At 37.1% G+C, this 72089-nt stretch overlaps 1 protein-coding gene across 3 annotated transcripts; it reads left to right on the top strand.

Moving 5' to 3' along the window:
* The first annotated feature begins 232 nt into the window (after positions 1 to 232).
* Positions 233 to 46214, top strand: VTA1 (vesicle trafficking 1). Of its 3 annotated transcripts, XM_059700515.1 has the most exons (9): positions 263 to 399; positions 5852 to 5972; positions 16379 to 16473; positions 18449 to 18576; positions 19234 to 19309; positions 29247 to 29355; positions 32088 to 32261; positions 38763 to 38843; positions 44531 to 46214. In XM_059700515.1, exons 2-9 carry the CDS (start codon positions 5927 to 5929, stop codon positions 44674 to 44676), a joined length of 855 nt encoding a protein of 284 aa, XP_059556498.1. In that variant the 5' UTR covers positions 263 to 399; positions 5852 to 5926; the 3' UTR covers positions 44677 to 46214. The 3 variants fall into 3 exon arrangements, with proteins under 3 accessions (XP_059556497.1, XP_059556498.1, XP_059556499.1); XM_059700514.1 differs by lacking the exon at positions 5852 to 5972 and having other exon boundaries at positions 233 to 399; XM_059700516.1 differs by lacking the exons at positions 263 to 399; positions 5852 to 5972 and adding an exon at positions 632 to 784.
* Positions 46215 to 72089: the final 25875 nt, after the last annotated feature.

Below are 72089 nucleotides of genomic sequence, written 5' to 3' on the forward strand. Positions count from 1 at the left end.
TCTGCCATAAAAGGGGTGATGGGGCCTGTGACCACCACCAACAGAAGTTAAAACAAGACAAACATTCTCCTCCTTCCCACCAGGAGAGAGCGCTGGTGTCTCTCACACTTTCTCCTGAGCCAAGCGCACTGAGATGGTTTCCTGCTGGAAACCCGTTGTTGACTTGTTGTTGCTTAGCAACGGGAGAGTGGGCGGGACTTGCCGTGCGCGCCCGTGCGCGTGACCTCCCCGCGGAAGCGGAAGTCCCGGCGGCGCGCGAGTAGGAAGTGGAAAGTCTTGGCGTGGAGATGGCTGCGTTGGCCCCGCTGCCCCCGCTGCCCCCACAGTTCAAGAGCATACAGCATCATCTGAGGACGGCTCAGGAGCATGACAAGCGGGACCCCGTTGTAGCCTATTACTGTGAGTTTTCCCGAGTCGCCGCGGCCTCCCGTCCCTCCCGGGGCCCACACGCCTCTCTCGGGTCCTAGGGGCAGGCCCCGCCTCCTGGCTTCGGACTGGATTTCTAACCTGTGCCCCCTCCTCCCGCGGGGTCCCGACCTTTGCTCTGCCCCCGTGCAGGCCCTGCAAAGGCAAAACTGCAGAAGCACCGTGGTGTCCACCGTCCCTCCTGTTTTAGGCCTATTCCTAAACTGACTCCATGGCCTCGTGAACACTGAAACAGACTGCCCGAAGGTGTTTTTGTTCGTGTTTTGTCTGTGTGCACACACACAAGCCTCTGATCTCCGCCAGGGAAACCTGACAATAACCGGGGTAGCTGAGCGATTGAACTGGAGTAGCGAAGGTGGTGAGCGTCCTAATGACAGTAGCGATGTGGACAAAAGGAATACAAGACTAATTTTGTAAACATAGCCGTAAGTGCAGGTTAATTATGACAAATGCAAACCAGGTCAAAGACTCAGACATGGTTAAGTGGAGAGTATCTGCCCCAACACAAGCGTTTTGAGTTTACCATTCCCGCTTCTGCATCCAAACTGCTCTCTCCCACCAGTGAGAATTTCTCGTCTTAATACTGCGATTTAGACGTTTGGTAGCAACATTCTCGCTTTGGTTGATTGTCATACTTGTAATGTACAGTGGATGCAAAGGAAGCACGGCTTAAAATTGTTCAAACATTTTTCCTTTGCAGTGAAGAGAGTAGTTCTAGTAGTGTTATGTCAATTTTATTTTAGATTCCGTACTCCCACTTTATTGCACATAAGTAACCTGGCAACTGTAAATCTCTTGAAAAGGACTTTTAGAGTTAAGCTCCACATAAGGTGTCCTCTGTTATGACTGTTACTAAAGCTGGCTGAAATCTGATCCTCTGTCACCCTGCTGTAGTCCAGGGGTACCCATTTTCATTTCTCACATGTGCAAGGCCCTTTCGAATCTCCATGTTCTTCACCTGGGAGCATCTACCTTTTATTCTCCACTTGGCAAATTCCAAAAGGTTAAAAATCTAACCCAGATGTCACCTATTCTGTAGTCAGTAAGTTGAATACTCTCTAGGCTTTGCCTCATTTTGTTCAAATCTTACAGTATGATTTCAGTTGAATACTTACCCGGTTCCTCAAGCAGGGACCATTGATCACTCATTCAGCGTGTATTTATATTGAGCTTGTACCTATGTCAAGCGTTACCAGGCACTGTGACTACAGTTCCCCGCATTCCTGGAGTTTGCATGCAGTGGGATGGAGAGATTAAACAATATGATGAGTATATTATGTAGAAGGTTATGGAGAAAGATAAAGCAGGGGAAGAGAATAGGAGTACCAGGAGCAGGGTGGTAGGGAGCGCGGAAGAAATTTCACTTTCAAAGTGGTCCGTTAACTGCTTCAGTGAGTTCATATCTGAGCAAAGACTTGAATGAAAACAGGCTTTGCTCCATCTGGCAAACAGTGTTCTCTTTTCTCCATAGCAGGAATAACATGTACAAAAGCCCTGAGGGGGGGCTGTTGAAGGAGGATCAGGCAGCCATTGTAACTGGAGTGGTTAGACTAGAGTAAGGAGAAAAATGACGTGATGTGGACAAAGAGGTAATCGCTTACAACAATGAAATAGAAGCTATAGTCCATGTCTGAAACTAATCCCTATTCATGGGCTCTGTGTTGTATGCCTTTGTGACTACCCAGGGACCCTTTATTTCCTGTGTCATTATCCTCTCCCTCTCACCATTTCTTTCTAAACTTACCCCAGTTTCCTTCATTTAAAAAATAAGAGAAATTCTCACTGTGACATTCTCCTAAAGTAGCTTTCCTGTGTGCCCAACCTCAAAGATTAGCTTGAAATAACTGCCTGTAGTTGTTTTTACAACCTTATCCCATAGAATCTTATCAGCCCATTGAAATCTGGTTTTCATGCCCATTATTTCACTGAAACTGCGCTCAGCAGGGTCAAGAACAAACATTTTTATTGCTAAATCCAACTTAAAAATATTTTTTAGTGAAACATGCTTATTAAAGAACATATATAGTGGGTGTATGCAATTTAAGGAATAATAAAATGAACATACCCACCATGTTTGATGTTATTAGACTTAAATTTTTGCCAGTCTGGTGGACATGAAATGGTGTGTCATTGGAGCAAAATTTGCAATTCATTGAGTCTTAATGAGATTGAGCATCTTTTCATATGTTAATTAATCATTTGTGATTTCCTATTGAAATATTATTTATTGCTTTTGACCATTCTATTTCACCATATGTGTTAATAATCTAGATATTATTCCTTTGTTGTATGCATTGCAAATGTCTCCTCCTAGTTCATTCCATAAAGTCCTTTGATGTTCAAAAGTTCTTAATTTTAAAATATAGCCAGTTAACCACCCTCTTCCCTCTGATTTGTATTCTGATTTTCTAGTCCTTGGTTTCCTTTTGTGTAAGTAGTACCTTGTTTGAGACTTTGGCATATTATTCTTTATCTATTTTCTCCTGAAATTTTGATTACACATGTGTTGCACTTTCCTTCTTTATTTCTTTGTCTCTTAATGCTTTCAGAGTTTGCATCCCTTTGTCTCTCTGAGCTACATTTGGTGTAATTTCTTTAGGTCTGTGCTCATCTTCATATAGGTATTCTGTAGTATAACCCAGGTATTGTGTTTCTACTTTATTTTTTTATTTCTAGATCTTGTTATCGTTTCTTTTCAAATTGACCTACCCATTTCTGTTAATCTTTTGTTACTATATTTCTTAAACATTCTTACTTCTTTAAATGTTTTAAATATATTTATATTCATATATGCTGTCTGATAATTCCTGTAGCTGCTGTATTCATGGGTATATAACTTGTGCTCTAGGCATGCTGAACCAGTACTTTTCAGACTTCTGTGTGTAAGTAATTCTACAGGAATCCTTTTCCCAATTCTCAACTCCCTGTTTCTTTCTTACAAAACTCCTTTGGCTACAGTAGCAATGCAATGTGCTGCTTTCTCTTTTTCCACATCCGGTTCACAATTGCCATTCTCCTAGTTTAAAGAAGAAAGACATGCTCTTATTAATCATGAGTATGTTTAGGGCAAGTTACCCTGGAGATGAAGGTAGAAAACCTCCAGGTTCCATAAAAAAGAAAAATTTAAATTACTAGTATTAGTGACGCCTCCATTAATTAAGGTATTAGGTAGAGCTTCCTGTCTTTCCCTGTGTCATGTGGAAGAAAATAAGTCAGAGTAAAGAATAAGCTTTTATTCAAAATGCTGGCATGAGAAAAGATGTCAAAGGAACATTCTAATTTGGGAAAGAGGGTGCTATGTTTTATAAATGAAATGGGGAAGTCACCTGAAGTTTGTCAAGATTAATCTCAGAAGATGAGGGAATTGTTCTTAGAGATTAGCAGCTTTTGTTTGATCATTTTGGATTTTATCCAGAGGAGTGGGGAGGGACAGTTTGGGACCAAGGTCCTATGCAACAGGGGTGCGGAGGATTAGCTGTGGGGACAAAGACATGGAAGGACCACACTGGAAAGTTCTCTTATACACATATCTGTTCAGGCTAAAAAAATCAAAATAAAAATACACCCAAACAAACAAAAATATTAGCCAGTATTGCCATGTGTTGAATTCCCCAAATGGTAAAGAGTTTTTGTGAAATGACCTTACCTTTTCATTCTCTCTTCATTATTAAAGAATTTCATTCTTGAGGTAAGGGAGAAAAGTGGCAAAAGAGAAATGCTTACGGGGCCATTGCTTTTTTCATCCAAGTGGCAAGCTCATGTAGGGCTTTGTGACTTATCAAAATTTTAGAGTTGGAATTCAGATGACATGAAGCACATGGAGATATAGGTTAACGTATTTATTCGAATTGGAAAATTAAGTCGTATTTATCTGAAAAAGTAAACCTCATTGACTGATTGGTTTGGCATTAGCATCAGGTTTTGTCTTATGTAATAAGGTAGGCATTCTCCTTTAACTAAATAGCTATATCTTTAACTCTGGGATGTTCTGCTTTTTTTCAGAAATACATTTAAAACAAGTGATAAGCTAACTTATTTATTTGCCAGAGGATGCTGAAATAAATGTTATTTCAGTTTTCACAATCCTGTGTCTGCCTCTGACTGGAAAAAAAAAAGATGAATCTTTGTAAGATCTTTTTTTTTATAAGCTTCCTGGGAATTGGGAAAATGAATGACTTTTCTGATGGGGTGACAGATTCTTTTCTAGTTTTAAAACAAATTTTGAAGGAGACTTAATTGAAATGTCAGCCAAGAGATTATTAAAAACTAGAGTCCCGGTGCATGAAATTCGTGCACTGGGGGTGGGGTGTGGGGTTCCCTCAGCCCAGCCTGCCACTCTCACAGTCCGGGAGCCCTCAGTGGATGTCCTACTGACGGCCACAGTCTAGCAGCAGAGGCTTGGAGCAGGCATCCTGTGTGTGTGTGTGTGTGTGTGAGTGTGTCCGCTGGAGGCCTGCCCCCAGCCGCATTGGAGGCTCAGCAGGCGCTGTGTGTGTGTGTGTGTGTGTGTGTGTGAGTGTGAGTGTGAGTGTCTGTGTCTGCTGGGGGCCTGCCCCCAGCCACACCATGGAGGCTTGGAGCAGGCGCCCCTCTGTGTTGATCTCTCAGCCTCCTGGCCTCCACTGCGTGTTTTTCTCTCCCTTAAGCTGTGGCCAGAGTGGGGTGCTGCCTGCAGGCTGTGCTTTCCTGCTCATGGATCACCGGATCACTGCAGAGACCCGGGGCAGGCCCTGCTGGGTGCTGCCTGTGGGGAACTTTCCTGCTCTGGGATCGCCATGGGATCGGCCCACCTCGGGGTCACCCGCCCTCCTCACTTTCCTGCTCTGGGATGGCCATGGCGAGCTCAGGAGCAGGCCCATCCTGGGGGCGGGCCGCCCTCCGCACTTGCCTGCTCTGGGATCGCTATGGGGTCCCAGCTGGCAGCGGGGCTTAGGCGGCGCATGGGGGTCCCAGCTGGGGCGGGGCTTAGGCCGCACAGGGGGCCCCGGATGGCGTCTAGCACTGGCCAGCCCTGCCTGCAGTATGCAAATTTACATATGGCGCTGATTAGCCAATGGGAAGCATAGCGAAGGTACGGTCAATTACCCTTTTTGTCTTTTATTAGATAGGATAGTACTTGATGATAGGTGATTACAAGGTTTTTAGTCCATACTCAGAAGGAATTTAAAGGATTCAGTGGTTTGCTATGACAGAACTTTCATACTCATCTGCTGCTTTATGTGAATGAATTTTCTCCCATGTTACATTAATAAAAATGAAAGTAGAAACAGAACCAATACTCTAATATGGTTCATTATGACAAATCGTATTGGTTCATAGATAATGCAGTTTAACTCATTATTAAGACTCATTGTAAGATGCATTTCTTTTATTTGTTTGTTTTTTGTTAATTCTCACCCAAGGATACTTTTCTATTGATTTTTAGGAAGAGTAGAAGAGAGAGGGATGTAGAGAGAGAAACATCAATGTGAGAGAAACACATCAATTGGTTGCCTCTTGCATGAGCCCTGACCAGGGCCTGGGCCAGGGAGGAGCCTGCAACCAAGGTACGTGTCCTTGACTAGAATCGAACCCAGGACCCTTTGGTTGTCCACAGGCCGATGTTCTATCCACTGAACCACATCGACTAGGGCATAAGATGCATTTCTAATAAAATTTAGCTTTTATACACTGTGTGGCCAGATTATTATGACCGGCCAGATTATTATGACCACCCCATCAGTACAATGAAGTGAATTAGTTATGCAAATAAGAATAATAAAACCTTGAGAGTATTTGCTTAGGAAGTTTTCAATATTCAGTATTTTTGGAAGTGTTAATGAAGTGTATATAATGATTATTAAGATATATAAAATTAATGTTTGATCAATTATGCATTACAATAAGTATAAAAACTAAATTTCAAAAGGAAAATTTTAACACCTAGCACCTTACCTCACAGGAAATTTTGATTAATTTAAATTTTAGCTTTTGTACACTTTGCAGAGAAGTATGATAAGCAAGTTAGGAATTTTGAGCATACAAATATATGCATTTTTTTAATTGTGTTTATTTTATTTATTTATTTATTTTTGAAGGGAGAGAAAGAGAGAAACAGAAGCATCAATATGAAGGCTGAATATGGATCTGTTACCTCCTGCAGGCCTGTTACTGGGGATTGAACCCGAAACCAGGGCATGTGCCCTGACTGAGAATTGAACCAGCAACCTTTGGTTCATGAGAAGACATTCAATTGGCCAGAGCCATAAATATTTTTTTATGATAAAATTTTATAGGATAAGTAAATGGAAAGATGAGTTAAAATGAAATACAACAGTCTATTTGTGACTTTAAAAAGAGCTTTTTGTGTTTTAAAATAGATTGTGATAGATACCAATTTGCTATATTTTCAGATGAGTATAGTTTTTAGATTTCAATATTTAATGTAGTATATTAGTTACATTTTTTGTACCTATTTAAACATCTGATAGGAAGTAGTAGATGTTAACTTTAAAATGTGTGAAGAGATACTTTTCTATAGTCTTATAGCAAACAAAAATAATGAAGGATAGGTTTGAGCTCTATACTATATTCCTCTCTTTTTCTTTTTTCTCTTTAATGAAGCCAGAAAAATTTTGAGTCCCCATTAAACACGGACACTATATTATAAATATATGTAGTCTATCAGATTTGCTGTTGTAGATAAAGCTAAACCCAGAAAGATTTCTTCCTTTTAAATTTGCTTAATTAACTAAACATGAAGTTTCAAGTTTGGTTTGTAAAAGTTTCCTCTAGGGGGTGACATTGTACAAGGCTTTCCATGACCTTGTATAAATGTTATTTAAGAGCCATTTATTTATATGATCATAGAAAAAGTAAATCCAGTTTTCAGGAAGTTGAAAATATGTATGGTTATTTCAATTCTGGACAACAAGTGAAAGATTATAGTTTTGTTTAAATAAAGGCTAACTATGATGTTAACACATATGGATGTTAGGATTAATAATTAGTTGCCTATTTTTCATTGTTGTTGTTAATCACATAGAAACTGGGTTTTCTAAAGCCAGTCAGACAAGCTTAACTAAGCCAGTAAAAATAAGCTATTTTCTTTTTTGTTAATTTCTAAATCTGTAAGATTAATCAAAACCCAGAGTCCTGTTATCTAAGTACTTACTTTTTTATTAGCCATCTAAGGATTCTTTACTATAGCAATAACAGGTTAATAATTTACAAAAAACACACAGAAAGTTGGACCATTGATTTATCCACTAGCATTTCATTCTTTTAGCTTATATTTGTTTTTGCAAACATATACAAACATGAATTTTATTTTGTAAAAATAGTCATTTTAATAGTTACTCCTTTTTGAGTAAAGTAAATCATTTCATCATTAGGTTCTTTTAACCTGTCCCTAAGATTGAATGGACAGGGTCAGTGGAATTAACTAACTTGTTCTTACCTATCATTTTCTTTTCTTTTGGTACTCATGCATTTTTGGTAAGATTCATTTTTTATGTCAGTTGTGTTTGATTGTTCAGAGTGAAAGCTTACATACTCTTGAGCAGCACAGGTTTATATATAAAAGGCTCAATGTTTGATATTTTTCTGCATTCATTCAATGTATCGTTTTTCTGTGGCTTGGCAAGGTGTGTTGTTTTTTTTAAGTGGTTTTTGTTTTTTACCTCAGTTAGTTGTTATTTCTCTTTGAAAGCACTTGGATTCCATTGTACTTCCACTATGGGATTGTTAGATATTCTTTATTTTCTTTTTAGTAGTTGCTCTAATGTTTACAATAACTTATCACAGCCTACTGTCATGTAATATACCATCTCACATATAAAGTTAAGAACTTTGTTTTCACCTCTCCTGTTCGTTGGTTTTGGTTTCATAATTTTTATTTATACATATGCCACAAAACCTTATTTTTTAAACTTGTTTTAAAGAAATGTATAAAATGAAATAATTTTTAAAAATGTTTTCTCCATAATTACCATTTTCAGCTCTCTTCATTGTTTTGCATAGACCCAAGTTTTAAATCTGGTTGTCACTTTCTTTTGTTTGGAAGAGCTTTATTATACACACACACACACACACACACACACACACACACACACACACACATACATACTAGAAGCCCGGTGCATGACATTCGTACACTGGTGGCAGGGGGTGGGGGATGGGGGGCGGGGTCCCTCAGCCTGGCCTGTGCCCTCTGGCAGGCGGACATCCCCCAAGAGATCCTTAGCGCTGCTGCGGAGGCAGGAGAGGCTCCTGCCACCACTGCTGTGCTTGCCAGCCGTGAGCCCGACTTCTGGCTGAGCAGTGCTCCCCCTGTGGGAGCACACTGACCACCCGGGGGCAGCTCCTGCGTTGAGCATCTGTCCCCTGGTGGTCAGTGCATGTCATAGCAACCAGTCATTCCACCTTTAGGTCGATTTGCATATTAGGGTTTTATTATATAGAATATATATATATATATATATATATATATATATATATATATATATATATATATATATATATTATTGATTTCAGAGAGGAAGGGAGGGAGGGACAGAAACATCAGTGATGAGAGAGAACCACTGATCGACTGCCTCCTGCATGCCTCACACCGGGGACCGAGCCCACAACTCGGACATGTGCCCTGACCAGGAATTGAACCATAACCTCCTGGTTCATAGGTCAGTGGTCAACCACTGAGCGACACCAGCTGGGCAAGAACTTTATAATTTTTTATGAGGCTTGCTGACAATGAATTCTGTTATATTGTGTGAAATTAACATTTATTTTATTTTTATTTTTGAAAGATATTTTTGGTGCATAAAGATTTTACTTTGTATTTTTTTCTTTCAGTTTTTTTTTTGCCACATTTTCCCACCCTTATGGGCGGGGGGGGATCCAGTTACATATGTATTAGAACACTTGATATTTCCCACACCTCAATGAGACTCTAGTTTTGTTCTTCTTTTGTTTTCAATCTGTTTCTCCTTGCTTTTTTTTTTTTTTTTTTTTTTTGAGTAGTTTCTATTGCTGTATTCTGAAGTTCACAAATCTTTTCTTCTGTGGTGTTTAAACTTATCCAGTAAATTTTTTATTTCATATGTTATATTTTTCATCTCTAGAAGTTTCATTTATATTCCTTTGTATGTGTTCTATTTATCTCCTCACTTTATACATGGTTTCCTTTAAAATGTTTTATAATTGTTTCCTAATATTTTAATGTCATCTACTATTTCTGTTATTTTTTTCATTATTTGATCTCATTGGGCTATTGACTTATTTTTCTTTATGGGTTCAAAAGTTTCTACACAAAATGTAATACTAACCATATAGCAAATATTTACAATGTACATATAAATAGTGTAATATATTCAGTTCTATTTATTGGAATACAATTTGCTTTAGACATCAATCTATACCATAATGATTCCTATTTGAGTGCCACATTGATGAACCTATTCAAGTATCACTCTTCACAATTGCTTTTAATGTATGATTTTTGTGTATTTTTATCATGCATTTCATATTTTTATATTCCTCACATATAAACAAGGATGTGTTAGAATGTTAATGTTTAGATTTTATGGAACTTTGAATTACACATACCTTCAGGATTAGTAAATGTCACCAAATGCCTCACATGAAATTAAAATTGAGTTGGAAAGTATTTAATCCTTTTGCAAATATGCCTCATTACTCATCTTCAAATAATATTTATTCATTAAAATAAACACATTTCCTTGATGAAATGAATCAAATATATTTCTTTATACGTGATTTTAGCTACACATTTATGCTGCTTTAGTAGGTAATTTCCATATTAGACATTAATTTTTCATCATGCTGCTGCTACAATGAGTTACTTGTCTTGAATAGAGTTAGTTCTATATGAATGTGATTCTTTTTTCCATCCCTATGGCAAAAAGATCTTTATTAATTTTCATAAGTAGATTTTAAGTTCTTTTCGCTTTTATTCCATTTACAGAATGCGTCTTATGATACATTTTCTGTACTTAAGACTTGTAAACCACATAAGATATTTAAGAATGTAAAGGCAGCCCAATTTTTGTCCTAAATCTTTCCGATTCTGAGATGATCCATTTCTTCATTTAAAAGTGTTACTGTATAATAATGTTCTTGTAATTGCAAAGACTAAATATGCATGTAAACCAAGAAAAAAATGCATTTGGAAAAACCAGTAACTATGTTGTCATTACAGTGTATTTCAGGAATCAGCCATCTGTACTGAGGTTAACCTTTAAAGGACAAGAAGCTGGTATTTGTTGATCATGGTTTTGATGATAGCAAAATGGGAATTATTTGATTTTTGCCTCAAAGGAGATAGACAGATAGACTGACTCCGCCATTTTTATTGTAAGCAACAGTAGAAATGAAGAGTAATAAATCTGAAACTGAAAATTGTGCTTTTTATATAGGAATACATTTCTTGTACAAGGTAGCAAGAAAATGCTGGATAAATTTTCTGCATGTCTGCTTAATGGTTAAGTTCTGAGATGACTGCCACTAAACCCAAGGTGAACCTAGGAATCAACCTCATTTCATATGATCTGGGCCATTACCTGTTCTTGATAGCCATTTATCCCCAAAGTTGGTCTACCAAGTGGCTAACTGCACTCTGGATGGTAGGATTCACATAGTGTTCACTACTGTGGTTAGAAAATAAGGAGAAAGACCTGGGAAATGAAACTGTCAGTACTGTATTTCATGTGAGTACAGAACTAATGTTATCATGTTCTACCATGTTGGTCAGTATTGTATATAGATAACAAATAATCTCTCAAATTTTGTGTCTTTTTGGGTCACTTTGTTTTTAATGATATTCAAGTTCTTTGAGATAGTCATTTGGGAGGTTGGGAAGGTGGGTATTAAACTTATTTGATAATTATGATCTTTATAATGATGCTAATATGCCAGTGGTCTCTGCGGTTTGCATGTAGATATAGAGGGAAAAAATAGATGGCTTTATATATGAGCGTGCTTTTACCAGAGGGATGTAAAAAATGATTCAGGGATAGGAGGAGATAGGATAGTAATGTTCTAGAAAAATATACTGTAAATTCAAAGCTGGTTGTAGAAGGACATTGAAGATGAGAAGACTATCATGAAGAAGTAGGGAGATACCAGTGAACTGGAAGCCTGTTGTAAGAGGCATAGTTGAATGTTGGAAAAAGGGATATTGTGTTTATGAGTGTTTGATCTACTGATTTTGGAAGTTTGTGATGGTAAATTAATAATGGAATGGCTGGCATGTAAGGGAGAGTAGATAGAATTACTGGAGATCAGGGTCAGTAAGAATTGAGAACATGGTACTGGGTAAGCATTAGAATTAGATTTGCTTTCTAATAACAGGAAACCCCCCCCCCACCTCCACCCCCCAAAAAAATGACTAAGTAAAATACAATTTACTTCCTCATTTAAAAGAAAGTTTGGTATTGGCAGTACCCAGTGCCAGTATGCAAATTCCATGAAGTCATTAGGGAATCACATTCAATTTCAAATCTAAAACCAGCATGTGGTTACCATTTCCAAGGTTGCTTGTGTCCAAGACGTCCCTGGAGTTTCAGTCATCCCATTTTTATTCCAGGCAGTAGAGAAGAGAATAGGGAGAGAGTCAGTCAGATCTTTCTCCTGCTATCATTTTCTGTTTAAAGGTGACTTTACAGAAGTCTCTCCCAACAATTTCTGGTTGAATGATATTAGTCTTAGTTACATGGCCATAGTTTGCTTTGAGGAATCCTGGGAAATGTACTATTTTGGCTGAGTACATTACAACTCCCTAATAATGTAGGGGTCTTGTTAGTAAGGAAGATGGGAAGAATAGATGTGAAAAGGCAGTTTGCAGTCTCTACCACAAACAAGTATTATCTGTGTGAATAGGGGTTATGATGGAAAAATAAGGAGGTTCATAGGTGATTACAAGCATAATAAGATCAAGTGGAGGAGGGTAGCATGAGCCCTAGACCAGCATGTTTAGAAGACATTGAGAAAATACTGGAACGTAAATAGCAGGGGGGTACAAGGAGAAAACCGGTTATACCTGCCAATCCTGACATAGGAGGAATGTAAGAGAATTAAAAATTCTGGAGAGGACTGCAAATGATTCAAGTGACATTCAGGTTTTAGTTAAAACAAAAAGAGAGAGAAGGAATCCGAGGAGATGATTATGAAGCAGTTCCAAGGGATACAGTAGAAGAAATGGGGTCTTGGGGAAGGGTATGGATTAGGTTGGGGCAAGAAAATACCATTTATACTTGAGAGAAGTGAGAATGCAGTGAAATGTGTTTCTTAACGTTTTGGTCACCTATCCAGATGAGTTAATTTTTTTAATATGCCTCAATTTATATTTTAACAATTTCTATTCTTAACTTAAAAAAGCCTTCCACTTAAAAATAAAGAGTAATAACACTTAAAAATTTCTTAGAAAATTTTGGTAATACAGTAAGACACAGTAAGATTAAATTTGGGGAAGAACAATTTATATCAATTATAGATATCATATAGGCTAGGGGACTGTCTAGGGCGGGGGGATAAAATGGATACATATGTAATACCGTTTGTAATACTTTAAGCAATTAAAAAAAAAAAAAGAAACATCAGCAAAAAAAAAAAAAAAAAAGGAGACTAGAGGCCTGATGCATGAAAATTCATGCACGGGGGGGGGGGGGTCCTTCAGCCTAGCCTGTGCCCTCTCACAGTCCAGGACCCCTCGGGGGATGTCCAACTGATGGCTTAAGCTGGCAGTCAGACATCCCTCTGGCAGCCCAGGAGCCCTCGGGGGATATCCGACTAATGGCTTAGGCCTTCTCCCAAGCTGCTAGTTGGACATCCTTAGCTCTGTCACGGTGCACATTATAGCCACCAGATGTTCCCGGTAGTTCCACTGTTAGGGTCAATTTGCATATTACCCTTTTATTACATAGGATGACATTTGATCTGAGATCCCAGCAAAATCAAATAGGCAGGAAACATAAAAAGTTAAATTACCTATATTAAAGAAGGAACACAGATCTTAAGTGCCAATAACTTGGGAAATGCAAGTTAAAAAGTTATATTTGAAATATTAAACCATAAAAATAACTAGAAATATTGTACAACTGGATATCAAGTCCTTGCAAATAACTTTCCAAGCTTACAACTGATAGGGGAAAACAATAATAGCTTTGAATACATAAGTATTTGAAGCCTCTGTGTTTTAAAACAACATGCAAAAATTGAAAGACCACATAGTATTTGCAGCCTATATGTTTATCTAAAGAGCTCATGATGCATTAAAAAAATAAAATAAATGCAACAAAAATGCTGGAAGAAAATACCTAACAGCTTAAAAAGAAGTCTTGGGGAGTTCAGTTCATTTTAAGGAAAAAAGCTCACTAAAACAGGCATAGAACTTAAAAGAAATATGGTTTAAAAAGGGGAGGGCATTCAACCAAGCTTTAAAAAGCCTGGTGGAATGGGGGAATTGATTTTTAAAACCTAATAGGTATAAGGGGAAAAGGACCAAGACAACTTGCTAAAGAAACATGACTAGTTAAAAGAAGGAGAAAAGAAAGAAAACTTGGTCACATTTGTGATTAAAGCAATGGATACTTAAACGAAAACATGCTTTTCTGCATTTTAAAGTAGCATATGTCTGTTTTTGTGTCCACGTGACATCCAGTGCTGGATCCTGTGCAGTGAAAATGAAACACCATGTTTTTTCACTGTGTGGCAGTATATATCTGTACAGTACTTATGGAACTCAATTTTTTTCCCCCTCTTGTTAATCCCTAGATGGATAAAACCCTTAAATTTGATTTGTAGAAGTAAATATAATAATAAATTAAACCTTAAACTCTAAACCTAAGCATGAAAATGTAGTTCCTTCCGATAAAGTTTTTAAATTAAAAACACACAGAATATATACAGTAGTGTGTGTATATTAATACATATTTTAAAGATGGTATGCTCAGGTAGACATAATTGAACTGAAAATCCTGAGAGTACCAAGCCATGTTATAAACTAGTAAATAAAGCAGTGATAGACCCACTAGGCTAGGGAAGCAAGATGGACAGTATACAGAATTGGAAACTTAATATATGATAATGAATGATAAAAATGGCATTTAAATCAGTGGGGCAAAATGAGCTATTCTCTTATCTATTCAGAAAATGTTTATTGAAGGCCAAGTACTAGCCTGGATGCCAGGGATACACCAGCAAACCAAATAGATTAAAATTGCGGTCATCATGTTTAAATTCTAGTTGGAGTAGTAGAGACAGGATAAATAAATAGAAGATGATTACACGCCGAAGAGTAAAGTAAAACAGGGAATGAGGATAGTGTTCACAAGATTCCATTTGGGGGAAAAAAGACATTATGTTCCTATTTCATACTCTATAAAGAACAGCCAGAAGCCAATTTGTTAAAAAGCAAATAACCCAATAGAAAATTTAGTGGAAGTTTTTTCTTTTATTTTGATACACTGGAGGCCCTGTGCACGAAACTAGGATTCCTAGGCCTGGCCGCCGATCAGGGCCGATCAGGGCCTTCCGGCTGCTGTCTGGGACCTTCCTTTGTTCCGTGCACCCCCCCTGGTGGTCAGCGCTCGTCATAGCGAGTGATCGAACTCCTGGTCGAACTCCCAAGGGGACACTGCATATTTTATTTCTAAGTTTAGCCTTTAGATAGATAGATAGATAGATAGATAGATAGATAGATAGATAGATAGATAGTCCTAATTCATAAAGGAGAATATAGGGCTATCCAGTAAATATCTAACCCCTATTTAGTAGTCAGGAAAATGTAAAACCAGTGAGATACCACTTTCAATTCAGATTGACAGGAAGTTTAGTAATAACAGTTCTTTATGAGTTTGAGGGAAATGAATGCTTTTATATATTGCAGGTATAACTGCATGTTAGTGTAGTAACCTGTTTTGGAGGACAGTTCAAGAGTAGCTTTCAAAGTGAAAAAGGTACACATGCTATGACCCAGGAATCCCACTTCTTGATATTTACCTCAGGGAACTTGAATGTATACACAAAAAAGGTATGATAGGGCAACATGATTTATAATAATTAAAATCTGCAAACAACCTAAATGTGCTTTAGTTAAAATGATGTGTCCATACTGTGGAGCACTATAGCATGAACATAGACCTCCAAAACATATTGTTGAATGTAAGAGTAAATTACAGATGATATATGTACACACCAGTGATAACAATTGCCACTAACCTATTCACAGCTCTTACCATTGGAAAAGCTATTAGAGAGGTTGTTAGCTTTAGCTTTATCTCTAATGTTTTCATTAATTCTTTTAGAGTGAGTATATTTTTATATGTGTACATAAAAATAGTTAAAACAGTTCTTTTTATTAGCCTCAACTTAAATCACATTTCCCATCATTCCAGCCCATATTGTATATTTTATCAACATCACTTATCTGATACTTGGCACATGGTTCTCTACATATGGGTTATTTTTCTGAGTAACCCAACTAACCAATTAAATTATAGGTCCCTTTGACAGTTTAGAACAGCCGTGGGCAAACTATGTTTGAAATGAATAAAACTATTGAAAAAAAAGACCGTACCCTTTTATGTAATGATGTTTACTTTGAATTTATATTAGTTCACACAAACACTCCATCCATGCTTTTGTTCCAGCCCTCCGGTCCAGTTTAAAAACCCATTGTGGCCCTTAAGTCAAAAAGTTTGCCCACCCCTGTTTTAGAACCTAGTCTTTTTTTTTTTTTTTTTTAAATGCCAAAAGAGAATGCCTTACTTGCTAACAATTTGTTAGAATAATATTTTGTGTTCTTTATATTTGTAATTAAGATTCCTAGTAAATCGGAGTTTTATTTCTAAGTTTACTTAAATGTTAAATGATTTATTCGATGAAACATTTTAAAAATTCAGTCAACAAAAGATGTTAAAAATTAAATTATTTAAATTATTTTCCTTTATTTTAGGTCGTTTATATGCGATGCAAACTGGAATGAAGATTGATAGTAAAACTCCTGAATGTCGTAAATTTTTATCAAAGCTAATGGATCAGTTAGAAACTGTGAGTTAAACAGAATTTATTTTCTGGTTAATGTTTAAAATGCTATTTTATTTCATTTGTGTAGTTTTTTCCCTTGGCAGTAATCAGCAGTGTCATTATAGCTGATGAAAACATAGGCAGCAGTGGCATTCTATTGCCTCTATTGGCCTTGCACGTCTAACACTGCTTCTATAAGTGCAGGAAAAATTACAGTATTTTTTGGAGGATGAGGTTATATGGCAGGAAGGAGAATGTGTCTTACACATAGTGATATATTTGTGAAATTCATCTTTAACAGACATTTTATGTAGAATATACCCCTATTAATTTCTCAGTATAACAATAACCTTATATAATAAAAGCCCAGCGATCATAATGCCAGAACGACCGCTCGACCAGTACTATGAGGTGCACTGACCACCTCTCCCCAGCCAGCAGGCTCCTATCACTGGATGGCAAACGGGAAACCGGGGTGGGTGGCGGGGGATGCGGGCGGCACCAGGCCAAGGCCCCCGCCCCACTGGTTGCCCCACACACAGGCCGACCTGCGGCGGGGGTTGGGCCAGCGAGCAAGCAGGACTGGCCAACCTATTGGTCTCTCCCCACTGGCCATCAGGCTCCCATTGACCAGTGGCATACTGGGAACCCGGGTGGGTGGCGGCGGAGGGCGGGGCCAGCTGCCAGCAGCTGGGGAAGATGACCCTGATCGCAGGCTAGGCCTAGGGACCATACCCGCGCATGATTTCATGCGCCGGGCCTCTAGTAGGTAAAATAATAGCTTTTGGATAACACAAAACTCAGTTCTTTATGATAAGCAAAGTGTAAAATCACATTTATAAAGTGACTCATCAGGATTTATTAGTATCTAAATTAAATAATAAGTAGAGTGAGTTTATTCCATGGTGAGAGCACATCTACCTAATAAAATGTTTATATCACATTTTGAAAACTTTTAGTATATTTTTGCTGCTGGATATTTTAAACTTTTTTCTAGAATTAAATCTGCCTCTAGAATTAATATAGAATTAAATGATGTCACAGTTTGGATATAGTAATTAGTATTACATTCAGGCTTTTTCTATTTTTGTTTAGGATAATCATAGCTAAAAATGTCCTTAAATTTCAACATTAAATCCCTCTGGACATTAAATTATTTTGTTGAGAGTATTTACTTCATTGATTTTATGGAAAATCCTGAAGCCTTTTTTAAATATAATTTTTTATTTTATAATGTCTTTGATAAAAGCAGTTTTAAAACAGTAGTATGGTGCTAAGATATAATATTCCAGAAGGTCATTTATTTCAGTGTGACCGTCTGAGTATAATGTAGGAATTAAGTTTGATTTTTAAATACTTTAAATTATTATATGCTTAGGAAAGGGATATACTGACTGGAAATTTACGCAGTTTTAAATTGTATTGATTTGAGGTTTCTGCTTTTCTAAATTTAAAAAACTTATAATCCAATTCCAAGTTTTTCATCTATACCTTACTTAGGATAAGACCTCCCTTTTTATACATGGGCTCTGAAAGATACCATTTTAGGATATAGTGATCCTTTTTAGTATTTTTTTATTTGATAAGAAATTGAAATGGGAATAAATTGAAATTTTAACTTATATGATTAGGAAATAAATTTTAATTTCATTTCAGGATACCTGATTGTACATTGGATAATATATTATTTTGAAATATTTGATGCTTTAAAGTAGCTAATTGGATGTGTTATCTTTCTATTCTTGGTTATTTTGATTTTTAGAGATAAATGATACTTTCAGGTTATCGTATGTATAATCAGAATTTTGTGAACATTGGATTGTGTTTTAAATACCTTAGGCTAAGACAGTGTGATTTTTCTTTGCAGGGTTTCATTGATACATATTTTACTGAAATGCATATAAATCATTCATTTAAAATGATTGTTAGGATAATTTGTACTTAAGTATACATTTCTGTAAGTCCAAAATCATAAGCTTTGCATTTGATTTTCTTTTAGCTTAAGAAACAGTTGGGTGATAATGAAGCTGTTACTCAAGAAATAGTTGGTTGTGCCCATTTGGAGAATTATGCTTTGAAAATGTTTTTGTATGCAGATAATGAAGATCGGGCTGCACGATTTCACAAGTAAGTAAAGAAAGAGGAAAATAAAAATGGTAAGTTTAGTTACTCTAAACCAGAATTATCCAATTTTGCATTAAACACTTTCTGATTTCCTGATTAATGATTTAAATATTTAAAAATTACTTGTAGAATCTAGAATGATTTTGAGTATCAGATGCAATCCCGTCTTTTTAGAGAAAATGACTAAAAGAACACCCAGGGCAGATTTATTTTCTTAGGAAATATACTCTAACTAGTTCTTAACAGTGCTGAAAATGTAAGAGTTGATTTTAGACATAAAACAGTCTGGTTCAATGATGCTGATTTTAAAAACTCCCATTCCACTAATTCAAATGATTTGTCATTATTATAATAATAATATTTAAATGCAAAACAATGCACATGGCTTGATATGCTTTTAGATAGTATTGCACTTACATTATTCAAGATCAAGTGTATACTATAAAACCTTACTGTACCATATTTACGTGTAGTATTAGTGTTGTTACTTTCTCCTGATAACTTTATAAGAGGAGTTCCAATGTGTTCCTAAAATCTGATTTTATTTAAAATAATTTCAGAATGCTTTTATAAACATTGGAATTTTTTTATAGCTACATAACTAATTCTACATCATTATGTTTTTCCTTTCAACTAGACCAGTTCTCTTTTCTCTTCCAGAAACATGATCAAGTCCTTCTATACAGCAAGTCTTTTAATAGATGTCATAACTGTGTTTGGAGAACTTACTGATGAAGTGAGTATATAGTTTTTATTGTCTAAATAGCTAAAGGTCAGTATTGTTGCTGTTTACCAGTTTTATTATGACAATGTTTACTTAGAGCAGCATGTTCATAAGAAATGTAATGTAAGAAAATTTTTAATTTTAATTTACTACACATTTTTTAAAGTATAAACAAAAGATAAAATTATTTTTAATATATTTTTGTAGGAAGTTCTTTAAATTTAGTATTGGGCAGCACAGGTTTTGAGTTTGATTTTATTAAGGATTTAAATACTACTAATCCTGTATGCTGTTAAGTTTCTTCACCTTTATTTGGTAAACATAGAGGCAGAAACTTTTTAAGGTCTTTTCCTATTTCATTTCTACTCAGAAATATTGTTTATGACTTGTTTCTATTGTAAAATACATATAGAACATGATGTTTTACAAAGTACTTCATATTTATTAGTTTCTCATAATCACTATGAGATAAATAGAGTGCATATTCATTTTATACATGAGTAAATTGAGGCTAAGTGACAAACATTGCTGTGAATTCAGTGTTGTTTTACTGTCACAAGAAAATTTGTCTTCTAAGAGGGAGACATTAATCTAGAAAGAGATAGGGTGAAAGAAAAAAAAAAGGAAAGCCATAATGAGACTGATAAAGGCTTCTTATACTGGTGATTTGATATCTATGAAGAACATTGCTTTCTGTGATACGATTTTTTCGAAGTGATGAGCCGATAGTAAAGTTCCAAACAAAATAAAGTATAATCTATGAGATATTTGCATTTTTATAAAACAATATATCAAAACTGTGCAAAAAATTTTTTATGTTTGTATGTAAAATAAAATCAGGTTCTAGACTTGATGATTATAAGCTGAGTTTTTGCATTGGCAGAGTTATGCAGGACATTTCAAAGTTGTGCTGAACAAGAGACAGTTTATTATGTGATTGTTCCTTTTATTTCAAAACACCAAGCATTCCTGGCCCTTGCCTACACACCATTCCCCAGTCATTCAAATAACACCTTCTAACGCAGGGGTCCTCAAACTATGGCCCATGGGCCACATGCAAATACAAATATTGTATTCCCGTTTTGTTTTTTTACTTCAAAATAAGATATGTGCAGTGTGCATAGGAATCGTTCATAGTTTTTTTAAAAACTGTAGTCCGGCCCTCCAACGGTCTGAGGGACAGTGAACTGGCCCCCTGGTTAAAAAGTTTGAGGACCCCTGTTAACGTATGGGACAGTGCCCATTGAGAGCCACTGCTGTCCAGTTTTCATGAGACAGAGTAGTATAAGGGGAAACTGAAACCTGGAGTGTGGAAACCTGAAATGCTTCTCAATGGGTGGCACATTTTATATTCTGAAGGCCCAGTGTGTCCACTCTGTTTAACTCCCTTTGTACTCCCGTTTCCTATTCCTGACCTGGATTTCTTTCCCCCTCTGTTGTACTAGTATGTGGCACAATACTAGAAAATCAATGAAACTATGGAAAGCTTTAGATAATTCAGTACGGTTATGGAGAGTACCAGGCAGACAAAAGAGAATAATGGACCTCAGATTAGAAAAGTAAGTCATCAACCAGGTCAGAACAAATTCTAGTAGGGAGAAGGGAGAAGAAAAGGTAGCATAGCAATAGTGTCGGAGTGAGCAAGCTAAACTCCTAAGGCCTTCTGTGTATGACATTTGTACATAAATATTTTTAGTCTTCTAAATAAATTATTTTTACTTTTCTTTTTTAAAAAATAGAGTTTATACTATTTTTCATTCTTTTTCCATGCAATCTAGTCTTCACTGTGATTGTTTTACTGAAGAACCCATAAGGACTTTTCATTTTCAGACATTGTGCAGGTTTATCTTACTTGTGGTACTTTCTTACCAATCCCATTTCATGTTTGTCAGGCCAGCCTGCTTACCAACCTCCCAGCTTTTACCGCTGGGGATTTTGTAATTTTAGCCTGCTTGCATTGCATTGCCTTTACTCTTAGCTACATTGTTCTAGTAGACCTTATATGAATTACTCTGTTTTCGTAACTCTTCCACCTTTAGATTCTTAACTATATGGACATTACACTATAAATGTATTGACTTGGGTTTTATATATTATATTTTGGAATAAGTTATACTGCATGTTCTTGAAAAGGGAACTTTGTCTTATTCTGTTCTACTCTTCTTTTGCATTAAGTGCAATTCACACACAGTAAATACAGTGCTAATTAGTTAATTTTTCAAAAGTTCTTATAGTTAGCTTTTTATTTTTTTACCTGTAGTTGGAAATAATGTTCAGACCTGTTTACATAGAACTTCTTTCATAACTCTTCTGAAATGTAATATGTCTCAATTACAGCATTTTGGTCTACTTCCTGATTTTTTTCCCTTTTAATTTCAGGTCATTACTCATGGTTACACAGAACTAAGCAAAGTCTGTATTTTCTTTAGTCTTCAGCTGTTTATATATGTGTATTTTGTCTGCTACTGTTCTGATTTTCAACTCTCTACCTCTGTTTTAGGTCTATGTATTGAACTCTTTTAACTGTGCCCAACATAATTCCATCTTAGTATTTAGTTAAACTTTTGTAATGCAAACTTCTCACATTCCTATAGCTTTCTTGGATTTAGTGTCCCAGTTTTAAGTAGAGTCACAAGAATATAATTTAATTTTATATTTTAAAGCAAGAAATGTTCAAAACATGCTATTTTCCTACTATATCCTCTTGATTACTCTATTTATGATCAACATTATTGAGAGGCTTTCTTTTGTATTATACATTTACTAGAGGCCCGGTGCACAAAAGTCGTGCATCAGTTGGGGGTGGAGTGTCCCTCCGCCTGGTCTGCGCCCTCTCACAATCTGGGACCCCTCAGGTAGAGTCCCTAGGCCTGGCCAGTGATCAGGGCCTATCAGGGGTTTCCTTCCCCCAGCTGCCAGCAGCTGGCCCAGCTCCCACTGCTGCCACTGCATGCCATCTGTGCGGCGCTGCCCTCCCCTCCCCCACTACTGGTCGCCTCCCACTGCAGGAAACAGACTGGAGTGTGATCACTTGGCTGGCCTGTGCCTCCCTCTGCATGGCAATCAATGGCCGGCCCCGCACACCCGCCACAGCGTCGCTGGCCGGTGGCCTGGGCCTCCCTCTTTGGGCAATCGATCATGGGGCTCCTCAATCAATCGCCCAGAAGCGGGAGGCACCACCCACCCGGCTGGGGCTCTGCGATCGATTGCCGCACAGAGGGTGGCCTGGGTCTCCCTCTTTGGGGTGATCGTGGAGTCCCCAACCCCCGATCGATTGCCCGGCCAGCCGGTGGCCTGGGCCTCTCTCTTTGGGGCAATAGATCACGGAGCCCCCCCATCGATTGCTCCACAGAGAGTGGCCTGGGCCTCCCTCTGTGGGGCGATGGCGGGGCCCCCCAACCAATCACATCACACCCGCCTTGGCTGGCCTGGCGCCAGTGTTTGTCATAGCGTGGTCGTCCAGATGGTCGTTCTGCTGTTTGGTCGATTTGCATATTATGCTTTTATTATAGATTTCGCTTCTAGCAATGTCTAAGGAACAGATATTTTACCTTTTTTTCTTTATAGTCTTTGGTTTAGGTTTTCTACTGCTAATTTAAGAAGAATATGAAAACCACTTATAAAAGTTAATAGCACTGCTCTTATCTCTTGAGTTTCTGCTAATTTTAAGCAATCAAGTGAATATGGTGTGTTTTTCTGCCCTCACAGACCTTGTGTTCTAACTTGGAAAGAGAAACAAGCTAACTTGTTTTTCTGATGTGTGATCTATTAATGAGAAAATACGGGTTCAGATCCACTTCTACCACTTTCCAGGCTCTGTACTTAGACGCCTCAGATATATTTTGTTTGTTCTTTCGAAACTCTGAATTATAGTGAGAGAAGTAAGGGTCAGAAAAATGTGAGTACCTTGTCTCCAGATGCTATAGCCCAGAACAGTGATCTCAGACTTGGTGATAAAAGTCCAGCTATTTTTTTTTTCTTAATTTGCAGTCTGTTGCAGACTGATTATGTAAAATACAAGTAATAATTGAAACACTAGAAAAATGAAACTTAAAAAAGACATGTGAAATACAAGCCTAATTTGCGTTAAGTTTCTAAATACTCAGTTTGTGTACTATTTTGTCCAAACTGGTAAGCAGTTTGCAGACCAGCACCAGTTCTGGGACCACATCTTTTTAGCACTGATTTAGATCCCTCTATGGAACACCACAGTGAATCCTGATTTATCCCAATCTGGGACTCTTGCTTCTGGAAAAACAGGCCTCTGGCACAAGTGGAGCAATTTTGTACTTGTGTCGCCATCGTTTCAGGTATCCATTTGCATTGGAAGTTTCTGAATTAAGCAACATCTCACTGCTAACCTAGAAAACCATGGTTGAGTGGGAGAGCTTTATCTAATTACTAAAGTGTGTGTTCTGTACACATACCTGCACTTAATATTCAGTTAATTGTGAATGGAGTATTTTTGCATACAGTATTCGTACAATGTGGTTGAGAATACTATAGCCATTGACTTCAAATTCCACATGCCACTTCATAACTGAGTCACTCAGTTATTTGACTTACGTAAGTCTGTTCCCACATCTATAAGATGAAGAAAATTGTAATACTTCCTTAAGTTGTCCTGGGGATAAAATGAGAAAATACACGTACAGCCAGCCTTTAGCAAAGTACCTAGCAGTAGTAAATGCTTATAAAACATTAGTTCTTGCTGTTATTAGTTGATGGATAATGGTCTAGTGCCGTGGTCGGCAAACCGCGGCTTGCGAGCCACATGCGGCTCTTTGGCCCCTTGAGTGTGGATCTTCCACAAAATACCACGTGCGGGCGCGCACGTACAGTGCGATTGAAACTTCGTGGCCCATGCACAGAAGTCGGTATTTTGTGGAAGAGCCAGTATTTTGTGGAAGATCCACACTCAAGGGGCCAAAGAGCCGCATGTGGCTTGCGAGCCGCCGTTTGCCGAGCCGCGGTTTGCCGACCACTGGTCTAGTGTACTACATTTAGAGAGGACATCAGCAAATACATTAAAATTTTAATGGAAATTATTCAAAACTGCTCAATCATATATTTGCTTAAGATTAATGTATTTAGAAATAGATGGCCATTATGTGTTGCTACTAGCTATATTTGGAGTCCCATTATGTGTATTTGGAGTCCCATTAAAGAGAGTAGAAGTAAAATGTAGAAAAAAAGATTTTGAAGAAATAGTGACCATAGATTTTCTAAATTATGTGAAAAAGTTATGGATCCAAGAAGCTCAGTGAACGCCAAGTAAGGCTAATGTAAAGAAAACCATATCTGAGGACGTCATAGTCATAGCAGTGAAGTTCAGTAATGAGAGCAGACCTTGAAAAGAGCAGTCTTGGGAAAGAAAACATTCTGCACAAGGTAAAAATTCTGCACAAGGTAAAAATGCTTTGAAGGATGGTTGACTTCTCATTTTTTTTTTTTTTTAAGAAGTGTTGGGCAGAAGAGAATGAAATTGACACAATTAAAGTACTGAAAGAAAAACAAACAACCAAAAATCCCTTTCAACTCAGAATTCTTTGAGGAAAGGTATCCTTCAAAAAAATCAAGGTAAAATAAAAGACATTTCAGGCTGATTAATTCATTGCTATCAAATCTGCACTATAGAGCTAAGTTACTAACCAGCAGAAAGGAAGTTTTTCAGTCTGAAGGAAAATAATACCGGATGGTAACTTGGATTTATAGGGAGAAAGGAAGTACACTGTACATGTTATGTACATAAATATATAAAAAACTATATTTTTTATTTTTATAAAGACATATACCTGTTTAAATAAAAAATATTATAATTATGCCAAAAGAAGGAAGGAGTGGAGAAACAAAAACAGATGAAACTAATATAAAACAAATAGCAAAATTTGAGGCCTAAATACAGCTGTATCAGTAAGTACCATAAATGTAAATGGACTAATACTATAAGGTAGAGATTTCAGACTAGATTTTTAAAAAAACAAGCTCAAACTTTATGTTGTTTACAAGAGACACTCTAAATACTGAGAGATAGATGTTTTATAAGTAAAAGAAGGGAAAATATTTAATGCAAATGCTGAGTAAATAAAATTCCAAGTGGCTATATTAGTATTAGACAAAAGGAACTTTAATATGTGTTACTAGAGGTAAAATGGGATATTTTGTAATAAAGGGTTCAATTCATCAAGAAGATATTACAGTTAAAGGTGTCTGTGTACCAAAATAACAGTTGTAAACTATATGACACAAAAATTGATAGAAATAAAAATATACATAAATTCATAGTCATACTTAGAGATTTAATACCCCCCCCCATCAGTAGAATAGTTTAAAAACAGTAAAATTAACTAAAATGAATAGACGAGCCACATCAAATATTGGCTAGAATGTGGAAAAACAAGAGCTTTCATACATTGCTTGGTGAAAATGTTAGACATTATAACCACTTTGGGAAAAGATTTGGCAGATTTTTATTAAGTTAAACACATCTACCTTTTTATCCAGTAATTCCTCCTTGGTGTTTATTTAAGAGAAATGGAAACATGTGTCTAGAAAAAGACTTGTTCAAGAGTGCTCATAGGAACTTTATTCATAATAGCGCAAAGCTAGAAATAACCCAGTTGTCCACCAACAAAGGAATTGATAAATTGTACTATTACTAGAATATTAAAAGGGACTAGTGATCTACCCTTCAACATGAATGAATCTTGTGGATTGTGGATTTTATGCTGAGTAAAAGAAAACTCAGTGCAAATTGGATGATTCCCTACATATAATGACAAATTCTAGTGAAAAAATTAGGATGTTTGTTGGAGGGGCTGGAGCAAGGGAAATTTGTTCTGGAAAGGGATATGAAGGAACATTATCATTATGGGGAGCTAGAAATGTTATAATTTGATAGTATGTTTTACACAGGCATATCTGTCTTTCAAAGCCCATCAAATTATGTACATTAAGATTTATTTATCTCAAGGTATGTCAGTTTTACCCCAAAATAATAGTTAAATATCGAACTCTTGTTTGTAGGTTTGGTTTTTCTTGATGGTATTAGGTTATCAATTCTAAAACTGCTTACTTGGTATATCAACGGTTCTCAACCTGTGGGTCGCGACCATCAGAAAACACATATAGCATATCAGATATTTACATTACAATTCATAACAGTAGCAAAATTGCAGTTATGAAGTAGCAACGAAATTAATTTTATGGTTGGGGGTCACCACAACATGGGGAACTGTATTAAAGGGTCACGGCATTAGGAAGGTTGAGAACCACTGTGTATAGGATTAAGCAAATGAGTAAGTATATTAAGGCAGCCAGGTTTCTCACTTCTGGACAAAGAACTTAAAATATGGGATGGGAGAATACTACATTTGATTGGATTGGATTGGAACTGGAAATGTCCATATTATGCTTTTAAATGTATTAGATAAATAGAGAAAAATCTATATATGTATGTAGATGGTATATATGTATACTACAAATGTGTGTATATGCAATATATGCATGCATTTGTGTATATACAGCATATATAATAGGTTTGTGTATACATGTACATGAGACAAAGTTCCTATGTCCCTATACTGAAAGGTCCTGGAAGCAGTGATGCATCAGTAGAAATGAGCACCCCCAGTGTCTGATTTTGGGTTCTAAATACCATCTGTAGAAGGAGCCAGGATTCTTGTAGAAAGGACTGAGTCAGGGAAACTACTAAATGAAGTTGGACCTTAATTATTATGAAAGCCAAATTCCTCGTGATGATATTAACGGTTGAGTTGAAATGATAAAAATATTATGACTGTTTTTTATTATTGGTTTTTTACAGAGATGAAGGGAGGGGGATAGAGAGTTAGAAACATCGATGAGAGAGAACATCAATCAGCTACCTCCTGCACACCCTCCACTGGGGATGTGCCTGCAACCTGGGTACATGCCCTTGAGCGGAATCAAACCTGGGACCCTTGAGTCCACAGGCCGATGCTCTAGCCACTGAGCCAAACTGGCCAGGGCAAAAATATTATGACCTCTTGTTTTACTGAGCAAAAAAAAGTACAGAAGTAGAATTTTTTTTAAATAGATTTTTATTGATTTCAGAGAGGAAGAGAGACAGAGAGATAGAAACATCAATGATGAGAGAGAATCATTGATTGGCTGCCTCCTGCACGCATCCTACTGGGGATCAAGCACACAACCCCCGCCATGTGTCTGGACCAAGAATCAAACCTGGGACCTCTTGATTGCTGGGTCAATGCTCAACAGCTGAACCACAGGCTGGGCTATAGGACCTTTTTTATAATGGAGTATATAAGAGTATATTTTGATAAGGAAATGGAAATTAAATATGGCACATATTCAGTAATTTGGTGGGTTACTCTTTCGGTTTCTGTATACTAATCTGTAGCATCTAGAGAATCTCACATAAAATACTCAACTAAATATCTAGACTATATGCAATATTTGTACTCATTGGTGACTTGGTGGATCTTTACAAAAGGCAAAGTACAGCTGTTTTCAACATAATGAAACTGTTCTCTCAAACTAATGTACATACAGATCCTCTGGGGATCTTGTTACAATATAGATTTTGATGCAGGCTTGAAGATTCTAATTTCTAACACGCTCCCAATTGATACTAGTACCACTGGTCCAGGAGTATCATAAAGGTCCATTAGCTATATGAACTGAAAAATCACTAGTCCATTCAAAATTCTGACAGATTTTACTCTCATATTTTTTAAAACAATTTTTTTCTTATTTTATGGTATATAGCATAAAATTTTAAAGTCAGGAAAGAAGAGGCAACTAGCAGGTTCTTCACTAATATTCTCAGTTCTCACAACAATCCCATGACTTACTATTTTCTCCTTTTGGGAATTGAAATAAATGAGACTCAGAGCTGGTAAATAGTATGCTACAGGTTAAAAGTGAAGTTTGCCTGGCTATCTGTCTTAGTGTTTGCTTGCTCTAAACAGTACATCATGTTAGTATTTTTAGATTTGTACAGATTTATTTTTTCCTCTAGTGAAAATAGTTCAAGTTATTATTTTTTATATTTAACTAGAAGCCCGGTGCATGAAATTCATGCACTCAGGGAGTGGTACCTCAGCCTGGCCTGCGCCCTCTTGCAGTCCCGGAGCCCTCGGGGGATGTCCAACTGATGGCTGGCAGTCAGACATTCTTAGCGCTGCCGCGGTGGCAGGAGAGGCCCACCACTGCCGCTGCACTCGCCAGCCATAAGCCTGGCTTCTGCCTGAGCGGTGCTTCTCCCATGGGATTGGGCTGAAACTGGCTCTCCAACATCTCCCGAGGGGTCCCGGATTGCGAGAGGGCGCAGGCCAGGCCGAGGGACCCCACCGATGCACAATCAGGGCCAGGGAGAGACGTAGGAGGTTGGCCAGTCTGAGGGCTCCAGGGCATGTCCGACCCATCTTGCTCAGTCCCGATTGGCCGGACCCCACAGCAACCTAACCTACCAGTTGGAGCATCTGCCCCCTGGTGGTCAGTGCACATTTTAGGGAGCAGTTGAGTGGCCTTAGCATATCATTAGCATATTATGCTTTGATTGATTGAACGGAAGATTGGACACTTAGCATATTAGGCGTTTATTATATAGGATTTTATAATTCCATCTAGCCTATTTCTCCCCTGTGCATATAAGTTGCAAGTTTTGCTCGAAGGATACTCACATATTTCCATTGCAGACCTTTTCTGAAATTCAGAACCATTAGACATGTGTTTTGAGGAAGATAGCTTTTTATTAAGCCTGTTGAGCCCTAGAAAGTTGGTAGAACCCAGTGGTAAGATTGAGAGGGTGCTGGACTCTTTCAGAGCTGTATAATTCAAAAATGGGTTTTACCTCAATAATATGTTATAAGTTATCATAAATGTATATTTTTGCTTGACTTTTTTTACTGCAATCTAATATCGATAAAAATATTTTTCTTTTTAGAATGTGAGACACAGAAAGTATGCAAGGTGGAAGGCAACATATATCCATAATTGTTTAAAGAATGGAGAGACTCCTCAAGCAGGGCCTGTTGGAATTGAAGATGATAATGGTATGTATTTATTTCTCTATGTAAAATGATTTAGTAGAATCTTAATTTTTTAGTAGTATCTAAAGTTTTCTAAAGGGACCATATAATTGTTTCTCCCATCAGGTCCAAAATTCATGAAAATTGGATATAAAATCATAAATTTGGGACAATGAGAGATTAGAACCAAACTCTTCTAATGTCTAAAAAGTTTTGTAAAATATATAGTATTTAATATAATATTTACTAATTCTGTTTTTGTTTATTTGAAACTTTATTAAGCACAAACACCTTTATAATTGTTTCTTTGGTTAATTGCCTAACCTTTTTATCATTATGAAATATCCTGTTTTATCTTTGTTAATATTCCTTGTCATGATTTTTATATTGTCTGTTATTGAAAGTAGCACTTCAGCTTCTGTCTGCTTGGTATTTACATGGTATATCTTATTTTCATCCTCCTCTTTTAAACATATATGAGTCTTCAAGCATATAGGTGGTTTTTTTTCAGTCTGACAGCATCAATCTTTAAAATAGTGTTTAGTACATTTACATTTAATATATTATTGCTTAGCTAGATTTAAGCTAGTACTTTTACCATTTGTTTTTTGTTAGTCCCATCTGTTTCTATTCCCTCATATTTTTCTTTTCTCTGGTGAGTTTTTCCTCTTTAATTCATTATGACTATATTGTTCTCTGATAAAGTACCTGGTGTTAAGTCATTTTCTGTTAACACATTGTATGCGGGAAACGTATTTATATGTTTTATGTTGACTGGTAGTAGAGCGCGGGACACGTATTTTATAGACGCAGGATACGTTTTTTATAGACTAGCGGTAGAATGCGGGTAACGTATAAATACGTAAACTAAAGTTATTGTAATTTTACTGAACGTTAACATTTGCGCAAAAAATTAGCAAAAATGGCCCACACCACCTGTTAGCGCGTGATAAAAACTACCCGCAAACAATGTGTTAATTTCAATATATGGGTTGTTCTGGGGTTCTTTTTCTATAGACTTTCTCATGACTTTGGTCACATTTTTCTCCCCCATATTTGTGTTACTTTTATTGTTGATAAATAAACAATTTTATAGTTCCTCTGCATTCTGTTATCTTCCTCTGTGAAGTCTTGATTTTTGTTTATAACAAGCAGTTAACTTGCCTGAACTCAAACACTGCCTGTCTTCCTTTCATCTTTAAGGCTGTTGCTTTCTTCAAGGCCCACTAGAGTCTTCTCCCAGTGTACATGCATAGTTCACTGCCAAACAGACATTTAGTTGGGGTTCATATACACATTTTAAGGCTCACTTTTCTGGAGTATTCCCTTTGTACAGACTGTTTAGTACCGTCAGGTGAAAAGCCACAAAAAAGTAGTTCTTACCTGGTGAGATTTCTTCTTCCAAGGTCCATCATCTTCCTACTTTCTACCAGATTTTGGTCACTCTTCAGTGCTTTTAAACAGCAGGGGTTTGTTCCTTCCCAGAATATATAAATGTTGGAGTTCTCCAATATAGGAGAAAACTATTGTAGTGCATATAAGGTATAAATACATCTATAGGGTTACTTAATAGAATGCATATCTCAGAGTAGTAGGTAGATTTTTTCTTATTTAAAATTATCTACATTAAACATGTAATCTATACTAATAAAAGGGTAATATGCTAATTAGACCAGACATCTTCTGAACGTCCTTCCAAACAAAGCCACAGTGGTGGGGGCTGAGGCAGAGGCAGTTAGGGGCAATCAGGCTGGCAGGGGAGAGCAGTTAGGGGCAATCAGGCCCACAGGGGAGAGCAGTTAGGAGGTAGTCAGGCAGGCAGGGGAGCAGTTAGGGGCATCAGGCCGGCAGACAGAGGCGGTTAGGGACGGGCAGGCAGGCAGGCAGGCAGGCAAGCAGTTAGGAGCCAGTGGTCCCGGATTGTGAGAGGGATGTGCGACTGCTGGTTTAGGCCCGATCCCCTCAGCAGTTGGACATCCCCCAACTGGAGAGGGTGCAGGCCGGGCTAAGGGACCCCCCCCCCCCCCATTCCCCCATACACGAATTTTGTGCACCGGGCCTCTAGTATGTTTATAATGAGACAAAAAATATTTTTAAATTAATTGGAAACAAATCTATTTCAGAGATCTGTAGTTCTAGTTTATATTTATTTTATTTTAAATTACTAAGATTCTCCAAAGTGATTGTCATTTTAAATATACTATCAAAATTGAATTTTCTCAAAGTAGTTTTCAAGTTTAGCTAATGATAGTATATTTTGAAGTCTACATATTAAAACTTATCAACACAAGTCTCTTATTACTCCTTTCATTATAGATAGCTAAATATGAAATTTTGTTTCTTTGTTTTTGTTGATTAACTTAATTTGGACAACAAACACACAGTCATTTAATAGGGCAGCTGAAAGAAAATAGAGTTCTCATTGGGTAGCATACATGTGACATGTTTTGCCAAAAATGTCACTTTTTTATGTTTAAAGAGTGAGTTTAAAGGAAGTTTATTTTTAGAAAAAAATACACTATATGCAAAGATTTTATAGAATTGGAATTAGAATTAAAAGAAGTGGTAATCATATTGCCAGGCATAACTTTTAGAAAATATTTAAAACCATTATTTTTAAAGATAGAGCCTGCTTATCAACAACATTAAATAAAATTGCATTTAAAGGTCTGCCAGGCCTGTATAGCAAAATAAGAATATTCAGCATTTTTATTTCAAAATACCTAGTTTAACATTGCACATATTTTCTATAATAGATGTTGAAGAAAATGAAGATGTTGGAGCCACCTCCCTGCCCACTCAGCCACCTCAGCCATCATCTTCAACTTATGACCCCAGCAACATGCCTTCGAGCAACTATACTGGAATACAGATTCCTCCTGGTGCACATGCCCCAGCAAATACACCAGCAGAAGTGCCTCACAGCACAGGTAGAAAATGAAACTCAAAAAGTTTGGAACTCTTCTTTCATAAATAAGAGCTGCACTTATATCTGTGCTACATAATGATAGTCATCGAGCATGATAAGATCTTTTAATTCCATTTTGACCTACAAAAAAAAACCATTAAATTCTTTTTATTGAAGTTTTTTAATATCAATTGTGTTTTTAGTTTTATAAGAATGACAACATTTAAATGTTTTGATTACATTGACTTTATATTTTATTAATAAGAATAGCTTCTATGCTTTTATGTGTGTTGTTCATTTCTTTTTCTTCCCCTCTCACTCTTTCCCCTTTAATGTTGTTTAAGAATAGCACTGAAGTGAGGGGGGTTTTATATAGTACAGTGGGGCCTTGACTTACGAGTGTCCCGAGATACCAGCTGTCTCTCGGCCAATTTTTTGCATTGAGTTGACAGAGTAATTTGAGTTAACGAGCTCCTTAACGAACTCGGTCTCGGAACGAATTAAACTTGTAAGTCAAGGCCCCACTGTATTAGAGGCCCAGTGCACAAAAATTTGTGCACTCGGGGGGGTCCCTCAGCCCGGCCTGTGCCCTCATAGTCTGGGACGCCTCGGGGGATGACCACCTGCTGGCTTAGGCCCGCTCCCTAGGGGATTGGGCCTAAGCTGGCAGTCAGACATCCCTCTGGCAGCCCGGGAGCCCTCGGGGGATGTCCACTTGCCAGCGGGGAGCAGGCCAAAGCTGCAGTCGGACATCCTTAGCTCTGCTGAGGAGGCGGGAGGCTCCCACCACCACCGCTGTACTGGCAGCCATCAGCCTGGCTTGTGGCTGAGCAGAGCTCCCCCTGTGGGAGCGCACTGACCACCAGGGGGCAGCTCCTGCATTGAGCATCTGCCCCTGGTGGTCAGTGTGTGTCACAGTGACCAGTCATTCCCAGTCGTTCTGCTGTTAGGGTCAATTTGCATATTACCCTTTTATTATATAGGAGTGGCTGGCCAGCCTGGGTGAGGGGATATGGCTGTTTGCAGGCTGGCCACACCCCCTTCGGGGTGGGGGTCCCCCCTGGGGTGCCTGGCCATCCTGGGTGATGGGCTAAGGACCGTTTGCAGGCTGGCCATAGCCCCTTCAGGATGGGGGGGCCTGCTGGGCTGCCTGGCCAGCCTGGGTGAGGGGCTGATGGCTGTTTGCAGGTGGCCACTGTCCTCAGCCAGCAGGTATCTGGGATTTATTTGTCTTATATAATTGAAACTTTGTTGCCAAGAGCGGAGGCCACAGCTGGCTCAGGAAGCTTGGCTTCCTCCATCGCCCAGGCAACCAAGTCACCTCCTTGCTCCAGCTCTGTGGCTGCCGGCCGCCATCTTGGTTGTGTTAATTTGCATATGGTCACTCTGATTGGCGGGTGGGCGTACCTTGGGGTGTAGCGAAGGTACGGTCAATTAGCATCTTTGTCTTTTATTAGTGTAGATGTGTCCATCAGTATCCCACTATGATAGCAAGACTCCATTTTTCCTGTCTCATTTCCTTAGGACCCTGCTCTGCCTTCTACATGGGTTATTGATGAAGGAGAGGCACAGAATCTCAGTAGCAATGGAATCACAGACTAGTAAAAGGAGAGGCTTTGGGTCGGTTTTTTTTTGTTTTTTTTTTTTAGGATTACAAAAATGTGACTAAAAACAAGGAAGGGAAGTGATAGCTAATATATTGGAATAATTTAGGATTGTATGTCTATTTTCATAGAAAAATAGTCTGACAAAACTAGCCTCCAATAAGTTAATATGAGTAGATATAGATATTTTTATAAGTTGCAAAGAGATACTCTTCTATGTATGTGTATTGTTAATATAGCATCAACCCTACTTCCAGACAGAAAGGTATTTAAAACCATAGTTTAAATCTTTAACTTATTTTCATTTTTTAATAAAAATTGTTCTTAAAGTTTAACTTTTTTTTCAGCATAAGGTTAATCTGTGGTAGTAAACTATACAAACATTTCAAAGCATTTAATTGATAAAATGAAAGTCATCCTTTGAGTCCTGATTTCTACCATTTCTATTATATAGCACACCACTACTTCATTGACTTTCAGTTGTCAGCCTCAGCCTATCTACAAATATTGATAATAATTTTAACAGTATTAATGAAAGGAATAATTTTAACACTGATCTCTTTTGTGTCATCATTCCGTATATTTTACCTGTCTTGCCTTTTCACTGCTTTATTATCATGCAATAATATGAATAGGCAAACCAATTTGAGTTACTTTGTAAGTAAAATTTTATAGAGCACTCTTTTAAGTATTTCATCTTTTAGAATTATTGAAAATTTCTGTAGAAAATGTAAGCAAAACCAGCTACTTTAGGCATATTATTCTTAGATGAATACTGTCTGAGTTATACTACTAAATTTAAACACTAATCAAGAGCTGCAGTCACAGGCAGCTCTATAGAAGAGTGAAAAGAGAATAAATGCATTTTGGAGTCAAATAGTATTGGTTATTAGTTTCTTCCCCTTGCGAAACCACAAACTCAACTATTATTCATCTTCTTTTGATGAAGGTTTTTCTTCTTTCTAAAATGAAATTAATCATATTTCTCATGGTTTTAATTATTAAAGGAGAAAAAGAATAAATTTGACTAGTACTGTGCCTATCGCAAACTCAATATTCAGCAAATTAGCTTCCTTTCTTTTTTTTTCTCTTCCTTCCTATTTCTATGCCAAAGAAAGACAGGATATTTAATAGCAAGTTAATGAACACTTAAAATCATTTTGTGAATCAAAGGAAGTGTCACTTTTGGGGATAGGATATGACCTTAAAAAGATTGCCTAATGGGTATTGCTTTAGACAATACATACATACATATTTTATTTGTAGACGTCCTATATGTACATATGCAAGGGAACATATACTTCCAATAGAAGGGCTCTATAAGGTTGAACCATATGAAATTGCTACTTTTGTTCAACAAAAGTGATAGAATATTGGTAGTTTCATATGTTCAAACTAACAGACAAAATCTCCTGCTTAGAATATGCATCACATAAAGATCGATATTAGGAGGTAATTTTCTATTAGGAATAAGGTCCTATCTTTTTACATAGGCTTAGCATTTATATAATTAACAGCTTTTATAAATCTATTCTTACAGAAACTGTATTAGATATTGTTGTCCTTAGTTTACTAATAGTAAACAAATTAAGCAGTTATCTCAAGAAAATTAAAATACAAACATACTTAGTAAAGAACTAGAGTTTGAGCCCAAGTCATTCTGATTTTGTGTTTTTGGAGCCTTTTTTGTCCCTTCCCCCAAGGAGCTAATATTCTATCAAATAAAAACCTACTTTTTGATATATATTTACTCCTAAGATTGATTTGAGATGTTGGAATCTTCTCTTCGCTGGAGGAATTTTTTTCTATTATATTTAAAACAGTTTTTTTAATCCATTATAGTTGCCTAATAGAAACTGAAATAAAATTTTTAGTTTATAAATATAGCAGATGTTTCCCCTCTTACTCGCTTTAAGAATGATTTACTTTCTCCCATATAAAGGTCCAGGATGCACTTTTATCAAAAGGAAATCCTTAAGATAGCTGAAAAGAATAGTATGTGCTAATATACAGTTTTTAGTTCTTCCACAAGAAAGTAATGGGTACAACGAGAGCAGGGATAGTGATTGTTTAAAGAGGACATGCGTTTGCTCTTGGGCTTTAATCACTATAATATCAGATATGGGCAATACAGTGTACTGTTTCTTCCTTTTGAAACATCACTTTTTACAGTTGGTAAATACAGAGGAAGATCTCAGTGAAAAATCTAAATAGATTAAGTCACAATTTTATAATTAATGCCAGCCTTTTAATTATAAATGCAGCTCACCTCATATTTAGATCAAAAACTTAGTTCTTTTATTGTAATTCTTATAAATGTCAGAAGTACTGCGTTTGAGTTCTTCTATACAGTTTTCAAAGTTGTTTATATTCTGGCCTAATCATTTGTATCAATGCTATTTTCCATGATTATATTGAAGTTTTATTCAACCCAGTCCTCCTCTCTTTCCTCTACTTAGTGTGTTCCTCATAGATAACATGTCTTTCTGCCTATTTGTTGTTCCAAATGCTACATTTCAGCGTTCTGTTTAATTATACTTTTGGGACAGTCTTCTCTAATTTTCTAACCAACACCCTTTTTTCTCATACTTAATTAGAAATCTTGTGATCTTTAATTTTTTAATGTGTATTAATCCTATCTAATGGGATATGCAGCCATCTACTTAAAAATTAACCCAAAGTTACTTTTTAATACTTCTTTTTTGTTAAAAAGTAGAAAGCCCTTTTCAACATCCCCCAGGAATGTTTATTCCCACACACATACTACAGTCTTGGGGCCTGCAACCCATTTGTGAATTGACAAATGATACCTTTCCAAATCAGAAAAAAAGGGAAAAATACTAGATTTGGGCATCTCAAAAAATAATAAACATAAATTTAATTTTTTTTTTCCTAATTTGACTGTTATTTATGCACTTGTATTGAGCCAGTATGCTATGCCTCCATGGCAACATTCTACGATGGTTGCCAAGAGGACAGGCCTTGGCTCATGTGTGTCAAGACAGACGAGATGCAGCATCTCCTGACTGCTGTATGAGGCATGTTGCACAGCTTGTGTTGTCAGTTCAAGTCTTGGTTGAATGATTGACCAGAATTCCTTAATAAAATGCAAACTGCCTATTTTTAAAATATTACTCAAATAAAATTGTACTACATAGCTACATTTTCTCCCTGTCTCTTTTGTTCTTGTAAATTAATATTGCCTACTTGATCATAAAGAAATATGATCAAATGTATTTTCCTGCATTTTTAAAAATTAATGCAGAATGCTGACCATAAAGTGTCTTCTGCATAGAGAAAGGGATTTGTTTGGAGGATTTTAATTTCGGCAGAAACACGAGTTATTTAGCAAGGAATGGCATTGATACCTAGATGGATCAATGAGAAGGCTGTCGATCACTTATTTTTATACACACGTACATTGGACTGGGCACACACATGCTCGTATGTGCATGGAAGGGTGCCATAGAAACTGGTGGTAGCCCTAAAATGGCCTAGAGTAGGAATAAAAAGTAGGCTGTTCATGCACATTTTTTTTTACTCTTTAAAAATTATACTTGACTTTTTATCTGTATCCCTTTGTACTTTTATTTTTTTATTAGTTCAGTGTTTAGTTAAAAAGTAATATTTTCATGATTTAATAGTTCCAAAGGTGTAAAATGAAACTAATTTGCACTAAATCAAAATTAAATGAGATAAAATAGTATATATTTAAGGCATTTTTCTTTTGGGTTGGTAATGAGAAGGCCCTTCAAAGTCAAAACTTAGATCTGAATACTATTTTAAATTTTGTCAACCTTTTTAAAACCATCATGCTAGAACTCTCATTGGCTATGTTTTTGGTTTTTTGTGTTTTTTTTTTAGAAACTTCCTAGTTTATTTTCTTCCTTCGATTTTCTTCTTTTTATTACATTGTCTTCCCATTTTATACTTACTACAAATTGCCTATTCAGATTTAATCTATTAGCTTGGGGAAATGAATCCTGTTTTCTGATTTATTGATTTAGAGTAATCAACTTTTTTCTTCATTTGCTTGCTTGCTGATTGGATCATGTAAGTCCCTCTGGGAAGTTTTAACAATTTGTGTTATATTTTAGGTGATTAGTAATCTTCAATTCTATTATATTAGCATTTATCAAGAATGCTAGTGCCCGGCTGGTGTGGGTCAGTGGTTGAATATTGACCTATGAACCAGATGGTCATAGTTCAATTCCCAGTCAGGGCACATGCCAGAGTTTCGGGCTCTATCCCCAGTAGGGGGTGTGCAGAAGGCAACCAATCAGTGATTCTCTCTCTTCTTTGATGTTTCTTTCTCTCTCTATCTCCCTCTCCCTTCCACTCTGAAATCAATAAAAATATGTATTTTTAAAAAGATGATATTCTTTATTAGCCAATAAGCAATAAGTTTTGACTTCCTATTAGAATTTTTTTATGGCTTTTATATTCAGTGAATATGTTATATTCAGTGAATGTTAACTGGAAAATTTGGAACATATAATCTTTATTTCATGCAGAGTGGTGAAATGGGACTTGCCCTGTAAGGTAAATTAAATCATAATTACATCCCACCTTGTCCCCAAATTATTTAATTGACTAAGAAATTAAAAGGTAGGAAGGCTTCTATTACTTTTACAGATATTTGGTAAGCTATAATTGAGAAGCAAATTGAAGTATTAGATATGACAAACTACATAATAGGAAATGTGTAACCAATACTATTTACGTAACACTCTAAATGTATTTTCCTGCATATTTTCTACACCAGCCTCCAACATCAAATAACTTTATCAATTTAGAATTCATTAAGGTTTCAAGGAAGTGAAGTGATGCAATTCCTCCATAATGCTTTAAGTGCTTTCCTACTAGATAATTAAGAGGTATGAAACTTTAATACCCATTTGTGGTTTTCTAATTTGCAGGTGTAACAAGTAATACTATTCAACCTACTCCACAAACTATTCCGGCCATTGATCCTGCACTTTTCAATACAGTTTCCCAGGGTAAGTCAGCTGAGTGTTTTATAAGTTATAATGTGTCTTTTGTTTGGGGGTATTGTTTCGTAATTTTACCTTAGGAGTGTTCAGGTAATTTGAAACACATTTCTTTGAGTGCCATGTTCACTAGATTCTCTAATGAATCAAGATTGTTTCATATTATCAAAAATGCCTAAATCTTAAGGCATTTTCTTTTTTTTCTTTACAGTTCCTTTTCTTTATACTGTATAAATGTAGTGGCACAAACATGTAGCCAAAGATATCATGGAAGCTTAGATTAGTTTAGTTCAAGATTGCCATGTGTTGCCCTGGCCTGGTGGCTTGGTTGGAGCATCGTCCTGTACACCAAAAGGTTGTGGGTTCGATTTCTGGTCAGGGCACATACATGGTTACAGGTTTTATCCCAGGTCTGGGCAGGTATGCGAGGCAACCGATTAGTGTTTCTCTCACATCGATGTTTCTCTCTCTCTCCCTCTCTCCCTCTCTCCCTCTCCCCCTCTCCCCCTCTCCCCCTCTCCCCCTCTCCCCCTCAGCCCTCTCTCCTTCTCCCTCTCTCCCCCTCTCCCCTTCCCTCCTTCCTTCCCTCCCTCTCCCTTCTTCTCTAAAAGTCAATAAAAACATATCCTCAGGCAAGATTAAACATTTTTTTAAAAAAGATTGCCATGTGTTATGATTATATTTCTCATTTGTACTGAGTGATCAGATTATGTAGGATGAGAAACTAATTTAAAATAAAAATCTCTGAGGATAATTATTTTGATTGGTTGTTTCATAGGCTAGGTCAGTGGTCGGCAAACTCATTAGTCAACAGAGCCAAATATCAACAGTACAACGATTGAAATTTCTTTTGAGAGCCAAATTTTTTAAACTTAAACTATATAGGTAGGTACATTGTTATTAATTTAATTAGGGTACTCCTAAGGCTTAGGAAGAGCCACACTCAAGGGGCCAAAGAGCCGCATGTGGCTTGCGAGCCGCATTTTGCCGACCACGGGGCTAGGTGATTTGTTTGTTGATTTTTTTAAATTTTATTATTTAAAGTATTACAAATAGTAGTACATATGTCTCCTTTTTTCCCCTCATTGACCTTCCCCCCGCCTCCCCTACCCCCCGGCACATGCCTTCACTGTTTGTTGATTTTAATCTTTGCTACTTATGCATTTCTGTTACTTCCCCCCAGTCCATGGTGGTGTTTTTGTTTTGTTTTATTATAATTTCTTTTTATTTATTTATGTATTTATAATTTATCATTGTTGAAAGTATTATAGATGTCCCTTTTTTTTTCCTCACTGACTCCCTCCACTGAGCTTCCACCCCTCCCCAGGCCTTCACCACATCATTGTCTGTCCATGGGTTATACATATGTGCACCTTCCCTCTGAAATTTATCATTTTCTTTTGGTCTTTCTCATTCAGTTATTGTCATATGTCTGATGGGATTTAGTCCTCTTTATTTAGAATGAACACCTTGCTCTACTATTTTTAATTTTATTACTGAGTTTGAGTTTGTGTTTCCCCTGGTACTATGTCTGCCGGTCTGTTTCCCACGTGATTTTTCAATTCTCCTAGTGTTAATGGAAACTGGCCATTAAGCTACCTGCCTCTAAGTTGTGGAACTAGAAGAGCTTTATTTAGAAGGGCCATGGGAGGGGGTGACACATCTACCATGCTGGTATTATGAACATAACATGAATTGATTACATGTTTCCTCTAATTCTGCATTCATTTGGTTTACTAGTATGACATCAAAAAGACTTATTTATAGTTGGTTCAGAATTTAATGAAAGGGGACATGAGAGGTTGGAGCACAGTGCACTCTCTACTGAAGGTAATGGTGTCTCCAAGCACTGAAAACTATGTTGGTGACTATACATTTAAATAGATGCAAAAATATTTTAAAGATTTCTAAGCTATAATGTTATTGAAAACAGAGAATGACTTTTATGTGCTGTTGGTGGGACTATAAATTGGTAAAGCTTTTCTCATTAGCATTATGTCAGTATCAGAATGGCAAATATAATTTTTTGACCTAGCTATTATACTTTTAAGAATCTATTTTTAAAATATACTTAGATGTGAGCATAAAATGTATTTACAGAAATATTTATGTCAGCATCATTTATAGTAATAGAAAATCTTAAATGCGTATTAATGGAAAAGTAGTCATTTATGATCTATTCTATACTAACAAATACTGTGCACATATGAAGAAAGGATGGGATTTGGATCACATCATCAGTCACATTCTTTTTTTTAATATGTGCACACCCAAGTGTCCATCAGTAGATGAGTGGGTAAAAAACCCGTGGTACATTTACATAATGGCATACTACTATGCCGTAAAAAAGGAAGAAACTCTTACCCTTTCTGACAGCATGGATGGTCTTGGAGAACATTATGCTGTAAAATAAGCCAGTCAGAGAAAGACAAGTAACATATGATTTCACTAAATATGTGGAATTTCACAAGAAAACTGAACTACCAAGCAAAATAGTGATGGACTCAGAGAGAGCAGGCAGACAGCTCTAATGGGGAGGGAAGGATGGAGTGTGGAGCAGTTGAGCAAAAAAAAAAAGAGAAGTCAAGGACATGGACAACAGTGTGGTTGATTGCGGGGAGGGGGTGGGTGGAGGTGGAAGAGTGCATAGAGAGGATAAATGGTGATGGAAAAAATAAATAAGAATGTGATAACTCTCATGTGAAAAGATCTAGACACAGTAAATAAAAATTCAAGTTGCAGAACATTATATAATATGGCCCTGTTTAGGAAACAACAAAAAAGTTTAAAACAAAACTATATCCTCCTATGTGTACATATGTGTTTAAATCCATAGGAAAAGCCTAGAGAATTCAAAAAAATAAATAATGGTTTCATAACCACCATATCTATCACTACCACTTCTAGTACTTTTAATACCCCCTTCCTGTTACATTTTTCTCTTTAGTGTTTAGTACGTATTGCCTTTTAATACACACATAATATGTGTGCATTAGTATTATTATATTTTAAATGTTTTTGTAATGAATTTTTGGCTATCTCTGGAGAGGAGAATGGAATTGGAAAGGGTATTTGAGGCACAGTATTTACTTTTTTACTTTGTGTACCTCTCTCTATATAGTATTAGAATATGAATAACAACTTATAAATTTTTTTGAGAATCGAATATCTAAAAGGCATTCGCATAGTACCTGATGTAACAAACCTCTACCTCTAATCATTGCTGTTGTTGTTGCCATTAATAAGTGGCATCTTTTGGCAGTGCCTGGATAGAAGGTATACAGTACTATGCTTTACGGTTACCTCCAAGATTTACTGCAGGTCAGAGGGTTCCCTTCCGATTCTGTCTGTGCATCCATTGAGTCGGGGAATAATAGAGTATATTAGGATCAAATAAATTATCCAGGGTTCTTGACATGAATTTCTAGAACTACCTGGTTAAATAAGGAAGAATCCCTAAAGACTCATTTTGGAAATATTTACAATTAAATTTTATTCCTTGGAAACTTGATAATTCAGCCTTGGAAATGGATGCTTATGCCAACTGAGCATGCAGGGACTTCTCTTTATACCAAATAATGTTGCCTTTGATTCGTGCTGACCGAGGCTCTCTTTCCACTCTAGTAGGGAGCTTGATGGATAGCTCTAGCTGTCTTCTGTGTCTGTTCTTGTCCTGCCCTGTGAAGGAGAATCAGGTCTGTGGTTCAGACAGTCTTGTCTGAAGCCATCGGGAACCTAAAAGCACATATTTCAGAAAAGAGATATTATGTTAAACAACCTCTCTAATCCTCTAAACAACTTTTAGGGCCACAATATTCTCTCTGTCTGGTTCTGATTATGGGCTCTGGCAAATTTTAATGATAGGAAAAAGACAACTTTTATTTTGGTACATTAAGCAGTATTTACTATTTTTCATATAAAATCAAGTAAAATGAAATTGAACTGTTTTTCCTTCCTATGTCTTTTCCACTTCCTCTATTTAGGTTTTAAATGCTAATTTAGAAGAGTCATAATTAAGAGACAGATTTTATTTTTATTTAAAATTTTAATTAAAATGTTTTATTTAATGACTTACATATTATTTTTTTTAAAATATGGGAAAGCCTAAACTGTTACAAAATACCAGAAGTAACTATTTGAAATGGCTTAATAAGTTATTTATACTTCTGATTGTTGAAAATAAATTACATGTCTGTCTAAGTCTATAACTTATATTTTTTATCTAAATCATAAGTTGGTTATTATCTAGTTATTTTTTGAGTTACAAACTTTTCATACATATCTATTACATTTATTGCATATATATAATTATATTTTTGTTAAAATACTTTCATTCATATTTTATAAATATTGAAATATTTATTTTATAAGAAAAGTAAATACTTTGTGTTTTAAAATAGTTTTATCATTGGTGGATAAGATTAGTTTATAAACCTAAAATAGTAACTGAATTCTTGCCACTATACACATTTTATCTGATTAATAAATAAGTGATATGTCAGCAAAACAGTGCTAAAGCTAATGCTGTAAAAATAAGATTAGTCCTGAGCATTAGGGCTTTCTTCCAGCAAATCCAGTAAATTCTGGGCGGATGCCTTATATTTTTAAAGATTGCCCTGAGATAAGAGTATAGGATATTAAAACACAGAATGAGCAGAGTTATAGTAAACTTAATTTTTAAAAGTGTCTCACTTACCTAGAAAGTATGTATATCTCAGTTACTAGAGCCTCTTAATATATGTTGAAAACCATTAAAGAATCTGGTAGGTATTTTCAAGCAAAAAACTGAGGCATGCCTGACCAAATCATCTAAGGAACTGCAGGATAATTATTATTTAGGTTTAATGGGTAACAAAATATATTATGTTTATTATAGTCTGCCCTTAGCCTTCTGATCAGTTCTCCTAGAATCCTCATAACATTTCTAAGGAAAAGGGTATTTATTTCAAAAGACAAAGTATTTAATTTTATCTTTAGAAATATATATTCAGGTATATTCAAATCCTAGATTGAATGAAATGTTTTTAGTATGGTTAGTTTACCCAAATTATTAGGTTGGGCTCTACACATATCAATCACACATGTAAATGGAAAACTTGCTGAGGAAATACATTTTGGAGAAATAAAGTGTAAGGGTGGTTTACATGCTAAGTTGTGTAGTTTAATTATATAAAACTTATGTTAAACCTTAGAGGTTTTTGTATGGGTGGCACAAAAAGATAAATTTTTGTTTATTTTTAAAGGAAAGTTAAACAACTTATGTAAAATTTTCACATAAAGTTTGTTATTCCTGTCTCTTTAAATTGAGGGTTAGATTTCCAGTTCAAATGAGGGTTGAATGGTTTAGTCTGTGTGTATTGTTCCATGAAAAGAGAGGCAGAGTGATTCTAGCATAATCACCAAACCTGCTACCCTTGTTTCACAGAGTATAATTTTTTATAATTAATTTTCCAAAATATAAAGAATTCTAGTTTATTACTCCTGAAAGGAAAATCTTGCTCAAGTAAGTTATTATGTATTGGTATATATGTGCTTTATATTAGTAATAAAAAAATAATAGCATGAGAAAATTTATTTAAAAACAACTGGGATTGAAAAAATCCTTCTATATTTTCTGTAATCTTGAATTTGTTTCCTAGCCTGAACAGAACACTTTTTATATTCTTATAAATATCTTAATTATTCTTTTCTTCTAGGGGATATCTGTCTAACACCCGAGGACTTTGCTAGAGCTCAGAAATACTGCAAATATGCTGGCAGTGCTTTGCAATACGAAGATGTCAGCACTGCTGTGCAGAATCTGCAGAAGGCCCTCAAGTTACTGACTACAGGCAGAGAATAAAGCCTTTGTACGGCAGATCCATGCATTTTTGGCTTAAAGAACTAACAGTCCATTAGTCTCTATCTTCCGCCTGACAGGAGCACAGTTTTAAGGAAGACTTCAGTTCCATTGACTATAACAATGAAACCTGTGTCTGTGTATCAGATCCTGTTGAAGCATTCGTCAGTGGCCTCAACCAGTTTTTATTGCCCATTTAGTGGATCCAGTAATCTCAGTGTATCGGGCTGATGTTAGCAAGATCCTAAAAATGCCCATTGAACTCTGCATCAAAAAATGAAAATACAGTTCTAAAAAAATTATTGGGAATAAGCATTGTACCTTAATTTACATGATTAAAAGAATGTTTTAATTTCTAATTTGAACAAACAGAGCATAGTACTTTGCTATAAAATTTTAATTTTAATAAAGATGGCCAGAACATTCCAGATTAGAAATCATGCCTTTTGTTTTCCTCAAAACTTATAAGACAGATACGAACATCCTAAACTGTTAGATTAATCTGAAAGAGATTATGTTCAAAATTCAATTTATATTCATGTTATAACTACATTAAAAGTTTAAATTTTCATGGAAAAGAAGCAAGATAAGGAGGTAGAATCACTTTTAGACATAAGAAGGATGTTGGTTTCCCAACTGCTTTTCCTTATCCATTGAAGCTTAAGGTGAATTGGTATTTGCTTCATAGGCAGCTTGACTGCATGTATAAGAGAATGAAAAAACAGTTTTTTAGTGATGCCTGGAAACCTGGTGCTTTAAGTTAGGATTATCCTCTGCTGCTATGGAATGGTTCTCTAGAGTGATAGCTATGAATGATGCAGAAGTTTATAAGAAATTAGATTTTCAGCTGTTAGGTTTATAAGTTTTATGGGGAATTTTGGATTTAATGTGTCACCTGCATTTGTGCTGTGTAAGAAATAAATGCAAGGATTCTTTTCACTAGTTCAGTTAACTACAGAGCCAAATGTCTGTTTTAATTTGCATGCTAGAATTGTCATTTTTAAGTCATTATTTTTAGTTACAGGAATATGATATTTCTTTAGTAAGACACAATTTTCTTTAAAAGAGAGAGATAAATTTGGTAAACTTACCTGTAACGTATCTGGTCCATTTATTCCACTAATATTGAAATACTTTAACATATGGGTCAGCAAACTATGGTCCATGGCTTGGCCACCTGTTGTTCAAATAAAGTTTTATTGAATCAAAACCGTACCCATTCATTTGTTTTATCTGTGGTTGCTCTCCACGACTGCAGAATTGTATTTCCTACAAGTCTAAAATATTTACTATTTGGCCCCCTAAGATAAAGTTTGCTGACTCCTGATCTCATAGTCTATCTGAAAGAAAATGAATTATTAACTCCTAATCATTTGTGTCTTTCAGTTTTTCTTTGCATCATTGTAATGCTGTGGTATAGGTTTGATAGAATGAGTATTCAGACAGAATAAACTGTTCTAAATTATTGAAAAAACAAGCCCCAAATAACATGCCTCATGATTAATGTTCATATCTTTCACAAATAAAGTCCTACAGCAGTTTGTAGGATTCAATATTTATATCTAGAAATCCAGTGCTCTGATAGACTTTTTTAGAACTTTATTGCAGTAGAAAAGTGGCTATAATGATTATTAGTGCTTAAAAGAGGTAAAAATTTTAATTCAAATCTTAATATGTATGGACACAAGAAAAAAAAACCTGTCACCTCTTATTTCACACTCTATTTTGTTGTTCCCAGTTGGGAGAAGAAGGAGGGAAGAAGACAGTGTGGGAACCCTGGGGCCTCCTGATAAGTGGGCCATGGTCTGACAGCCCTTATCTGTAAGATGGAAGCAACACCACCAGACACCTCAGAGTTTGTTAGGAGAGCTGAATGAGAGACTTTACATCAAGTAGTCCGCACATAGTAGCAATCTACACATGTTCATTGTTGTTAACATTAATGTTATATTAATAATAGAAATTGTCAATAATAACTTATTTCCTGAATTTCAGGAGATCCCGGTTGTCTCTGTGGCCTATTGCCTAAAAATGCTTTCTTGTATGGGGATTAAATTATAAAGATTTTTTAACTTTGTACTTCTTCCTATAAAATCTAAGACGAAGTTAGAAATTTACTAATGTAACACTAGGATGGGAATTTCCAGTTAGTCATTCAACGTGTATTTATTGAGCAGCTACTTTGTACCTGACATGAAGAAATTGCTGAAAACAAGAGGAACAAAAAACTGCCTCATAGACTTTATATTTGAATGAGAGGTAACAAATTAAATAAAAAGTATATCATGTATTCAACCAGTGGTTTTCAAAGGGTAATTGTTAGAAATGCAAATCTCAGTTCCTACCTGCCCCCAGTCCCACCCTATCAGAAACTAAGGGTGGGGCCTACCTTTTTGGGTTTTAAGAAACAGAAGATATCAACCAATGAACTACTATGCATATATGCATAACCCATGGACTTGGACAATGGGGTGGTGAGGGGTTGGGGAGGATGGGAGCGGGCTGAAAGAGGTTAATGGGGAAAAAAGGAGGACCTATGTAATACTTTCAACAATAAAAATTAAAAAACCATAACACTTCAGGTAGTCTGGCAGTCCCTAAAATTGAGCACTACCCAAATCAGAAACATTGAGAGCCAGAGAGAAGACAGATTCCCCTGAAACTGATCCTCAAAGTGTGGGCCCTGGACCCCCAGCATCAGCATCACCTAGGAACTGTATTGCTGATAAATGCTATGGAGAAAACTAGAATATAGGATAGGAAACGCTTAGGTGTGTATAGGTTTGCATATTTACATAGGATAGGCTCACTGAAGGACATTTTATTTTCGTTTTTCTTTTAAAATTTCTTTATTGTTGAAAGTATTACAGATGTCCCTTTTTTTAATCCCACTAACCCCCTCTACCCGACCCCCATCCACTCCCCAGGCCTTCACCACACTATTGTCTGTGTCCATGGATTATGCATATAGATTATTTGGTTAATCTCTCCACCCCAGCTTTCCCTCTGAGATTTGTGAAGGGCATTTGAAGGAAAGAAGGACAAAGATATTCTTAGCAGAGAGAGGTAGACAAGAGAAGGGGTCAGAGGGTATAAGTGGGAAGACTTGTGAACTTGCTAGAAGGCTTAGGACCATATGCTTTTACTTTCAGCAAGATGGGGAGCTACTAAGAGGTTTTGAACAGAAGAGTATCTGATGTGACAACTTTTAAAAGCATCATATTGACTACTGTGGGAGCCCAGTTAAGAGTAGTGCTGTAATTACAGTTGAGATATTCTGATGGCTTAGGTCATGAGTAGCGGTGGAGGTAATAAGATGTAATTGGTTTCTGAATATATATATATAAAGTAGAACCACAGTATTTCTGATCAACTGGATCTGAGAAATGAGCTTCGGAGGAGAGAAGCTTGAGAACCAAGTTTTAACCTGGACACCTGGCAGGAATGAGCATTCATTAGTTGAACTGGGAAAAGTTGCTAAATTCTACTGACGTTTAGGCTGAGTACAATATTCTCAAGTTCTTGTGACCATCCCAAGTAAAACTATTTGATAACATTGTTTTGTCAGTGCACACAGGGGGGGAAGAAAAAATAAGATAAGTTCCATCTACAGTGATTGTCACAGACATCTCACTAAATCACAGCTGAACTGACCTAGAGCCAACCACAGTTCCCATGGTTAGCATGGCCAAGGAAGTTTGCAGGCTTCAAGATTACACAAAGAAAAAGACCCCAGTTACAGTTCTTGAAAATTAACATCCTCAAGTGATCATAGAATTGATCTATATATGGCTTGTACTTCTAGAAATTTGAGGTCAGTACATAAGTGGTAGGTTATATGCTGTTCTTTCTAAAGAAATTTACACTCTGCAGCTTTGTCACAAATATTTTGAACTCTAAATGAACAATAATAGTAGGAATGAGGGTTTTGCTTATCTGCACAGCTTCCTCTCTCTACCCATGTTCCCCTTTTAAAAAACTTTACTCATATTATGAACCAATACAACTGGATCAGGTCATCTAGTTTGGACCATAAACTACCAGTAGAAAAGTTCGGTCCTTAAAAGAGATCACAAAATACAAAGACACTCCTCATTCGAGATATGCTTATCTGGTTGGTTGTAATCTGATGTCTACATGGAATGTTGAGGTGGAAAGCTCATTCATTGGAGTATACTTAAGTAGGACTAATTCCAAGTAAGCAATACTTTAATCTATAATAATAAAAGCGTAATATGCTAATTATACCAAACAGCTGAACGACCTTCTGGAGGAAGCCGGGGCTGCGAGGGCAAAGGCAAGCCACTGTGGTTGCGAGGGCTGAGCCCCTCGCATGAATTTCATGCATCAGGCCTCTTGTAGTAATATAATAGCTATCATTGAGTGCTTACTAAATACCAGGCACTATTCTAAGTATTTTATGCACATTCATGTAATCCTGCCAATATTCCCGAGAGGTGGGTTTTGTTTGCCTCATTGTTTCTGTTTTACAAATGAGAAGGCAACCACAGAGCAATAAATTTGCCTGAGGCTGCACAGATAATACTGAAAGTTTCTAAGCACACATTACCTATCCTATATAATAAAAGGTTAATATGCAAATTGACCAAAACTGTGGAATGACTGGTCGCGATGATGTGCACTGACCACCAGGGGGCAGACGCTCAACGCAGGAGCTGCCCTCTGATGGTCAGTGTGCACCCACAGGGGGAGCACTGCTCAGCCAGAAGCCGGGCTCATGGCTGGCCCACAGGAAGCGTGCCTAAGCCATCACTTGGACATCCCCCAAGGGCTCCCGGACTGCAAGAGGGTGCAGGCTGGGCTGAGGGACCTCCCCTCCCCACCCTGAGTGCATGAGTTTTGTGCACCAGACGTCTAGTTTCATACAATAAGTATCATCTATGTAGGTAAATCATCAGTTAAATTGTTATGACTACAGTGAGATGTTTTAAGTTAACTTCACATTATCAAGGTCACTAGGCACAATCAATGTCACAATTCCTATCATTAACAGGTGTAACAGCTGGATTTTTCTATTATCTGGGCTCTGTGTTCCAATAACTGGGTGGTAGGCAGTGAATACAGGGCATGAGCACATACACTGGAGCCTATGGCCTGACAGCAAATGGACTGCAAGTCCAGAGAGAAAGCAGGACTTGAATAGCTGATGCAATAGATTAATATCATCTTGAAGAGAGTGAAACACATTACTAGGGAGTCCTGAGTTTCCCAGACAAGCCTGGGTTTTTTTCTTTTTATTTTAAGTAACATTACTATTTTTATTTTAAACTTACAATATTTATTTTAAACGTTTTCTTTGAAGATATTGGACAGCTTTCATCTTTCAGGAAACATTACGATGTGGACTTCAACATAAATATAATAATAATGTTTATTATGAATTTCCTCAATTAAAATGTGATTAGTGTACTGAACCCTTAAAAATGATTCTTATGACCCTGAATAAAACTAATCTATTTTTTTCCTTTGTGCAGTGGTTTCCTTTTCCTCCCTTTCTTTTTTCCTTCCTTCCTTCTTTCTTTCCTTCCTTCCTTTTTTTTTCTTTGCTTCTTTTTTTTTGGAATGATTTCTATATAGGATGATATAAAAATAATCTACGGCTGTTTTTCTCATAAATGGAGATTTTATTTCTACAGGTGTGGGGATTGAAAACAACAGATCTACCTTTTGTGATGCTGAATTTAAAGGGGATAAATACTGGGAATAATAATAATTTTAAAAAGCCCATGCATGCCTTTAGTTATTTAAATATGAGTAGATACATTTAATGAGTAGATATACTTATTGATTCTCTTAAATACATTTGAGATACTGTTTATAAATATTCCCTATTATTTTAAATATTTTCAAAATTAATTAGCCTGAGAGGTTTTGCTATAGTAACTTGGACTAACTTTTTTCCAAGCTGCTTGATTAGCAGATTAGTTCATTGTTTATTGGTACCATTTATTTTTAAAATCCCAGTATTGCAGTAGAATAACATAGAGAATCTTGTTAAACATGGGTTTGTGTGTGCATATGATAAACAGTGGTGGGCAAAAGTAGGTTTGCAGTTGTTTGTATTGAAAAAGACATGCAGGTTCTGATTATTACAATAGCTTTATTAACTCAAAAGAATGTCACAATGCAACTGTAAGCCTACTTTTGCCCACAACTATAATTGTGATTCATTTTTAAAAATAACCTTTTATTATTGCAGAAACAATTATCTTCATTGTGGAAAATGAGGAAATTTAGACAGATAAAAATAAAGTAAAAAATTATATTTCAACCATAGCAAAATCAGCAGTAACACCGTAATACATATACTTTCTGTGTGTTTATGTGCATTTTAACCTGAATGAGATCATACTTTATATACTATTTTATAACCTGTGAGGGGTTTTTTTGAGGCAATGAATCTCCACTTTCCTTTTTAGTAAATCTTCATCTCATCTAATACCCAGAACATATTCAGATTTCCTGAATTGATGCTCAAATGACCATTATAACTGATGCATCCTCACATTTCATCTGGTTATGTCTAAGTCTATTTTATAATCAAGCCCAGTCTTTTTTTTTTTTTAACTGACACCACTGTTTAAGAGACTAGACCAGGTTTGTATCTCTAGATATGCAACCTAGATATCTTTGGATTTGGGGATCTTTTTTATCCCCAGTATTTCTTGTGAAGAAGTTACATGAAAAGGTATTTAGCATGTTAGAATTATCACATAGCATAGGTCATGTTGATTGCCATTATGTGCTGTTATGTTTTGTCATGTCAGTAATTTAAAATCTGGTTGACCCAGCCTTAATGATGCTAATGGTGACCAATGAAACAGGATAAACACATTCTGCTTCCTCCTTTGTTCAGTTATGTTTCCCTCCTGTGGCTAAAGCTTTATTTTGGCATTATTAAAAGTCCAGCTTCCTGTCAACCATTAAGCTAATGTTTGATTTTTAAAAAACAAAAACACCAATTGATATGTTCTGTCCGAGATAATACTTAATTGGATTTGTAAAATTATATTTTTAGTTCTGTCTTTATTAAGTAGCATTATTCTGTAAAGGAGAGTTTTTGTTTTTTAATTACATGGGAATATTTGGTTACTCTGAAATACAGTTCTTATTGGCAAAGCAGACTAAATGCTTAATTCTTTCTCTTTAGTTATCAATTTTCAAAGTTGAAGTTCTAGTACCACCTCAAATGGTAACAATTTTTTTCTCTTTTTTGAATATTATTATGTAGAGGTATATTTTCACTGATTCAGTCCATCACAGCTTTTATCTATATTTTTTTAAATATATTTTTATTGATTTTTAGAGAGAGAGGAAGGGAGAGAGGTAGGGAGATAGAATCATCCATGAGAGAGGAAGTCATTGATTGGCTGTCTCCTGCACGGCCCCCACTGGGGATCAAGCCCGCAACCTGGGCATGTGCCCTGACTGGAAATCGAACCAGTGACCTCTTGGTTCCTGGGTCAATGTTCAATCACTCAGCCACACCACCCGGGCTATCTATATATATATTTTTTTTTATCCTCAAAGTTTTACACTTTGGCTGGTGGAATGATAGAAACTTTCCCATCTGACTCCTCTGTCTACCCTCACCTTTTTTTTTAGTTAAAACTTTTTTAAAATTTTATTGAAGTATAATTTGACATACCAGAAATTTTATGTATTTAGAGTACACATTTTGATGATTTTTTATATATACAAGGGTGGGCAAAAGTAGGTTAAATTACCAGACATCATTACCTAAAAGACAAATTATAATTAAGAGTATGAAATAATAAGAGAAAGTACAAATAAAGAATACAATAATTAATAACAATACAGAATAGACAGTTGCACATACAACTGTAAACCTACTTTTGCCCACTCCATATATGTATCAGATAGTAATCCTCTTGAAAATAATTTTAGAATTATGTGGAGCAAAAAGCAAAGAAAATCAGAAGATAAGTTTCTATTCTAGTAACCTGAGGGCACAAAGTTTCATTAGAATTCTCTATTGCTCAGGAGCTTAAAATCTAATTAGGGATTAGATTTGCACAAATCTAATTAGGGATTAGACATGCATAAATAAACATAATTGGAGGCATAGCTTTAAGTGCCAAAAAGAAAACACTCATGAATTGCTGCTGAAACTTAGTAATTTATTTTCTCCAAATTAGGGAAGCTGGAGCAGGACATTTCACTGAGAGGGTGGCATTTGGCTTGCCCCTTATTCCAGTAGACTAAGGTGGATAAGATCAAAAGAAAGCATAAAAGGAAAATATATAATGGGTCTTTTGACAAGAAGGAATGAATCTTATGAGGAGTGTGTTTGATTTGGTCACTATTTACCTCCTCAGGAAAGTCTCAGTGTTTGAACATTTGAATTTCTTAACTGCTTGGTGAAGCTGAATAATCCTGGAAACTTGAATTTAGTCCTAATGAAGTGTTAAAAATTTTATTAATGCTGATGAAGGTGACATAAACTCTTTGGTTCATGAACTCTTAGAGATGGAAGGACCCTTAGAGGTGATCTAATCCAACCCTTCCATTCTGCGAAGGACAGAATGAAGCCCAGGAGAGATGCAGCTACTTGCTCAGGATCTCAAAGCTGGTTGTTGGAAGAGAAAAGGAGGAAAAAAATTCCAACTCTCAGACCAAGAATCTTTTCTTGGAATACACCTTATTGTGAGACCTAGTTCAAAAAGACTCTCAGCTAAACAAGCACATTCTTGAAATTTACCATTTTACCAAAATGTATATGTAATTCCAAGGGGGAATCAATGATTGGTTCATTGGTCAATCGCATCATAGACATTCACTCATTATTACCCTAAAAGCCCTTAAAGCCCCACTAAAAGAAAAAAAACAAAAAAACAAAGATGTGTATCATTTCTACTTACAAAGATTCCAAGCTTTTCAGAGTGGTAAGAAAAATTCACAGGAAAAGATATGTAGCATCCCAAGACAATGTATGATAAAATGTCAAATGATTGAGAGAGAACAGAACATGGGTTGTCTGGCCAGTGTGGTTCAGTGGTTGAACATCAACCCATGAACCAGGAGGTCACAGTTTGATTGAATTCCAGGTCAGGGCACATGCCTGGGTTTCTGGCTTGGTCCCCAGTAGGGGGCATGCAGAAGGCAGCCTATCAATGATTCTCTCTCTGATGTTTCTATCTCTCTCTCTCACTTCTTCTCTGAAATCAATAAAAATATATTAAAGACAAGACCAAGGGTTTAGGCTGTTGCTGGGTATGGAAAGAATGAAAAATCAGAGTTGGGAAAAAGGCCAAGAGGAGCTAGAAATATTCAAGAAGGTTTTCTGAAAAAGCAAAGCTTGAAGATAATAGGATGTTTTTGGTATTAAGAGGTTCTTAAGCCAAAGAAGGATCTGTGATTTCGACTAGGAAAAGAAGGACTTACTCTCTTAATCTGCTAAAATTTATCATGTCCTACAATTGTGAATGTAAACAACAAAGCAATTTGTATAGCAAGTCCTGTGACTCTGTCACCAATAAAAATTACAGATATTCTCATACCTCATTACAGTTGTTGCAGTCATTACTGATATATTGAAAAGTCATTTATGCCCAATACCATCTTGAATGTATGGACATTATTAAAGATGCTTTAGATATTATTACTGTGTTAATAAAGACAAACATATTCTTAATCACATATTTTTTCCACATAATTATTTTTAACTATTATTCTAATTAGGTAGAATAATGGCCCCCAAAGATGCCCATGCCCTATTCTCCAGAACCTGTGGGTATATTGTCTTACGTGGTGAAAGGGGCTTAGCACATTTGATTCAGGTTAAGGACCACAGGATGGGAAATGACCCTGGATATCCAGGTGGGTTCAATCTAATCCCATGCATTCTTAAAAGCACAGAACCTTTCCCAGTGTGGGCAGAGAGGGGGATGTGCAAGGGACTTGATCAGCCTTTGCAAACTTGGAAGTTGGAAAAAGGGAGCCATGAGCCAAGGAATATAAGGGTGGCCTCTAGTGGAAAAGACAAGGAAACAGATTCTCCCTTACATCCTCCAGAAAGGAATGAGCCCTGTCAACACCTTCATCCGAGCCCAGTAAGACCTCTGTCAGACTTCTGACCTTCAAACTGTAAGCTAATAATTTGTGTGGTGTAAGCCACTAAGTTTGTGGTCATTTGTTATGCAGCAATAAATAGAAAACTAGTACCCTATTTATTGTATGCATTTAAAAATATTATGTTAGGAAACTTCACCAAAGGTGTTCATGCACCAAAAATAGGTTGAAAAAACTGGCCTAGTAGTGTCTGTTGCTATAGTTAAAAGGAAAAACCTTAGGTAGTTTGAAATAGACACCAGCCAATGTCTATTGGTGCCCCAAAGGTTAATCTGACATATTTTTTTGACAATTGTCCAAATGTTCCAGTAACAAATTTTGTAGCAAAGTCACAAATACAGTTTTCATTCAAGCTTGGCTTTTTCTCCTCACTTTCTTTCTCAGTGGTTCTTATTTTTTCTGGCTTCTACCTTTTCCGTATCTGGATTACATTCATATATGCAACTCATTCATGCAGGAATGGGAGCCAAGGGAAGAGTGACTTTAATCCTCTTAATCAACAGTATTACTTTATTAGCTTCCAAATGAAACCAGCAGCTACTAAAATATCATGCTAGGGAATTGTAGGAAAAGGAAACCCAGTAAAGAGGACCTATGCCAAAGGAGACGGCTTTCCCGTTACCAACGGTGAGAGTCTTTGGTGATTCCTTTATGGAAATTCTTGGGATCAATTCCTAATTTGTTAAAACATGTTAATTCCAAAAAATATTTTTTAAAGTTTCCATTCTCCTGCCTGTTAAACATAAGTAGCACATTTTGAAGTACCTGGTTAACTAAAATTGGTCATGTCTGTACAGTTCTAGGGAAGTGCCTTATAGAACTTTACCAGTGCATCCTTTTCTCTTCGTTTGGAACGTATCAGAAAAAAATTCTTCTTTGTAATCCAAAATAGATGTTTCTTCACTATGGAAACTGCACTCATGAAGTAACCTGTGGAGAGCGGCTACAGCATTTGGGCAGGTTCAAGCCTCGGACTAATGAGAGGGCACAATCCTCTCTTGGCAAAGCCACATGCAGGTCCCAGCTTGGAGGGCAGAGCCCTCCCAGGACAATTATAGCCAAAGGCTATGGTTGTAAGCTTGACCTTATGGTCCGAACCTGTGATCCCAGGTGGCTGAGTGATGTGGGCTGTGGGAGGTGCAACAAGTGCTGGCAAAACAAAGCTCCATAGAGTTCTCAGGTGCACGTAACCAAGTAGATTTGAAACCCATGAGAACATTGTAAACATCTTGACCACGCCCTTGCTTTGCCTCGTGGGATCTGACTATAAAATAAAGACTGGGCTTGCAGGCTGTGGTACTGTCTCTCCATCCGAGAATAGTGTCCCACTTAGCTCCAGCTGTATTCTCTTGTCTGTTTTCTTTAATCCTTTACCCCCTCAGGTTCACCACTGGCCGTGCTGGATGCGGTTCAGTAACCAATGTGAGTCTGCCTTTGTCAATAGCAGAGTTACCTGTCTGCTGTAAGGCACAGCTTACGACACATTTATCAACACGTCCACATCCTCTTGTCTCAAGCAATCTTGTTAAATATGTGCAAATAGCCAGAATGGCTCAGTGGTTGAGCCCCCAGTAGGGGGCATTCAGGAGGCAGCCAATCAATGGTTCTCTCACATCATTGATGTTTCTATCTCTCTCTCCCTCTCCTTTCCTCTCTGAAATCAATAAAAAAATATTTTTAAAAATATGTGCAAATCAAAAATTAAAACTACCAAGGAAAACATTATAAAATTATAAATTATAGATCAATGTGCTTTTCAAAAATGCATAAAACAATCTCGTAGTCTTTCCCAGGGCTAGCTCCTTTAAGCAATGCAAGACAGACAAGCTAGGTCAAAAACATACAGTGTGTAAATACTAGTAAGTATAATACCTAGATCTTATCATATGCAATGACAAATGCAATGCCAAAACTAGAATGTTGCCAGATTTACACTATACAAGGTCTAATTTTGTCAATACACCTGCTTTCCATACTTCATAAAACTCAATGCATTTTCAGACATTTAAAGCTAATATTCCTTGTTACTAAAGATGCATAGGTATGAGATTGACTTTTAGGTAAAAGATTATGCATTTGCTTTAGTGAAAAACTCTATAGAGCACATCTTAATTTTTATGGCTTTTCAGTTGAATTATTGAATCACTTTACTTTTTTTAAAAAATATATATTTTATTGATTTTTTACAGAGAGGAAGGGAGAGAGATAGAGAGTTAGAAACATCAATGGGAGAGAAACATCGATCAGCCGCCTCCTGCACATCTCCTACCGGGGATGTGCCCGCAACCCAGGTACATGCCCTTGACCGGAATCGAACCCGGGACCTTTCAGTCCGCAGGCCGATGCTCTATCCACTGAGCCAAACTGGTTTCGGCCACTTTACTTTTTTTACATTTTAGAAAACACTCTGCAAGACATTCTGAAAATATTCCATGTTAAAATAGGTGTCATTTAACACAACTGTTTGTGCCCGACACAACATTTTTAAATATATTGCCTCTCTGCTCCCACTATATATAACAAGTCATAGTCCCAACAAGGTCATGTGATAAAGCCCATTTCCCAGGATTATTTATATTTTACATTTGCAATATGACTAATGAAGTATATTTTATTTTTAATTGACATTTCTTTTATTACTAGTGAAGCTATTTTCAGTTCTTGAGGGCTGTTTGCTTTCATGTCTTATGAATTCCATGTTACTGTTCATTGCCAGTCATTCTGTGGAAATTTAGTTTTATTACATTATATTAAATTAATTTGCACATGCTCTTTGCATAGCGATGTTAATTCTTTGTTTTTCATACCTATTTTCAAATATGTTCCCAGTTTGCATTTCATCTTATCTATGTCTTTATATGTACACAGTAGAAAAAAATTAAATTTAGATGGGTCAACGTAAAGAATTTTTAAAATTTCAGTTGTATCTAAAGAAATTCAGTGCCCACCCCTCTCAGACCTAGACGAAGAAGGGCAGACTGTGGTGCCAGGCTGTCAGGCTGCCCAAGGGACAGTAGGGGGAGCTCCCTGGGGACAGAAGGGGGAGCTTCAGTGGGGACAGAAGGGGGAGCTTCAGTGGGGCCTGTGTAGTTTGAAAAAGAAAAGCCAAGTCCTGGCTGGTTTGGCTCAGTGGATAGAGCATTGACCTGTGGATCAAAGGGTCCTGGGTTTGATTCCGGTCAAGGGCACTTACCTTGGTTACAGTCTCCTCCCTGGCCCGGGCTCTGGTCAGGGCTCCCGCAGGAGGCAACCAATCGATGTGTTTCTCTCGCATCAATGTCTTTTCCTCTCTCTTCCACTCTCTCTAAAAATCAATGGGAAAATATCCTCAGGTGAGAATTAAAAAAAAAAAAAAAGCCCAGCTCCCCAGGAAGTTCTGAGAGCTCTTCTCTCACCCCACTCATGCACCTCTTTTAGCATCCTTGTGTGTAAGGAGAGAAGTTAATGTCTGCTGCACTTTTAAAAGCTATATCTGAGTAGAAACACGGTGTCAAAAACTCCTGGACTAGCCTGCCTTGCTTAGTGAAAGTCCTTTCCCCTGTGCGGGTCCCTCTACTCTCTGGCCCCCTGACACTGTGAATAGATGAGAATCAGGAAAACTGTAACCTCACTGTGCACCGCTAACCGGATGCCTCTCCATGCATTTCCTCACCTGCCCCCTGATTGACCTTTGAGAATGAAACACCCAGTCTCGTCTGGCGGCTATTTTCTGCAACATATATGGGGCATTAAGATCTCTGACAGGACCTATGAAGAGAAGACCTGTGATGCGAAGGCTAGCACTCTGCTGGCCTCCAGAACAATACCTGCTGAACAAAGAGAGAGTTCAGACTTTTGTTCATCATTTACTGTTAGATAGGTGCCTTCTCACTCCATGAAGGCAAGGACTTCATGCCCTTCACTGCTGTAGCCCAAGGCCTTAGATTGGTGCCTGACATATTGTCAGTACTCAATACATACAAGTACATCATTTGGATTTTCAGAAAGAAAATCAGGTACCCTTGACAGCATCCTCTTCTACGGCCTTTCAACCAGGGGTCCCGCACCACGGTGCTCTGGGCTCTTCTAACTCTCTCCCTACTCTATCTCATCTGGCAGCCAAGCTTCACTTAGCCATCTCTTTGCTAATGTCTTCTAATTCCATTACTTACGCTCCTTTCTTTTCTTTGTACTCCAGACTCTACTTGCTATTTCTATTGGGATGACTCTAAAGCTACACACATTAAACATGTTCAAAATTAAACATTTTCTCACACCCTCTACCTCCTGACCCTCCACCAATGTCTCAGGAAATGCCCCCACCATGTACTCAATTTATACAATTATGTAATCTAGAAGTCATATCTGACTCCTGCTTTCCCTTATTTCCCACATCCAATACGTTAAATCCTGTAGCTTTGAACTCCAAACATCTAATTTGTGTATGGCATGTTCTTTGACCTCCCATGGCCATGACTCTAATTCAAATTACCAGTCTCTTTCATCTGCACTGTTCAACAGCATCAAATGCTTCTCCCTGCACCCTTTCCTTCCTTCTCAGTCTACTTTTCACCATTGACCCCCTCCACCCAGCTCCTGCCCCCTCCCCAGGCCTTCACTGCACTGTTGTCTGTCCATGGGCTATGCATATATGCATTTAAGTTCTTTGGTTACTCTCTTCCCACCCTCCTCCTGACCCCCCTTTTCCCTCTGAAATACGTCAGTCTGTTGCATACTTCAAGAGTCACCTTTTAAAATCTTAATCTGATTATTCTGTGTCACTGTTGAAATCTCCTTGGTATGATCCCATTGCCCTCTGGATATAGACCACAACCCTTCACATTGACTTTAAGGTGACCCATCTGTCCTTGTGTCACTCTTTTCCTTGCTCTTTAAGTTTAAGCCACCCTCAGCTTCTTACAGATCCCACACAGTAGCTTTCTCCTGTTCCAGGACTTCTGCACATACTGAAGCTCTGCCAAGAAATACTCTTTTTCTCAATCTCATTTTATACTTTACCTAGATCAATCTTACTCATTTTAAAAATCTCAGATCTATTGCATATTGAAACATGTTTGTTTTAACATATTTTTGCAAGAAGAGATCCCCAAGTTTCAGATTTTGTAGTTATTTGAAAAATTTCTACAGAGCATGTATATTTTATTAGTAGTCTATATGTTTCTCATACTTTATTATGTATGCAAGTAAAGTTGGCATCTCATTATGAGAATTAAGGACACTGAGATTATATTTGCCTTGGGAAAATGTATCCCTTCACTGGTGCAAACAAGCATTGATATATCTAGATTCCAGACAATACTACCCTTAGGAAGAGGCCTCAGGATTTTATATCATAGAACAGAGGTCAGAAAACTATGTCCCACAAGTCAAATGTAGCCCACTACTAGTTTTTATCAATAAAGTTTTATTGGAACACAGCCACCCTCATTATTTTATGTATTAGCCTGTGGCTGCTTTCATTGGGAAATGTGAGTTGAGTAGTTGTGACAGGAACCATATGGTCAGAAAGCCTAAAATATGTTCTTTCTGGCCTTTTACAAAAAGAATTTCCTGATCCCTGTCAGAAAATATAATGACAAGGATTTTAACTCAGGGAGCTCAGTGCCAGGTAGTACCAGTAATCCAGCAAGACATTCAGTATGAGTTCTTCAGACCAGCTGGTCTAAGTTGCACTCTATTCTGATGGACCTGCCCGGAAGAGTTATCTGCAGATTGTACCAAAGTAACAGAACCAATTGATTTGTCTGAAGAATGACTTGGAATTGTACATTAACTGAACATTAAAAAATATCTGCCAAATTTCTGTGTGTGTGTGTGTGTGTGTGTGTGTGTGTGTGTGTGTGTGTAAGAATGTTATAATGTTGGACTGCTCTATCAGGGAGTAATTTATCATCAGGCCCTATTCTTAAGGACATCTTGGATTATAACAGGAAAAGGGCATTATCATTGAAGAAGAGAAAGTTTTTTTTATTGTATTGACAAGTTGTCAGTGTCCAACTTATCTAAAAACCAAGTAATTTAGATGTTAACCAGAGGCAGGCATGTGCCTCCCTTTTTCCCAGCAGTCAGCATTGAATTCTGATCTGCCAAGAGACTATTTAATCGCTAACTACTTTATTTCAATACTGCCTATGAAACATAGCTGTTAAAAGAATGCCTTCTTCCAGTCTTTCAAGCTAAGGATAATGCTTATGTGCATAAACTAACCTCTACTTCTGTGTCTTTAAATGTGTTATAAATATTTATAATAATATCCCCTTGTTGAGAAAAACAAAAAATAATAAAAATACAGGCGCTGAAGTCCAATCATCAGAAAAAAATAAGGCTCAGCAACTTACTGGCCATGTAGCCATGACAAGTTACTTAAAATGACAAAACTTCAATCTCCTTATTTATAAAATGAGGGAAATAATAGTGCAAACCACAGAAGTTTGGCTTAAGTAAAAATAGAATATTGTGAAGCACTTACATGATGTGCAGTGTAGAGTAAAATGTAAGTTCAAGTGTTTCAGTCTAAGCTTGCCATGAATTGTGCAGGTGGGCCTATCAACCTTTCCGTCTCTGGACAGTAAAGTAGATGCTGGATCAACAGACAGTACAAAGAGTCCTAATCAATGAGTGGTGAAGGGGGTATTGCATCTTCTGAATCTGCTTCTCAGTGAGAAGAAAAACGCAGCAATGGAAGAGCTACACCTAAAATCTGCTCCTCTCTTTTCACGGTATTGAATTGACATCCAAAACTGCAGCACCTTAAGAAAGAGATGATAAAATGTGAAGGGATGTCTAAATAAACTGTAAAAGATGGAGAATCATGTGTTTGAAATAGAGTAGATTGATGCTTCCCAGATATTCCTCTCCGGAAAGATGCCTGCCGCATGCTCTGGAGTAGACAGAAACACAGGACTATTTCTGAAGTCATGAGGTGTAACTGATGATTCACTAAAATGTTATATTCTACATCTTATTTTTTATATTTGTGTTTTAAAAATGACCTGCCTGGCCACTGTGGATGGGCGGATTGAGTGTCAACCCATGCACCATGAGGTCACTGGTTTGATTCCTGGTCAGAGCACGTGCCCAGGTTGCAGGCTCAATCCACAGTATAGGACGTAAAGGAAGCAGCCAATCGATGTTTCTCATTGCTGTTTCTATCTCTCCCTCTCCCTCTGTCTCTAAAATAAACACATATTTTTAAAAAATATATAAATAAAAATAAAATGTCCTTAAAATCTCAGTAAAGAGAGGCATGCTGCCACACTAGTACTTATCAGAAGCACAAATTGCACAGGGATTTGTTTATGGTCTGTATACTTGTTGAGGAAATTATATCTAAGGAATAAATTAATTTGTGAGGGAAAAGAACCTATCATCTTGAACAGTACCCAAACAGTTATAATGACATTTTCCCCTCAAGTCTTACAAAGTTAAAATGATGTTGGAGAAACACTATTTCAATAATCCTTTGAGTGGTAATCATTTTGCGATATATATATATATATATATATATATAATCTCCAATCAATACTGTGCACATTGTAAACTCACACAATGTTATATGTCAGTTATATCTCAGTAAAGCTGGGGAAAAAGAAAAAAGAATCCTTTGGGAATATTGTTAGATTTTTTTTTTTTATTGAAGTAAATCAGAAGCAAACTTAATCTTAAGAAACTATTTGTATAATGGAAAAAATGAGGATTTTGCAGTTGGTGTATTTCTAGTGTATATTTTTATTGATTTCAGAGAAGAAGGGAGAGGGAGAGAGAGATAGAAACATCAATGATGAGAGGAAATCATTGCTTGGCTGCCTCCTGCACACCCCCTATAGGGGATCAAGCCCACAACCTGGGCATATGTGCTCTTTGCCAGAATCAAATCCGGGACCCCTCAGTCCACAAGCCAAATCTCTATCCACTGAACCAAACCAAATAGGGCTACAGTTAGTGTGTTTGAAACCTGAAGTCTGAGTCTTGATTTTGTCAAGGAGAATAACAATGAAACATTCTTTAAACGATCATAAATTATGTGTTTAAAATGCCTAGCTCAGTTGCTACATGAAGTAGATGTTCAGTGTAATAGAAATGGTAATACTTTATAAGTCTTTATTTTACACTTTATACTTTATAAGGTTTTATTCATTCATTCATTCATTCATTCATTCATTCATTCATATATTCACTTATTCCTTTGATGGACTGGTGTGTCACTGAGACAAGGTAGAGAGTAATAAACTGAATACAATTCTTGACACACATTTTATTGATGTCCACTGCAGAGGTGTCTCCAGATATAAGTATAGAACACAGTGTGCACTGCCCACTAAATAGACCAGAGCAGTTTAAACAACTTGTTAATCTACAAAGTAACAAGGTTACAGTTCCAGTAGGGCGAGTGTACACATAGGTATTGAGCTTTTGCTATCAAAAAAAGCATTATACTAGCTATAAAATGCAAAGGGCTGTCCTAAAATGGAAGTATAAATTACAAAGACAGCAAACATTGCCGTTCCTAACTTCTAAGGAGCTCAGCTCTAAAGGAAAATAAAATGATGTGCATGCATTAAACCTAGTGCATTTGTTTTTTAACAAAGCACAATAAACCTGGGCTCTGGGAATGTATTTTCTCAAAGCTCATGAATAAAATTTTAACATAAATGGAAGCACCCAAATAAAAGTCAACTTCAAAATTGCTACGTAGTTGGGGCTCAGAGACCATCTGCTTGGAAGGAGGGCCAGACAGACTTGCCTAGAAGCTTGGTTTACCTGTACTCTGATTTTTTTAAATATTTTTATTGATTTCAGAGAGGAAGGGGGGAAGAGAGAGAAAGAGAAGAGAGAGAGAGAGAGAGAGAGAGAGAGAGAGAGAGAGAGAGAGAGAGAGAGAAGAGAGAGAAACATCAATGATGAGAGAGAATCATTGATTGGCTGCCTCCTGCACGCCCCTTACTGGGGATCGAGCCTGCAACCCAGGCATGTGCCCTGACCGGGAATCAAACCTTGACTGCCTAGTTCATAGGTCAACACTCAACCACTGAGCCACACCAGCCAGGCTGTATCCTGACTTTATTTGGCAAACCTTTGGTGGTGGCAAAGGAGATAATGGAACAGATTTAACCACAACCCCTCCCCACTGCTCCCACCCAGTGACCCCTTAGCACCACCCCTGACACCTGGGTTTTAATACTGGGTTTATCTTCAGGTTTGGAATCTAGATATAACTTCTGTTCTTTAAATAGATAGTGAGTAACTGGATGTCAGGCAGAGACACAGTATCTTTTCCCAGGGGGCTTAGGAGCTGGTTAAGGGACAGAGACCTGAACACAAATAAGTAGAGCAGCATGATAAGCATCCAGCTGGTCTTCATTCGCTCCCAGGTGCTATGAATGGGATGGAAACCAGGCTTCTATCCAGAATAGGCTGTGCAGTCTTCACGGAACTGGGGTTGTTGGACATAGACCCTGAAGGAAATCTTTCTCTGCAGCACTTTCCCTATAAAATAAAATGTTTCTTTCCAAAACACATGTTGTGTATACAAATTATCTTCATTAGTACATATTTTAAATGGCTCAAAATACAAAGATTTGCATATAATCTCCCGAGGAACCCACAAATGGAAAAGAAAAATCACTAGTGCCTGACCATTGCATTGGGAGAGAAAGGAAGGTGCTCTGACCATTGCTAATTTGGTTATTTAGCGCCCAATGAAAGCTGAGCATTGTTTTATAAAAATTTGAAAATATTGAGTGACTGCCATGAGCCACAGACATAGCTCTGGGTGATTTACATATATTATCTCTAACAGAATTTCTCAGAATAGTTCTTATTCAAATATATATCACGAAGCCCCAAATTACTCATCCCAACAATAATGTTGTCTTGGAGGGATAGCCTTACCTATCAAATATCACTTCAAGGACAGAGTTTGAAAAGTAAGGCCCTAAAAAGCTTAATTTCCTGTGATTTGGATCTATGTGGGATCTCAAGTACTTGGTTTAGAATTGATAGTTTCCACGGCCCCTTAAAAGAACCACATTCTGATTCGGGTCTGACTGAAATATTTGCCAAAGGCTTGAGGCTGTCAATTTAATACTGACTTTAGAAAACAAATGAATTTCACCTAAATATAAATGTGCTATTCTTTTTTTTTTTTTTTGGTCTAAAGAGTAGTTAGTTCAGAAGGAAAATGCTTAATGATATATTGAATAAAACTTTTCTTTGTATCTCAAGTTTATTCAACACCAAATCATGTACACTTCAGATCATAGAATGTATAAATTAACACATAGGTTGCAACGGGCTCAGCCTGCTCACTTTAGAGGAAGAGGCCAACCCAAGAGATGAAGAGTCTCCACTGACATCATGCAGCTCAAAGAGAAATGCAAGCTGTGCTCGAATGCAGCTCTCCTCACTCCATTTCCCTGCCTTTCCCACTGTACCGCTCCTTCTCCTATTGCTCCTTCTCCTATTGCCGGCATATGAGGTATTTGCATACAAAGTCCCCAAGGAGATCCCTATCAATGTACCATGCTCATGATATGTCTGCACTCTAAGCATCCCATTATTTTTCTTAAGGCCCTCCAAACTTAAATAAAGGTCACTCAAGGAAATAGTCTTTCATAAGTCAATACCCAACTGTAATATCAAAGCATGCTAACAATTTTCCAAGTCAGGAATTCCCTAATCCCATTGAATGTGGTGAAATGCAAATTTGTAGTAATAGTGACAAATAATTCATTGAAAAACCAAGATAAGACATGATCAGAGTTTAGCTGGGTGGGGACAGGACTTTCAGCTCTGGGAATGGCTGAGTTGATAATAGCCGAAGTGCAAACGAGTACATTGCAGTGTCTGTTCATATGATAGGGGCACAAAATTAATGAATAATAAGTAATCAGTACCTTTCTAGTTACCAAACCCAAAAAAGCTTCTTGGGCTTTCTTGTCCTTCTTGTACCATTTTGCATCATTGATTGTCCTTTCCTTATTAAAACTGTTCTCCCTTGGCTTCTAGGACTCTGTTCTATTCCCATTCTCCCTCTACCCCACTGGTTGCTCCTCTAACTCCCTCTTTTGGCTCCTCATCTTCTAGACACCCCTCTACGACACTCTCTTTGTCTCTCTTCTCCCTATATAGCTCTCACTCTCACGCTTTCTTTTGCCCCGATTTTCTATGGATCTAAAAGTTTTCATATTTTAACACTCTCAGAATTCCCACTACATTTCTCTGAGGCATCTCAAAATTTGTGTGTCAATAATGAATACATTTTATGAACATACTTTCCCCTTCAAAGGAGTGGAACACAGTTTTCCCTCCTTTTATGTTTGAGCTTTGCAGTGACTTCTTTCCAAAAAGTACATCATGAAAGGAGGGGGAAAGAGGAACTTTACAGGGAAGAAACCTGACAAACATGACCTCAGCCAGATCATCAAGATCAACATCCACAGTGAAATGTCATGTTGATTGTATGTGTCCTTAATATGATGTGATGAAAAATCACATCCTCTGTGGTCTTCCTTATAATCTTAGTCTAATCTCGAGAAAAACATCACAAAAATCTCAGTGGAAGGAAATTCTACCAAATATCTGGCCAATACTGTTTAAAACTATCAAGGTCATCCAAACAAGAAAATTCCAAGAAACTGTCATAGCCAAGGAGTTTACAGAGATATGCCAACTAAATGTATTGTGGATTCCTGAACGGATCTGAGAACAAAAGAGGCATTAGATAAAAACTAAGAATATATGAATAAAGTATGGACTTTTGTTAATAATAATGTATAAATATTTGTTTATTAATTGTACAAATGTACCATACTCACATAAGAAGTTAATAATGGAGAAACTGGGTGTGGGTATATGGAAACTCTCTGTACTATCTCTATAGTTTTTCTGCAAATTTTAAACTATTGTAAAATAAAAATATTATTCAGAAAATGAATTTAACGTTTTTCTTTCCCTAAACTTTTTTTTTATGTTCCCTATTTTTGTCAGTGTAATTACAGTGGGCAAGTAGGACGTTGCCCTTGGTTATTCACATTTACTAGGCACATAGATTTTAGTGAATGATGTTTTATTATTTAAAAAATTTAATATCTGCATTTAGCATCTGCATAGTAAGGGGGGAACGGTTAAAATAAGAAGCTTTTCAGAGAGCCCCTGTTTGATGATGATACAAATCTGGGCACCACACCATGAAATACAAAGTTGATTTGAGGCCATTCATAGTGGAGAAGCCAAAATGGACCCACTATGATGCAGATTCAGAAAACTATGAAATTATTTTTCTATGACTTAACTAAACTGTTTTATGTAAAGACCACTCCACAGAACTTTCTGCCTTTTCTACTTGCCAGTTTAAATTTAGCCCGACCTTCATGGCTCAGTGTTTGAGCGTCAACCTAGGAACCTGGAGGTCATATGGTTCGATTCCTGGTCAGAGCACATGCCCAGGTTGCGGGCTTGATCCCCAGCGGGGGGCATGCAGGAGGCAGCAGATCAGTGATTCTCTCAAATCATTGATGTTTGTATCTCTTTCTCCCTCTCCCTTCCTTTCTGAAATTAATAAAAATATATTTTTTAAATTTATTAAAGTCATTCCAGTTTAAATTCTAAATCTTTCTTCCTGATTAAATCAGTACTTTTGCAATAAATACTCGGGCTTCAAGTTCTTCTTCCCCTTTCAACTTGTCTGACCAGAGGTAATTTAATGTTTCAAGTAGCCAATGTGCCCGTTGCATGAGAAGAGAAGTAGCTCCTAGTCAGCCACCATCCCCTGTGCTAGTGGCCTCTTCGGTGGTCTGTAGGGACCCCATTGGTCACTAACCTCCTGAACTGCTGCTATTCACACCAGGAGCACAGATAGGCCCCCCTTTTCCCTCAGGATCCATACCTCTCCCCTGCTGACTTCTCTGCAGTGGCCTCAGGTGCTGCTGTTCTCCTCACTCTTCAGCTTCTGCTTCTTGACCTCTGACCTCTTCCAACTCTCTTACTATTTCCACATTCCTTTCCAGGACATAGGGAATGTTCTCTTTCCCTTGCACTCCACATACAAGACCGGAGACACTGAGGATGATGTCTTTAGTCCATCCACCAAAACCCCTTCTTAATCATTGGTAATTGCCATTCGCTCACTGCTGTATTCTTGGGGTACCGTTGCTCTGGCATAATGCTCAAGGCAAGCCTTCTTGAAAGGGCCATGCTGTAGGAAAGAGGAGCAAATCCTCTGGCTTTGGGATTATTCCAAACTTATTGTTTTTTCCTACCCTGTGCCCAACACCAGATCCTGTTCTCTCTTTTCCTTAGTGAGGGGACAATGGAGCATAGACCAGACACCACTCTTTCTCTTTGCCTCTGCATAACTGTGTTGTGTTATTGTGTTTCTATGCTCTCTTTCTCTTCCTTGCTGTCACTCTCTCTTCCACCTGCTATCCTACCAGCTCCTCTCCTTAGACATAGAAAGAATTTTTATTTTATTTTCCTGCCTAATTGGAAGTGTCTTCATGTCAGGGCCCCATGCTGCTATCCTCTGTGTACGGTTCTTCATATTCAAAGCTTAGATTTAGAAATTCTAAGGAAACCCTTTATCTCCCATAAATCAAGGCTCTTGCTAAGCAATAGTCTTTTATTTTTCAAACTATCCTCTCATCATTGACTTTTTGAGAGCAGCACATTAATTTCTTTTTAGTTCTTTGTACTACTATAGTCTCAGCAGTGTCTGCCCTCTGCTGCCCTTGGGCAATAAGATCAGGCTCAGGTCTTCACCTTCATGGCTGAAGAGCTGCCAGGAGCAAATTTTAGTTACTCAGAGGAAATATTACAACAGGTTATACTTAAGGTATTATCCCAAAATGTTGTATTCTCTGTGTGGCTTTGATTCGAACAATGCAGGCTAGGGTTCTGGGCAGAATCCCCACTTTCCCTAATCACCAAGACTTGTCACAGTGGCTTTTTCTTGGCTTCTTTCTTTGTCCTCAGGCTCAATAAAATGTCAAGCATTGTCCATCTGTCAATATTTCTATCATTTTCCTCTCTTTCCAAACCCCATTAATTCAGCTTGTCCTTCTCACCTTGATTATTTCTGTAAACTTCTCATTTGTTTCATTGCCTGAAGTTTCTCCTTCAGTGTCTTTGAGATATTTGTGCCTTAGGTTGGGGGGGAACCTTTGAGATCCAATTCCACTTCTGCATTTGCTTGTTTGTGAATTTGAGCAAGTTTTTAAACCTCTGTTTCCTCCATCTTAGGAAGCTATCCTGAGGATGAGATAATATATGCAGAGTGATTAGCATAGTGTCTGACTGAGGTCAAGCAGGTGCAAATGTTTGTTGTTGTTATTCTGCTCACAGGTATAAAATATTTCATGAGGTTCATGGGTGAGATGGGCATCGAAGGCAGGCCAGGCTTCAGGAAACTCGCAGTGGGGAAGATCGCGAGCACAGGTATAAAAGCAGGAAGGCACAGAGCAGGAAGCTGCGAGATGGAGCAGGCCTTGTTGGGAGGTAGGAAGAGAAATGTCGGGGAGGTGAGTTACAAAAACCTCAGGGATGATATTCATTTCTAAGGTTAAGAGTTTGTATTTTATTTCATAGGCATTTTAAGGAGTTTTTCCTTTACAGAAACAGCAAAGTTGTGTGGGAGCACAGAGGTGTGTGAATTCTAAAAATAAAAGTAAAAACAATGTTCAAAAGATGGCAAAAACTAATAGAAGAAAGAGAGAGAGAAAAAAAAAACACATTACAGGAACTGAGATAAAGAGAGAAGAAAATTGCCAGTGTAATAAGATTTGGGGAAAAAAAACCAAAACCAAAAATGAAAACAAGGATAAAATCTTAAAGATAAGTTTCATGGGAAGCAGAGTTACTTGAACAAAATGACAACAAGTAAACTCACATACCTAGAGAGAAATATTCAATAACCCTACTAACAAATAACTCAAATAGAGGAATAAGACATACAATTAGGCAGATAAGTGACAGAATCCATTTATCTTCTGAAATAAAAGGCTCCAAGTGAACCTGGCTGCATCGATAGTCGTGTTGGGAAGAATTCATGATTCAGCTCATCAGGTGACCAATTTCCAAGCTCTTAGCAGCAAAAAACCATGCCTTATTTATTTCATCAGCTCCTGTTGCTAGCACATCACTGGCCTTCAGTAAATTTATTGAACTGAACTAAGCTGAATACCTGAGGGTTGGAGAATGTGAAGTCTGGCCATGGAATGGGCTGACTTTTTCCATCCTTCACAAGGAGCTCTGTATTATTGCCCCTCAGCTACATATGACCTGGCCTGCTGAACTGGTTGAGTCAAGTCTTGTTTAATTTTACATTCTGCCCAAGGAAAGTTTTATGGGTTTTTCCCCCTTATTACCCATCCGTGTAAAGAGAATTTATTTATCATGACTTTAAACTCAAGCATACAATTGTTTCCTTCTACCTAGGATCCCAGGAGCTGCACAGAATGGGCCAGTATTTGGACCACTGCGTTGTCCAGAAAGAGGATATTCAAAGTACAATCCTTATTAACTCTATTCTCCTTCCTAAAAGGCCATGATATGTTCTCCAAGGAGTTCAGAATTACTAATGATAACTGAGGAAAGGGAGAAAGGTTAAGAATGCTAGATGAGTGGATTAATAAAAAAGTAAACATTTGGAATAATGTATTGTATCCTTTACCCCACAGCCTTCAGTCTCTTAATTACCCTCTTCAGTGTACAAGAGAAATAGGCCTTAACTCCCGGTGGATAAGCATTCTTTGAACCTTTATGGTGCCTTTGAATTATAGCTATTAATAATGAGATCATGGAAGAATGAGTAAGACATTCCTACTCATTAAAGTTCTCCCAAATGATACATTCAAAATCTTAAGTCCCTTAAGTGGCTGTACTTTCCATTAAAAATGAAGAAAGTTGCCTTATTTTAAAATTTCTAGGGTATGGGGCCTTGAAATACATCTACCCTAAAAAAGGTCAATTCATTTGTTTATGAATTATCTAGTATATTTTTTCCTTTCCTTTTCTTCTGTCCTTCCTATTATTGGGGTGAAAGGAGGGTGACTAGAGTCCTAGTCTTTACTGCTAGGCCTGTCTAGGATGTTATATAAAGATCAGTTAAGGACTCAGAAAATCTAAAGGTGTAAAAAAGGCAGATACTATTATTATTGGCATTTTGTTATTGTTATTACTCTGCTAACTTCCATTTTAACTGTTATCTTTCCATTCCCAGTTAGTGGTTTTATCCTGCTTTTAAAAAATCATAATTTTTATCAATATTTGCTTAAGTATCAGATAAATAACAAAATGTCCCCCTAAATTTTAATGAAAACAGAAATAAAGTAGAAAAAGCGGGGAGGGGTTGGGGAAATATGCTCCTTGGAGAGTTATCAAACAGATGTTTGGACATCTGTGTCCCAGAACAACTCTGATTACCTAGATCTTACCATTTTTTTTCTTTTCCTTATGATGAGACCTTTTAAGATTCTCTCTCTTAGCAACTTTCAAATGTACAATAGTCATGATGCTGTACATTATATTGCCGTAACTTTTTTATCACTGGAAGTTGGCACCTTTGAGGCACCTTTACTTACTTGCCTGCTCACTGCCCTCCACCTCTGGCAACCACAGATCTGTTTTCTTTGTCTATGAGTTTGGGTTGTTATTTTGTTGTTGTTGGTTTTATTATTATTATTTTTTTTTGGTGTTTTGAGTGTGTGTGTGTGTGTGTGTGTGTGTGTGAGTGTGTGTGTGTGTGTGTGTGTGTGTGTGTGGTTTTTGTCTTTTAGCTTCCACCTATACATGAGATCATATGTTGTCTATATGTGTCAGACTTATTTAACTTACTATAAAACTCTCAAGGTTCATCCACGTTGTCACAATTGTTCTCAGTTTGAAACGCAGCTGCATTGATTTTATCCCTCAGTTTGAAAGCCTGCAAGCATTTTCTCAGAAGGATGAAAGTGTTGTTGTTTTTTAAAGACACGGAAAATCTTAAAAAAAATTCTAATCTACTCAGGTCTTGAAAGAGTCCCAGTTCAATTTGCTTTTTCCCAGGCAGCTGAGGCGCTTCAGAGTTGCAGGGGGAATAAGATTGAAGTGAACTGAGAATGGTGTTGATTGTAAAGGAGAATTTTCCAGTTTTACTTTTACTCAAATTCCTGATGGATGAGGCCGCGGCACAACCTGAAAGGGGGAGGAGGTGAGGTTGGTCACGGTGCAGGCTGAAAGACTCCTGCAGGGGAAGAGGGAAAATCAGAGACCAAGCCAAATCCATGTGTCTTCTGTCCACCATTCCCCAGGAGGCTTACAAATATAAT

This window comes from Myotis daubentonii, chromosome 6 (genome assembly GCF_963259705.1).
Source record: "Myotis daubentonii chromosome 6, mMyoDau2.1, whole genome shotgun sequence".
Lineage (NCBI taxonomy): Eukaryota > Metazoa > Chordata > Mammalia > Chiroptera > Vespertilionidae > Myotis > Myotis daubentonii.

Excerpts from the sequence above, each read along its gene's own strand:
- VTA1 (XM_059700514.1), top strand. The coding sequence starts at position 288 with ATGGCTGCGTTGGCCCCGCTGCCCCCGCTGCCCCCACAGTTCAAGAGC. Across the intron at positions 16,474-18,448 it reads TAATGGATCAGTTAGAAACT|CTTAAGAAACAGTTGGGTGA; the intron begins GTGAGTTAAACA and ends ATTTTCTTTTAG. Across the intron at positions 18,577-19,233 it reads CGGGCTGCACGATTTCACAA|AAACATGATCAAGTCCTTCT; the intron begins GTAAGTAAAGAA and ends TTTCTCTTCCAG.